At 44.0% G+C, this 72,089-nt stretch overlaps 3 protein-coding genes across 3 annotated transcripts; all 3 read left to right on the forward strand.

Annotated features, from left to right (window-relative positions):
• The first annotated feature begins 34,007 nt into the window (after positions 1-34,007).
• Positions 34,008-39,301, forward strand: tmsb2 (thymosin beta 2). Its single transcript, XM_014198912.2, has 3 exons — positions 34,008-34,220; positions 36,782-36,886; positions 37,623-39,301. Exons 2-3 carry the CDS (start codon positions 36,787-36,789, stop codon positions 37,658-37,660), a joined length of 138 nt encoding a protein of 45 aa, XP_014054387.1. The 5' UTR covers positions 34,008-34,220; positions 36,782-36,786; the 3' UTR covers positions 37,661-39,301.
• Positions 39,302-43,400: 4,099 nt separating this feature from the next.
• LOC106604409 (protein Wnt-8a) lies at positions 43,401-47,146 on the forward strand. The gene is made up of 6 exons (XM_014199006.2): positions 43,401-44,419; positions 44,550-44,583; positions 44,829-44,964; positions 45,180-45,305; positions 45,549-45,691; positions 46,063-47,146. Exons 1-6 carry the CDS (start codon positions 44,349-44,351, stop codon positions 46,636-46,638), a joined length of 1,086 nt encoding a protein of 361 aa, XP_014054481.1. The 5' UTR covers positions 43,401-44,348; the 3' UTR covers positions 46,639-47,146.
• Positions 47,147-47,577: 431 nt separating this feature from the next.
• Positions 47,578-49,973, forward strand: LOC106604410 (protein Wnt-8a). The gene is made up of 6 exons (XM_014199007.2): positions 47,578-47,648; positions 47,758-47,791; positions 48,088-48,226; positions 48,665-48,790; positions 48,895-49,037; positions 49,234-49,973. Exons 1-6 carry the CDS (start codon positions 47,578-47,580, stop codon positions 49,789-49,791), a joined length of 1,071 nt encoding a protein of 356 aa, XP_014054482.1. The 3' UTR covers positions 49,792-49,973.
• Positions 49,974-72,089: the final 22,116 nt, after the last annotated feature.

The following is a 72,089-nucleotide window of genomic DNA, read 5'->3' on the forward strand; positions in this document are numbered from 1 at the left end:
TTGGTTTAGTGAGGACTGTGAAGTAACACAAACATAGGCACAGATGCATACACACACATGATAACATACACACATACACATGGATTTTGCGGTGTAGATATGTGGAAATGGAGTATGGCCCTGAGGGCACACACTTAGTGTGTTGTGAATTCTGTAATGAATGTATTGGAATGTTGTTGAAATTGTATAACTGCCTTAATTTTTGACTTGGCAGCAGCTAATGGGGATTCATAACAAATACAAAACTGAAATGGTCCACCCAAACAAACAGTTGGGTGAAGGTGCAACAGCGCTTCTTCAACCTCAGGAGAAGGCAAGCATCCCGGAGTCGCCTCTTCACTGTTGACGTTGAGACTAGTGTTTTGCGGGTACTATTTAATGAAGCTGCCAGTTGAGGACTTGTGAGGCGTCTGTTTGTCAAACTAGACACTCTAATGTACTTGTCCTCTTGCTCAGTTGTGCACTGGGGCCTCCCACTCCTCTTTCTATTCTGGTTAGAGACAGTTTGCGCTGTCCTGCAAAGGGAGTAGTACACAGCGTTGAATGAGATCTTCAGTTTCTTGGCAATTTCTCGCATGGAATAGCCTTCATTTCTCAGAACAAGAATAGACTGACGAGTTTCAGAAGAAAGTTCTTTGTTTCTGGCCATTTTGAGCCTGTAATCGAACCCACAAATCCTGATGCTCCAGATACACAACTAGTCTACAGAAGGCCAGTTTTATTGCTTCTTTAAATCAGCACAACAGTTTTCAGCTGTGCTAACATAACTGCAAAAGGGTTTTCTAATGATCAATTAGCCTATTAAAATGATAAACTTGGATTAGCTAACACAACGTGCCATTGGAACACAGGAGGGATGGTTGCTGATAACGGGCCTCCGTACACCTATGTAGATATTCCATAAAAAATCAGCTGTTTCCAGCTACAATAGTCATTTACAACATCTACACTGTATTTCATTACCTTTATTTAACTAGGCAAGTCAGTTAAGAACAAATTCTTATTTTCAATGATTGCCTAGGAACAGTGGGATAACTGCTTTATTCAGGGCCAGAACAAAAGATTTGAACCTTGTCAGCTCGGGGATTCAAACTCGCAACCTTTTGGTTACTAGCCCAACGCTCTAACAACTAGGCTACCCTGCCGCCTGATCAATTTGATGTTATTTTAATGTTATTAAATGTGTTTTTCTTTCAAAAACAAGGAAATGTATAAGTGACCCCAATCTTTTGAACGGATATATATATATATATATATATATATATATATATATACAGTGCATTCAGGAAAGTTTTCAGACCACTTGGCTTTTCCACATTTTGTTACAATACAGCTTTATTCTGAAATGTATTAAATTGTTTTTTCCTCATTAATCTACAAATAATACCCCATAATGACAAAGTGAAAACAGGTTTTTATAAATGTTTGCAAATGTATTAACATTTTTTTAAAGGAAATATGACATTTACATAGGTATGGGGTTGTCTTGGCTGTGTGCTTAGGGTCGTTGTCCTGTTGGAAGAAAAACTTCGCCCCAGTCTGAGATTCTGAGCACTCTGGAGCAGGTTTTCATCAAGGATCTCTCTGTATTTTGCTCCGTTCATCTTTCCATCGATCCTGACTAGCCTCAAAGTCCCTGCTGCTGAAATACATCCCCATAAGCATGATGCTGCCACCACCATGCTTAACCGTAGGGATGGTGCCAGGTTTCCTCCAGATGTGACGCCTGGCATTCAGGCCAAAGAGTTCAATCTTGATGTCATCAGACCAGAGAATCTTGTTTCTCATGGTCTGAGAGTCTTTAGGTGCCTTTTGGCAAACTCCAAGCGGGCTGGTCATGTGACTTTTACTGAGGAGTGGCTTCCGTCTGGCCACTCTACCATAAAGGCCTGATTGGTGGAGTGCTGCAGAGATGGTTGTCTTTCTAGAAGGTTCTCCCATCTCCACAGAGAAACTCTGGAGCTCTGTCAGAGTGACCATCCGGTTCTTTGTCCCCTCCCTGACTAAGGCCCTTCTCCCCTGATTGCTCAGTTTGGCCGAGTGGCCAGCTCTACGAAGAGTCTTGGTGGTTCCAATCTTCTTCCATTTAAGAATGATTGCCACTGTGTTCTTGGGGACCTTCAATGCTGCCTCAACACAATCCTGTCTCAGAGCTCTACGGACAATTCCTTCGACCTCATGGCTTGATTTTTGCTCTGACATGCACTGCCACCTTATATAGACAGGTGTGTGCCTTTCCAAATTATGTCCAATCAATTGAATTTACCACAGGTGGACTCCAATCAAGGATGATCAATGGAAACAGGATGCAGCTGAGCTCAATTTCGAGGCTCATATTAAAAGGTCTGAATACTTATGTAAATAAGGTATTTCTGTTTTTTATTTTCAATACATTTGGAAACATTTCAAACCTGTTTTCGCTTTGTCATTATGGTGTATTGTGTGTCGATTGATGAGGGGGGGAAAATTATTTAATCAATATTAGAATAAGGCTGTAACGCAACAAAATGTGGAAAAAGAGAAGAGGTCTGAAAACTTTCCGAATGCACTGTATATATACAGTATATATAAGCAGAATTACATCAAAAACAGCACATGGACACAGTCCATAGGCTAGGCAACATTTCAGTCAGTTCAGATTCAGTGTGACACACCCACCAAACGAGAGGAAACGTATCTCAAAAGGCAGTTAAAAAAGTGTTTGTAACGTTTTGGAGAATGTGTCGTTCAGTGCAAACCATCAGGCAACGTTGCAAACGTTGAACTGAACTGAACGCACCTCTGAATACAGTTAAAACATAAATATTTAATCATTCCCAACCAGGCCAAATAAAAAGGGATGTAGACAATAAGATTGGTTTACAATATAAGAAACAAAGCAAGATAAATGTTTGGATTAAAGTAATGGAGTTAGCTGAGGAAGAGAAGTTCAACATAATTTGTCCTGAAAAAATGTATATGGACAGCAGAATATATACACTCATACTCTCTCATACACACACACAGAGACAGAGACAGAGAGAGAAAGAGAGAGAGAGAGACACACACACACTGGCGTAAAGAGAGGAGCGTTAATAATCAGAATCTCCTACCTAATTACTTTCCCTCCATCTCTGTATTCCTCCATCCCCCTTCTGCACTTATCCTCATTCTGTCCCTCCCCCCACATTTACCTCACCCCCCTCTACTCATTACCTCCCTTTCCTAGTCCTCTCCTAACTGTGCATTGTTTTTAACAGCATTGTCATGGCAACGCTCCCTCACTCCAATCGGAGACAAATAAACAGAATTCAGATCCAAGGAATCTGGAGGATTATGTTGCATAAGATGAAGACAGAGAGAGGGAGAGAAAGACAAAGACAGAGAGAGGTAGAAAGTGAGACAGAGAGATAGAGAGACAGAAGAGAGAGAGAGAGAGAGAGAGAGAGAGAGAGAGAGAGAGAGAGAGAGAGAGAGAGAATCCTACCAAAAAAACTATTAGGCAACAACAAATGCAATCCCTTTTAGACAACTTCCTGAACAAAATATTTCACTGTAATAGTGAAGGTGTAAACTTGGCAGTAGAAAAACCTAAACAGTATGTTTGACCTCTCAGCTGACCTATCAAATCTAAAAAATGTCAAGCAGGCAACCTAAGAAAATGAAAAACAATGACAAATGTTTTGATGAAGAATGCAAAAAACCTATGAAAGAAATTGAGAAACCTATCCAACCAAAAACATAGACCCAGAAAACCTGAGCCTACGCCTTCACTATGGTGAATCACTAAAACATTACAGAAATACACTATCGAAAAAGATGGAACAGCACGTCAGAAATCAGCTCAATGTAATTGAATAATCCATAGAATCTAACCACTTCTGGGAAAATTGGAAAACACTAAACAAACAACAATATGAAGAGTTATCTATCAAAAACTGAGATGTATGTATAAACCACCTTCAATCTTTTCGACTCTATAACAAAGACCAATCAGCAAAAGCATATACAAGATCAACTACACATTTTAGAATCAGCTGATAAATACTACCAGAACCCACTGGATTCTCCAATTACTTTGAATGAACTACAGGACAAAATACAAACCCTCCAACCCAAAAAGGCCTGTGGGGTTGGTGATATCCTAAATGAAAATATCAAATATACAGACCACAAATTCCAATTGGCTATAATTAAACTCTTTTAACATCATCCTCAGCTCTGGTATCTTCCCCAATATCTGGAACCAAGGACTGATAACCCCAATCCACAAAAGTGGAGACAAATTTTTACACCAATAACTACCATGGGATATGCGTCAACAGCAACCTTGTGAAAAGCCTCTGCATTATCATTAACAGCAGACTTGTAAATTTCCTCAGCGAAAACAACGTACTGAGCAAATGTCATATTGACTTTTCATCAAATTACCGTACGACAGACCACTTACTCACCCTGTACATCCTAATTGACAAGCAAACAAACCAAAACAAAGGCAAAGTCTGCTCATGCTTTGTTGATTTCAAAAACGCTTTTGACTCAATTTGGCATTTGAGCCTGCTATACAAATTGATGGAAAGTGTTGTTGAGGGAAAAACATATAACATTATAAAATCCATGTACACAAACAAGAAGTGTGTGGTTAAAATAGTCTAAAACACATATTTCTTTCCACAGGGCCAGGGAGACAGGGATGCATCTTAATAAGCCCCACCCTCTTCAGTCAGACCTGGGCCCTGACAGTCAATCTCAGTAAGACAAAAAAAATGGTGTTCCAAAAAATAAACAAATAAACATTTAATCTAGACACCGTTGCCCTAAAGCACACAAAAATGGCATCAAAAATAACATAAAATTTGACATACCAATTAGGATCTGACTTAAAATACTTGAATCAGTTAGAGAGTCATTTAACCTCTCTGGGGTATGTGGGACGCTAGCATCCCACCTGCGGGACACACTCGCCAACAGCCAGTGAAATAGCAGGGCGCCAAATTTCTCAAACATACAACTATTATATCCCATTTTAAAGATACACTTCTCGTTAATCCAACCACCGTGTGCGATTTCAAAAAGGCTTTACGGCGAAAGCATAACATTAGATTATGTTAGGACAGTGCCTAGACAAGAAAAACCACACAGCCATTTTCCAAGCAAGGAGAGGAGTCACAAAAAACAGAAATACAGCTAAAATTATTCACTAACCTTTGATGATCTTCATCAGATGGCACTCATAGGACTTCATGTTACACAATACATGTATGTTTTGCTCGATAAAGTTCATATTTATATCCCAAAAAAAACATTTTACATTGGCGTGTAATGTTCAGAAATGTTATGCCTCCCAAAACTTCCGGTGAATGAGCACATCAATTTACAGAAATACTCATCATAAACGTTGATCAAATATACAACTGTTATTCAAAGAATTATAGATACACTTCTCCTTAATGCAACCGCTATGTCAGATTTCAAAAAAGCTTTTTCGGCCAAAGCACACGTTTGCAATAATCTGAGTACAGTGCTCAGCAACAACAACAACCAATATAGAAACCCGCCATATTGCGGAGCCAACAAAAGACAGAAATAGCATTATAAATATTCACTTACCTTTGATGATCTTCATCGGAATGCACTGCCAGGAATTCCAGTTCCACAATAAATGTTTATTTTGTTTCGATAAAGTCCATCCTTTATGTCCAAATACCTCCTTTTTGTTTGCGCGTTCAGTCGAGTAATCCAAATGCACTCTGCTCGCGCAGTAAGTTCAGACAAAAAGTCAAAAAAGTTATATTACAGTTCATAGAAACATGTCAAACGATGTATAGCATCAATCTTTAGGATGTTTTTATCATAAATCTTCGATAATATTCCAACCAGACAATTCCATTGTCTTCAGAAATGAAAAGGAACACACCTAACTCTCACGGGCACGCGCATGTCTGAGCTCATGCCATTTTTTAAGTCATCTGATTCCATGAGCTCTTATTCTCTCCCCATTCACAGTAGAAGCATGAAACAACGTTCTAAAGACTGTTGACATCTAGTGGAAACCTCAGATTTACCACTTCCTGGTTGGATTTTTTCTCAGGTTTTTGCCTGCCATATGAGTTCTGTTATACTCACAGACATCATTCAAACAGTTTTAGAAACTTCAGAGTGTTCTCTATCCAAATCTACTAATAATATGCACAGCCTACCTTCTGGGCCTGAGTAGCAGGCAGTTTACTATGGGCATGCTTTTCATCCGGACCTCAAAATACTGCCCCCTACCCCAAAGAAGTTAATGGTTGTGAGGTCTGAGGTCCGCTCACCAACCAAGAATTCACAAAATGGGACAAACACCAAATTGAGACTCTGCATGCAGAATTCAGCAAAAATATCCTCAGTGCAGAGCAGAACTAGGCCGATACCCTCTAATTATCAAAATCCAGAAAAGAGACGTTAAATTCTACAACCACCTAAAAGGAAGCGATTCCCAAACCTTCCATAACAAAGCCATCACCTACGGAGAGATGAACCTGGAGAAGAGTCCCCTAAGCAAGCTGGTCCTGGGGCTCTGATCACAAACACAAACAGACCCTACAGAGCCCCAGGACAGCAACACAACTAGACCCAACCAAATCATGAGAAAACAAAAAGATAATTACTTGACACATTGGAAAGAATTAACAAAAAACACAGAGCAAAGTAGAATGCTATTTGGCCCTTAACAGAGAGTACACAGTGGCAGAATACATGAGCACTGTGACTGACACAAAATTAAGGAAATCTTTTTTTAATTCATTTAACTAGTCAGTTAAGAACCAATTCTTATTTACAATGATGGCTTACCCCTAACGACGCTGGGCTAATTGTGCACCGTCCTATGGGACTCACAATCACGGCCGGTTGTGATACAGCCTGGAATCAAACCAGGGTCTGTAGTGACGCCTCTAGCACTGAGATGCAGTGCCTTAGACCACTGCGCCACTCGGGAGCCCACTCGGAACTTTGACTATGTACAGATTACACAGACCCACAAAGAATTCGAAAACAAATCCAATTTTGATTAACTCCCATATCTATTGGATGAAATACCACAGTGTGCCATCATAGCAGCAAGATTTGTGACCTGTTGCCACAAGAAAAGGGCAACTAGTGAAGAACAAATAACATTGAAATACAACCCATCTATTTACTTATTTTCCTTTTTGTAGTTGAACTATTTGTACATCGTAACAACACTGTATATTGACATGACATTTGAAATGTCTTTATTCTTCTGGAACTTTTGTGAAATGTTCACTGTTACTTTTTTATTGTTTATTTCACTTTTGCTTATTATCTATTTTACTTGCTTTGGCAATGTAAACATATGTTTCCTATGCCAATAAAGCATCTTGAATTGAATTGACAAAGACAGAGACAGAGAGAAAGACAGAGAGAGTGAGAGAGATAGAGACAGAGAGACAGTCAACCAGTGCAGAACAAACACCATTGTAAATACTACCCATATTTATGCTTATTTATTTTCCCTTTTGTACTTTAACCATTTGTACATCGTTACAACACTGTATATATACATAATATGACATTTGTAATGTCTTTATTCTTTAGGAACTTCTGTGAGTGTAATGTTTACTGTTCATTTTTATTGTTTATTTCACTTTTGTATATTATCTACCTCATTTGCTTTGGCAACGTTAACATATGTTTCCCATGCCAATAAAGCCCCTTGAATTGAATTGAATTGAATTGAGACAGAGAGACAGATAGAGAGACAGATAGAGAGACAGATAGAGAGAGAGAGACAGACAGAGACAGGGTGGGAGGAGTTTTAGATTGGTATAGCAGCAGTCAACCCATACGTGATGTTGCTCCACTTCTCAATTGCTTGTTTATCAAACGTAAATACCAACATCTGCTCCTCTACAATATCATCTACGCCTCTACAATATAATCTGCTCCTCTGCAATATAGTCTGCTCCTCTACAATATCATCTACTCCTCTACAATATCATCTATGCCTCTACAATATAATCTGCTCCTCTGCAGTATAATCTGCTCCTCTACAATATCATCTACTCCTCTACAATATCATCTACTCCTCTACAATATAATCTGCTCCTCTACAATATAATCTGCTCCTCTAAAATATCATCTACTCCTCTACAATATCATCTACTCCTCTACAATATCATCTGCTCCTCTACAATATAATCTGCTCCTCTACAATATCATCTACTCCTCTACAATATCATCTACTCCTCTACAATATAATCTGCTCCTCTACAATATAATCTGCTCCTCTACAATATCATCTACTCCTCTACAATATAATCTGCTCCTCTACAATATAATCTGCTCCTCTACAATATCATCTACTCCTCTACAATATCATCTATGCCTCTACAATATAATCTGCTCCTCTGCAGTATAATCTGCTCCTCTACAATATCATCTACTCCTCTACAATATCATCTACTCCTCTACAATATAATCTGCTCCTCTACAATATAATCTGATCCTCTAAAATATCATCCACTCCTCTACAATATCATCTACTCCTCTACAATATCATCTGCTCCTCTACAATATAATCTGCTCCTCTACAATATCATCTACTCCTCTACAATATCATCTACTCCTCTACAATATAATCTGCTCCTCTACAATTTCATCTACTCCTCTACAATATCATCTACTCCTCTACAATATAATCTACTCCTCTACAATATCATCTACTCCTCTACAATATCATCTGCTCCTCTACAATATAATCTGCTCCTCTACAATATCATCTACTCCTCTACAATATAATCTGCTCCTCTACAATATCATCTACTCCTCTACAATATAATCTGCTCCTCTACAACATCATGTGCTCCTTTGCAACATCCTCTGCAACGTCCTCTGCAACATCATCTGCTCCTCTGAAATATAATCTGCTCCTCTGAAATATAATCTGCGAAATATAATCTGCTCCTCTGAAATATAATCTGCGAAATATAATCTGCTCCTCTGAAATATAATCTGCTCCTCTGCGTTTTTACATTTTATTTTATTAACACCTGTGAATCAGTGAATCAAGCCATCTCCCGCCTCTCTGCCACTCCATTTCACATGCTACACACACACACACACACACACACACACACACACACACACACACACACACACACACACACACACACACACACACACACACACACACACACACACACACACACACACACACACACACACACAGAGAGAGAAAAACAACACCCATAATACACACACAGATAAAGTACAAACCCAAACACTACACTCCCCATACCTGTTTCTCTCCCTCCCAAACACTACACCCCCATACCTGTCTCTATCCCTCCCAAACTCTACACCCCCCTCACCTGTCTCTCTCCCTCCCAAACCTACACCCCCTCACCTGTCTCTCTCCCTCCCAAACACTACACCTCCCACACCTGTCTCTCTCCCTCCCAAACATACACCCCCTCACCTGCCTCTCTCCCTCCCAAACACAACTCCCCCCACACCTGTCTCTCTCCCTCCCCAACACAACACCTGTCACGTCCTGACCATAGTAAGATGTTATTTTCTATGGTAGAGTAGGTCAGGGCGTGACAGGGGGTGTTTTGTGTTTTTCTATGTTTTGTATATCTATGTTTAGGTTCTAGTTTTTCTATTTCTATGTTTTTTGGGGGGGTGGGATGATCTCCAATTAGAGGCAGCTGGTCCTCGTTGTCTCTAATTGGAGATCATACTTAAGTAGGGTTTTTTTCCCACCTGTGTTTGTGGGTAGTTGCCTTCTGTTTAGTTTATGTACCTGACAGAACTGTGCGCTTTCATTTTTGCTTTGTTATTTTTTCTTTAGTGTTTTGAGTTAAAATAAATATTCACCATGAGCAATCAACACGCTGCGCTTTGGTCCCCTCTCTACGACAGCCGTTACAGAACTACCCACCACCAAAAGACCAAGCAGCGTGATCAGGAATGGACTTGGGAAGACATTCTGGACGGGAAAGGACCCGGGAGTCAGGCTGTGGAGTATTGCCGTCCGAGGGAGGAGATTGAGGCAGCAAAAGCAGAGCGGCGTTATTATGAGGCGCTATACCAACCACGAGGCAAGTGAGAGAGACAGCCCCCCAAAAAATGTTGGGGGGGCACACGAGGAGATTGGTAGAGTCAGGTTGGAGACCTGAGCCAACTCCCCGTGCTTACCGTGGGGGGCGAGTGATAGAGCTAGCACCGTGTTATGCGGGGATGCACACTGTATCAACAGTGCGCAGCTACAGCCCGGTACGCTCGGTGCAAGCTTCCCACAGTTGCCGTGCTAGAGTTGGCATTCATCCAGGAAGGATTGTGCCTGCTCAGCGTTCCTGGTCTCCGGTGCGTCTCTTCGGCCCAGGTTATCCTGCGCCAGCTCTACACACGGTACCCCCAGTTTGCCAGCACAAACATGTGCGACCTGTTACAACGCCCCGCGCTTGCCGGGCTACGGGGGTTATCCAGCCAGGACGGGTTGTGCCAGCCATAAGCTCCAGACCTCCAGTGCGCCTCCACGGCCCAGTATACCCTGTGCCTGCTCTGCACACCCGGCCTCCAGCGACGTTCCCTAGTCCAGAACTCTCAGCGACGTTCCCTAGTCCGGTGAAACCTATTCCAGCTCCACGAAAGAAGCCTCCAGTGATGATCTATGGTCCGACGCCTCCAGTGATGATCCATGACACGAAGCCTCCAGTGATGATCCATGGCACGGAGCCTGTAGAGATGATCCATGGCACGAAGCCTCCAGAGATAATCCATGACCCGGAGCCTGTAGGGATAATCCATAGCAAGAAGCCTGTAGGGATGATCCATGGCCCGGAGCCTGTAGAGATGATCCATGGCACGAAGCCTCCAGTGATGATCCATGGCACGGAGCCTGCCTGTAGGGATGATCCATGGCACGAAGCCTCTAGAGATAATCCATGACCCGGAGCCTGTAGGGATAATCCATAGCAAGAAGCCTGTAGGGATGATCCATGGCCCGGAGCCTGTAGAGATGATCCATGGCACGAAGCCTCCAGTGATGATCCATGACGCGGAACCTGTAGTGATGATCCATGGCACGGAGCCTCCAGCGACGCTCCCCAGTCCAGAGCCTCCACAACGCTCCCCAGTCCGGAGCCTCCAGCAACGCTCCCCAGTCCGGAGCCTCCAGCGACGCTCCACAGTCCGGAGCCTCCAGCGACGCTCCCCAGTCCGGAGTCTTCAGCAATGATCTACAGTCCGGTTCCTTCGACGATCCACGGTCCGGTGGTACTAAAGCAGAGGGATCAGCGGGTGGAGCGGGGGTTACGCCCCGGACCGGAGCTGCCTCTGCTGGAGGATAAGGTTATGTGGACTGCACTAGAGCCGCCATAAACATGAGTTACCCACCCTACCCTCCCTTTTTTTGTTTTTGTTTTTTAGGGGCATTCGGAGTCTGCACCTTTTGGGGGGGGGGGGTACTGTCACGTCCTGACCATTGTAAGATGTTATTTTCTATGGTAGAGTAGGTCAGGGCGTGACAGGGGGTGTTGTGTTTTTCTATGTTTTGTATATCTATGTTTAGGTTCTAGTTTTTCTATTTCTATGTTGTTGTTTTTTGGGATGATCTCCAATTAGAGGCAGCTGGTCCTCGTTGTCTCTAATTGGAGATCATACTTAAGTAGGGGTTTTTTCCACCTGTGTTTGTGGGTAGTTGTCTTCTGTTTAGTTTATGTACCTGACAGAACTGTGCGCTTTCGTTTTTCCTTTGTTATTTTTTCTTTAGTGTTTTGAGTTAAAATAAATATTCATCATGAGCAATCAACACGCTGCGCTTTGGTCCCCTCTCTACGACAGCCATTACAACACCCCCCACACCTGTCTCTCTCCCTCCCAAACACTTCACCTGTCTCTCTCCCTCCCAAACCCAGTCTGTCTTGTTGGTGTGAAGTTGTCTGTGACTTCAGGGGGCCAATAAAGTGTAGGAAGCAGGGAATTACACACTCACTCTGGACAAATGCAATTGTGTTAATGCTCTGGTTTAACTGCATAAATTCTCAACCCATTTGGAGGTTAAAAGCCTTATTTCCTGCCCCAAAATTGCCTCACAGCATGTGATGTGAATGCCTTTTTTGATCCTATTGGTGTTTGTTTCTCTGTTTGGATTAGTGATGAAGGCTTGAAAATGTGAGGTGATTCTGGAAAACACAACAATCCTCTGTTTTAGACTGATCCTACATCAGCTTTCTGTGCAGAAAACATCAAGTGTGTCAAACGCTATCAATTAAATGTGAAAATATTAAAATTGTAATTGACAAAAATATATAGTCTAACATACTATAAAAATGTGTGCACAACACAAGCAGAAACAAATAAAGAAACATACACACACACACACACACACACACACACACACACACACACACACAGGACCGAAGTAAAGGATTGAGATCATAGTGAACTGCATTAACAATGTTTGTCATTTGAGACTCCGGTTCATTGAAATGCACAAGAAGGAGCATCTGATGTAGCTTGGTCCCAGATCTGTTGGTGCTGTCTCACCAACGACTTTAACAATTTCATAATAGGAGTTGGACAGACAACACAAACAGACCTGGGACCAGGAAACATTCCTTACCCCCAGACACTTCAACAGGTGACTATCCCAGAAATAAAGACAAAGGAACACTCTGTTTCTGCATTGATCTGTTATTTATTGACCAGATTAGATCTGATTGGCAGATTTTCTAATTTGATTATTGACGTGTAGACTAGGTTAAGGACAGATCTGCATACAGTACTTTATAGGTACACCTGCAGATACTCTCACCAGTCTTGATTAATGTATAGATAATCTGTGTAGGGCTGACCCCAATTAGTCGACTGGTCTATTGTTTGGTAGTTAGGCTGTTGGTCAAACAAATCAAATGTATTTATATAGCCCTTCTTACATCAGCTGATATCTCAAAGTGCTATACAGAAACCCAGTCTAAAACGACCCTGCCTCACACAGGAAGCGGCACAGGTCCTAATCCAGGCACTTGTCATCTCCCGTCTGGATTACTGCAATTTGCTGTTGGCGGGGCTCTCTGCCTGTGCCACTAAACCCCTACAACTCATCCAGAACGCCGCAGCCCGTCTGGTGTTCAACCTTCCCAAGTTCTCTCACGTCACCCCGCTCCTCCGCACACTCCACTGGCTTCCAGTTGAAGCTCGCATCTGCTACAAGACCATGGTGCTTGCCTACGGAGCTGTGAGGGGAACGGCACCTCCGTACCTTCAGGCTCTGATCAGTCCCTACACCCAAAGAAGGGCACTGCGTTCATCCACCTCTGGCCTGCTCGCCTCCCTACCTCTGCGGAAGCACAGTTCCCACTCAGCCCAGTCAAAACTGTTTGCTGCTCTGGCACCCCAATGGTGGAACAAGCTCCCTCACGATGCCAGGACAGCGGAGTCAATCACCACCTTCCGGAGACACCTGAAACCCCACCTCTTTAAGGAATACCTGGGATAGGATTAAGTAATCCTTCTAACCCTCTCCCCTACCCTCCCCCCCAAAAAAGATATAGATGTACTATTGTAAAGTGGTTGTTCCACTGCATATCATAAGGTGAATGCACCAATTTGTAAGTCGCTCTGGATAAGAGCGTCTGCTAAATGACGTAAACGTAAATGTAAATGTAAAACCCCAAACAGCAAGCAATGCAGGTGTAGAAGCACGGTGGCTAGGAAAAACTCCCTAGAAAGGCCAAAACCTAGGAAAAAACCTAGAGAGGAACCAGGCTATGAGGGGTGGCCAGTCCTCTTCTGGCTGTGCCGGGTGGAGATTATAACAGAACATGGCCAAGATGTTCAAATGTTCATAAATGACCAGCATGTTCAAATAATAATAATCACAGTAGTTGTCGAGGGTGCAACAAGTCAGCACCTCAAGAGTAAATGTCAGTTGGCTTTTCATAGCCGATCATTGAGAGTATCTCTACCGCTCCTGCTGCCTCTAGAGAGTTGAAAACAGCAGGTCTGGGACAGGTAGCACGTCCAGTGATCAGGTCAGAGTTCCATAGCTGCAGGCAGAACAGTTGAAACTGGAGCAGCAGCACGGCCAGGTGGACTGGGGACAGCAAGGAGTCATCATGCCAGGTAGTACTGAGGTATGGTCCTAGGGCTTGTTAGGACCATACCAAAAAGATTGTTTTAGTCGAGCAAACAAATCAATATATATATATACATACAGTTGAAGTCGGAAGTTTACATACACCTTAGCCAAATACCTTTAAACTCAGTTTTTCACAATTCCTGACATTTAATCCCAGTAAAGATTCCCTGTTATAGGTCGGTTAGGATCACCACTTCATTTTAAGAATGTGAAATGTCAGAATAATAGTTGAGAGAATGATTTATTTTAGCTTTAATTTCTTTTATCAAATTCCCAGTGGGACAGAAGTTTACATACACTCAATTAGTATTTGGTAGCATTGTCTTGTTTCACTTGGGTCAAACATTTCGGGTAGCCTTCCACAAGCTTCCCACAATAAGTTGGCGGAGAATGGGACAAATTTCCCTCATTAAAATGCAAATCATTTTATAACATTTTTGACATGCGTTTTTCTGGATTTTTTGTTGTTGTTATTCTGTCTCTCACTGTTCAAATAAACCTACCATAAAAATTATAGACTGATCATTTCTTTGTCAGTGGGCAAACGTACAAAATCAGCAGGGGATCAAATACTTTTTTCCCTCACTGTAGCCCTGTTATACTGATATAGAGCTGTGTTATACTGATATAGACCTGTGTTACACTGATATAGTCCTGTGTTACACTGACATAGACCTGTGTTAGTGCATGAAAGGCTGTGTTATACTGATATAGACCTGTGTTATACTGATATAGACCTGTGTTATACTGATATAGACCTGTGTTATACTGATATAGTCCTGTGTTATACTGATATAGTCCTGTGTTACACTGATATAGACCTGTGTAAGTGCATGAAAGGCGGTGTTATACTGATATAGTCCTGTGTTATACTGATATAGTCCTGTGTTATACTGATATAGACCTGTGTTATACTGATATAGTCCTGTGTTATACTGATATAGACCTGTGTTATACTGATATAGACCTGTGTTATACTGATATAGACCTGTGTTATACTGATATAGTCCTGTGTTATACTGATATAGTCCTGTGTTAGTGCATGAAAGGCTGTGTTATACTGATATAGTCCTGTGTTATACTGATATAGTCCTGTGTTATACTGATATAGACCTGTGTTACACTGATTGAGACCTGTGTTAGTGCATGAAAGGCTGTGTTATACTGATATAGACCTGTGTTAGTGCATGAAAGGCTGTGTTATACTGATGTAGACCTGTGTTATACTGATATAGACCTGTGTTATACTGATATAGACCTGTGTTATACTGATATAGTCCTGTGTTATACTGATATAGTCCTGTGTTATACTGATATAGACCTGTGCTATACTGATATAGACCTGTGTTATACTGATATAGTCCTGTGTTATACTGATATAGTCCTGTGTTACACTGATATAGACCTGTGTAAGTGCATGAAAGGCGGTGTTATACTGATATAGTCCTGTGTTATACTGATATAGTCCTGTGTTATACTGATATAGACCTGTGTTATACTGATATAGTCCTGTGTTATACTGATATAGACCTGTGTTATACTGATATAGACCTGTGTTATACTGATATAGACCTGTGTTATACTGATATAGTCCTGTGTTATACTGATATAGTCCTGTGTTAGTGCATGAAAGGCTGTGTTATACTGATATAGTCCTGTGTTATACTGATATAGTCCTGTGTTATACCGATATAGACCTGTGTTACACTGATTGAGACCTGTGTTAGTGCATGAAAGGCTGTGTTATACTGATATAGACCTGTGTTAGTGCATGAAAGGCTGTGTTATACTGATGTAGACCTGTGTTATACTGATATAGACCTGTGTTATACTGATATAGACCTGTGTTATACTGATATAGTCCTGTGTTATACTGATATAGTCCTGTGTTATACTGATATAGACCTGTGTTATACTGATATAGTCCTGTGTTATACTGATATAGTCCTGTGTTATACTGATATAGACCTGTGTTATACTGATATAGACCTGTGTTATACTGATATAGACCTGTGTTATACTGATATAGTCCTGTGTTATACTGATATAGTCCTGTGTTATACTGATATAGACCTGTGTTATACTGATATAGTCATGTGTTATACTGATATAGACCTGTGTTATACTGATATAGACCTGTGTTAGTGCATGAAAGGCTGTGTTATACTGATGTATACCTTTGTTAGTGCATGTAGACTTGTGTTATACTGATATACTATATATACAAAAGTATGTGGACCCCCATTCAAATTACTGGTTTTGGCCATTTCACCCACACCCATTGCTGACAGGTATATAAAATCAGACACACAGCCATGCAATCTCCATAGACAAACATTGGCAGTAGTATGGCCTTACTGAAGAGCTCAGTGACCTTCGACGTGACACCATCATAGGATGCCACCTTTCCAACAAGTCAGTTCATCACATTTCTGCCCTGCTAGAGCTGCCCCGGTCAACTGGAAGTGCTGTTATTGTGAAGAGGAAATGTCTCAGCAACCTCACAGAACGGGATCGCCGAGTGCTGAAGCGCATTGCGCGTAATAATCGTCTGTCCTCGGTTGCAACAGTCACTACCGAGTGCCAAACTGCCTCTGGAAGCAACTTCAGCACAAGAACTGTTCGACGGGAGCTTCAGGAAATAGGTTTCTATTTTGAGCAGCCACACAGAAGCCTGAGATCACCATGTGCAATGCCAAGCGTCGGCTTGAGTGGTGTATAGCTCACCGTCATCAGAATCTGGAGCAGTGGAAACTCTCTGGAGTGATGAATTACGATTCACCGTCCGAAGGATGAATCTGGGTTTGGTATATGCCAGGAGAACGCTACCTGCCCGAATGCATAGTGCCAACAGTAAAGTTAGGTGGAGGAGGAATAATGGTCTGGGGCTGTTTTTCATTGGTTCTGGCACGGACCCTTAGTTCCAGTGAAGAGAATTCTTAACGCTACAGTATACAATGACATCCTATACGATTCTGTGCTTCCAACTTTGTGCTAACAGTTTGGGAAGGCCCTTTCCTGTTTCAGCATGACAATGCCCCCGTGCACAAAGCAAAATTGTTTGTTGAGATCGGTGTGGAAGAACTTGACTAGCCTGCACAGAGCCCTGACCTCAACCCCATCGAACACCTTTGGAATGAATTGGAACGCCGACTGCGAGCCAGGCATAATCACCCAACATCAGTGCCGACCTCACTAATGCTCGTGTCTGAATGGAAGCAAGTCCACGCAACAATGTTTCAACATCTAGTGGAAAGCCTTCCCAGAAGAGTGGATATTAATGCCCATGATTTGGGAATGAGCTGTTCGACGAGCAAGTGTCCACATACTTTTGGTCATGTAGTGCTTATACCTGTGTTAATACATGTAGGATTCTGTCATGGTGATATACCTGTGTTAGTCCATGAAAGGCTGTGTTATACAATAAAGCTCAACAAATGTGAAACCTGTCCTATATTCTATGCCGGTATAGTGAAGTATACTGGATCTATTATTCTCTTCCCCTTTCATCCGGGACTGAGACCTGGGTGTTGGTTTCTCCTCAGATCTCTAGGCTCAGATGGACCAGCCACCAGTCAACGGTTCAGTCAGACTGGTTAATGAGACCAGCTCATGTTCTGGGGGAGTCCACGTCTCTCACCAAGGAGGATGGAAAGACACGTGGGGATGATTGGGAATTTAAGGATTGTCACGTCCTGACCAGTAAAAGGGGTTATTTGTTATTGTAGTTTGGTCTGGGCGTGGCAGGGGGTGTTTGTTTTGTGTGTTTCGGGGTTTTTGGTTTATGTTCTAGGTTATCTATTTTTATGTGTTTATCTAGCTTTGCTATTTCTATGTTAGTTTTGTCAATGACCTCCAATTAGAGGCAGCTGGTTGTCATCTCTAATTGGAGGCCATATTTAGTTGTGTTTGTTTTCACTTGTGTTTGTGGGTGGTTGTTTCCAGTATAGTCTGTGCACCTTATTGGACTGTTTTCGTCGTTTGTTTTGTTTCAGTGTTTTTCCTTTAATAAATAAGAAGATGAGCACTTTACCCGCTGCATTTTGGTCCACTCCTTACGACGAATGTGACAGAACCACCCACCAAAGAAGGACCAAGCAGCGGAGGAAGGAGCAGAAGGAGAGCTATTTGGACTGGACATGGGAGGACATCCTGGACGGCAAGGGATCCTACACGTGGGAAGAGATCCTGGCCGGAAGGGATCGCCTCCCATGGGAACAGGTGGAGGCAATCAGAAGAGCGGAGGCAGCAGGAAAAAAGGACCAACGGCGAAGTTATGAGGGAACACGGCTGGCAAGGAAGCCTGAGAGGCAGCCCCCAAAATATTTTTTTTGCTGCTCCTCGCACTAGCCCTGAGGTGCGTGTCAATAGTCTGGCGCCTCCAAAGCCAGCCCCACGCATCAGGCCTCTAGTGCGCCTGCCCAGTCAAATACATCCTGTTCCTGCTCCTCGCACTAGCCCTGTGGTGCGGGTTACTAGTCCGGCGCCTCCTAAGCCAGCCCCACGCATCAGGCCTTCAGTGCGCAGTCCCAGTCCAGAGCTTCCAGCGACAGTTCCCCGTCCAGAGCTTCCAGCGACAGTTCCCCGTCCATAGCTTCCGGCGACAGTTCCCCGTCCAGAGCTTCCAGCGACAGTGACAGTTCCCCGTCCAGAGCTTCCAGCGACAGTTCCCCGTCCAGAGCTTCCGGCGACAGTTCCCCGTCCAGAGCTTCCAGCGACAGTTCCCCGTCCAGAGCTTCCAGCGACAGTTCCCCGTCCAGAGCTTCCAGCGACAGTTCCCCGTCCAGAGCTTCCAGCGACAGTTCCCCGTCCAGAGCTTCCAGCGACAGTTCCCCGTCCAGAGCTTCCGGCGACAGTTCCCCGTCCAGAGCTTCCGGCGACAGTTCCCCGTCCAGAGCTTCCGGCGACAGTTCCCCGTCCAGAGCTTCCGGCGGAACCGGAACCGACAGAGACGGCCTACAGTCCGGAGCCTGCAGAGACGGCCCACAGTCCGGAGCCTGCAGAGACGGCCCACATTCCGGAGCCTGCAGAGACTGCCCACAGTCCGGAGCCTGCAGAGACGCTCCTCAGCCCAAGGTCTCCAGCGACGCACCTCAGCCCGAGGTCTCCAGCGACGCACCTCAGCCCAGAGCCTTCAGCAGTGGTATACAGCCCTGAGCCTTCAGCGGGGGTGGGCAGGTTAGAATGGGGACTAAGGCCGGAGCCAGAGCCACCTCCGTAGTTGGAGGATTGGGGGGGTGTAGCACGGGAGCCGTCGTTGACGGTTTTGTTTAAGTGTTTAGCACGGGAGCCGTCGTTGACGGTTTTGTTTAAGTGTTTTTCCTTTAATAAATAAGAAGATGAGCACTTTACCCGCTGCATTTTGGTCCATTCCTTACGACGATCGTGACAAGGATTAAAACGAGGTGTGTAGACAGCTCGGCCGTGGACACGCTGTTGGTGCAGTTTTAAAAGAGCCCACTGGAAAGAAATAAAAAGTGTTATGCAAGTTAGATGCACAGTCTACTATTGGAACATGGATACTAACCTACAACATGTTCCTGGCCTGATATTTTGGTGCTGTTGTAGTTTGTTCAGAGTCTGTGAGGCTTGTTGATGGAGTTGGTCTCTGCTCTGGGAGAGTGGAGGTGAAGTCCAATCAGTCCTGGGCCTCAGTGTGTGAAGCTGACTTTGACTGGCAGGATGCAGAGGTAGTCTGTCTGGAGATTGGCTGTGGGGCTCCTTCAGATCCCCGGGGGGGGTTGAGGGTCCAACCTGGACTGCAGAGTTCCAGTGTAAAGGCAATGAGTCTCTTTCTGTAACACCTCCTTCCCTGGTAACGCTGTTGGACTGACCTGCTAATAGCCTGATGATGGGAAGCTGGTGGGAGGAGGCAGTCGCTGTGCAGGTAGACTGGAGGAGTAAAACAGGATAAGATGGTGAAGGAGTGTGAGACATCTTCAGTGGGAAATGAAGGCTGCAGCTGTAGTATGAAGACAACTGGACTGTGGCTATGCTGTTTCAATAGCAGAGTCCTCTGGTTACAAAGGATCTGGAGATGTAGTTAACTTCCATTGTTCGGAGCCTGCTCTCAGGCAGGAATTCAAAGGTGAAATACCAGCTCCTTATGCTGATAAAGTGTGCTCAGATCTCCTGCTCCAGCCTAATATCTACCTGACTGTCTCATTGGGAGGGGTCTCCAGGGGCCACCATGGGCCAGAGGTGTTCAGGGGCCACAGCTTCACCATCACCTGCACCACTCAGCCACAGTACCCAGGAGGGTCCTTCCTCCTCACGTTCACCGGCTCCAACAGAACTCAAACCCAGCAAGCTGTCAATCACTCTGCTGCCTTCCTCTACCCTGCTGCAGATGAGGTTCCCCAGATGGATCTGATGACAATTAATCCCCTTCCTTATCAAATGGGTTTCTGTTGCAGCCTCGCCTCTGACAGGTTTCACCACCACGGTCCTCTATCTGTACTTCAACACCACCACGGCCCTCTATCTGCACTTCAACACCACCGCGGCCCTCTATCTGTACTTCAACACCACCACGGCCCTCTATCTGCACTTCAACACCACCACATTCCTCAATCTGTACTTCAACACCACCGCAGCCCTCTATCTGCCCTTCAACACCACCGCGGCCCTCTGTCTGCACTTCAACACCACCAAGTCCCTCTATCTGCACTTCAACACCACATTCCTCTATCTGCACTTCAAGACAACCGCTGCCCTCTATCTGTACTTCAACGCCACCACGGCCCTCTATCTGTACTTCAACACCACCACGGCCCTCTATCTGTACTTCAACACCACCGGGGCCCTCTATCTGCACTTCAACAACACCGCGGCCCTCTATCTGCACTTCAACACCACAGCGGCCCTCTATCTGTACTTCAACACCACCGCGGCCCTCTATCTGCACTTCAACACCACCACGGCCCTCTATCTCTACTTCAACACCACCACGGCCCTCTATCTCTACTTCAACAACACCGCGGCCCTCTATATCTACTTCAACACCACCACGGCCCTCTATCTGTACTTCAACACCACCACGGCCCTCTATCTCTACTTCAACACCACCACGGCCCTCTATCTGTACTTCAACACCAACGCGGCCCTCTATCTGTACTTCAACACCACCACAGCCCTCTATCTGTACTTCAACACCACCACAGGCCTCTATCTGCACTTCAACACCACCACGGCCCTCTATCTCTACTTCAACACCACCACGGCCCTCTATCTGCACTTCAACACCACCGCATTCCTCTATATGTACTTCAACACCAACGCGGCCCTCTATCTGTACTTCAACACCAACGCGGCCCTCTATCTGTACTTCAACACCAACGCGGCCCTCTATCTGTACTTCAACACCAACGCGGCCCTCTATCTGTACTTCAACACCAACGCGGCCCTCTATCTGTACTTCAACACCAACGCGGCCCTCTATCTGTACTTCAACACCAACGCGGCCCTCTATCTGTACTTCAACACCAACGCGGCCCTCTATCTGTACTTCAACACCAACGCGGCCCTCTATCTGTACTTCAACACCAACGCGGCCCTCTATCTGTACTTCAGCACCAACGCGGCCCTCTATCTGTACTTCAACACCAACGCGGCCCTCTATCTGTACTTCAACACCAACGCGGCCCTCTATCTGTACTTCAACACCAACGCGGCCCTCTAGCTGTACTTCAACACCACCAGGAGAAGAGAGGGTGGATCTGGTGTTAAGAACATAGGAAATTAGTTATTAATTATTGATCGTTGTTATTGATTAAGTTGTTATCAAGCCCAATAAAAAACATTTAAACGTGTGGAGTGTTTGCACGAGTTGCTTTGCTGTCACATTTTGAATGCTAGGTTTTGACTTTAGATTTTTGTGAGATACATCCTAAGCATATCAGCTGTGTGATTGCTTCATGTCCAAGTAACAGTTTGCTAATAAAGTTCAGTTGAATATTCCACTTCCTCAGTCTATTTGTGTGCATGCGTGCCAGACAGTACTCATTAACTAGAAGCTATGATCCTCCTGTCCTGTCCTGTCAAGAGAGAGAGTAGCAGCATAAAGAGACAGGACTTTTTGCTCATTAGTCGTGGGGCATCCCCCGCTAACATCTCAACTATGATTAGCCTTAATATGTAGCCTGCCCTGCTAACATCTCAACTATGATTAGCCTTAATATACTATAGTAGTCTGCATTAATACTGAAGTCTGCTGTTTCAAAAAGTAGAGCAGGGCCTGTAATCTTTGTCTCTGTGCCAGTCACACACACACATACACACACTCCGTGTCCCAGCGTCATCTCATCAATATAAACAACGGAAGACCGTCACTGCACACAATAATACACAAACACACACACAAACACCTCCCCTATTAATCCAGCGCCCCATCGTCAGGGTAACAAGAAACAGACTGTCACCTTGCTGTTCCACAGCGGAACCTCTCACCATGGCAACAGGATAATAACAGAACTCAGGAAACATCCTTTGTGTGTGTGTCACGTAAATAAAGCTGTGTGTGTGTGTGTGTGTGTGTGTGTGTGTGTGTGTGTGTGTGTGTGTGTGTGTGTGTGTGTGTGTGTGTGTGTGTGCGTCACTCATAGAATTACATGCAATCTTCATGCTGCTCTTAATAGAAGTTGATGTTTTCTCTGCTTACCAGAACTGTCCTGGTCTTCTCCCATGTCAGTCTGGCTAACATCGCCATTGATTCAACCTTAACCTGGCCTCAATAGCCAGCCAGCCAGCCAGCCAGCCAGCCAGCCAGCCAGCCAGCCAGCCAGCCAGCCAGCCAGCCAGCCAGACAGACAGACAGACAGACAGACAGACAGACAGAAGACAACAGACAGACAGACAGACGACAGACAAGAAGACAGACACAGACAGACAGACAGACAGACAGACAGACAGACAGACAGACAGACAGACAGACAGACAGACAGACAGACAGACAGACAGACAGACATGAGGTTTGGACAATGACGTGACGAGAAGTGTATAGTGGCATACATGCTTTAACTGCATTCAAAGAAACACTCTCACACACAGACACAGGCACGCACACACACACACACACACACACACACACACACACACACACACACACACACACACACACACACACACACACACACACACAAAATGGTTTAGTTCTGGGTCTGGTTCTCACTTGAAAGACCAGTTGTTCATGTCCTCATTAATTTGTTATGTTCACTAATGCATACATTCCATTGTTCCTTTGTTGAATCCATTCATGCCCTCAGCTATATACTTCTGTATTTTATATCTGCCTGGGAGAGGGGGAGGGATGGAGAGAAGGAAAGAGAGAGAGGGGGAAGGGTGGAGGGAGAGAGTGAGAGGGAGAAGGAAATGAGAGAAGGGATACGTGATGCTTAAAAAACACCTTGGTGGAAGAGAGACGGTGCACACTGCCTCTTAAAACCTAACTCACACACACACACACACACATTGCCTCTTTTTAAACCTAACTCACACACACACACACTGCCTCTTTTTAAACCTAACTCTCTCACACACACACACACACACACACACACACACACACACACACACACACACACACACACACACACACACACACACAGAGGCATTGATAAGTGGTTTGAAGAACGTGTCCTGTATTTAGAGTTGAATTGTTGTCCTTCCTCTCTGGCTGTCTTTCCCTGTATCCCTCTCTCCATATTTATATCTCATACTTCTTCCTCTCTCTCCTTCCTTCTCTCCCCTCTCTTGCTCTCTTTCGCTCTCGCGCTCTCCCTCTCAACATCTCTCCATCTTTGTCTCAGTCCTCCTGCTAGTCTTGTGCATCCATGTCTCTTCATGCTGAAGCAGACATATGGATGCTCCATCTTCATTGGCTACATCAAAGATCTCACAGCACCAATTAGATGTGAGATCATTAGTCCTAGGGTCTAACAACGATCTTATCTACCTCTCCTCTCCTTGAACTCATCCCTGTCCTCTCCTCCCTCCCCTCCCTGTCCTCTCCTCCAACTCCTCCCTGTCCTCTCCTCCAACTCCTCCCTGTCCTCTCCTCCCCTTTCTGATTACATTCTTGTCTCTTCGTCAAACTTTTGCCTTTACTTTTTCTTGGAAGAAATTTGTCCTTGAAATATGTCTTTGGTGTGTGTGTGTGTGTGTGTGTGTGTGTGTGTGTGTGTGTGTGTGTGTGTGTGTGTGTGTGTGTGTGTGTGTGTGTGTGTGTGTGTGTGTGTGTGTGTGTGTGTGTGTGTGTGTGTGTACATTCTTGTGTGTGTTTATGAGTAGAAAACAAAGATAAATGAATGAGGAAAACTATTTAAAAAATAATGTACAGTGATGTATGGGATGTCTATAATAAGTGCCCAACAAGCATCTATGTCGCTCCAAACATATATATCTCAATCCTCCTCTCTGTCCTCCTCTCTGTCCTCCATATGATTCAGATGTATAGTTAAAAATGTTTTGTGTATATCCTAAATCAACAGGCATATACAGGCACACCGCACAGTCGGTTTTGGAACGGTGTAAAGCTTCTAAGCAATAATCTCTCTACTGTCAGTTCATCTGTGTTCTCCCTGTGTATAGCACTGCTGCACCCATGTGGCCATTCATAGACATTCCACCTTCAAAACCCACAACCGCCCAAGTAGGCCTAACATTTATAAAGCACCTAACTCAGTCATGCACCTTCTACATGCTACAGACCATGTCGTTTCACCACTGCTATGAAACATCATGAATCAGACACTGGGTTCTTTGAGATAAATAACAGACTACTTTAATGAAAACAAGTTTAGACGTTTGTTAGGATCTTCAATGACTTGCTGCAGATTTTTCTGACAGGTCATTTCTATTGGTCAGACTGACCTTTGTGTAGTGAAGTTTTCAGCAATGTTAACATTTACAACACAAAGGTTAATGGAAGAGATTGAACACAGAGTGAAGATCACAGCCGGTTTCCTCTTTCGTCCACACACACATACTGTATACAGACACACACACACACACACACACACACACACACACACACACACACACACACACACACACACACACACACACACACACACTCATAAAAGCTTTCACAGACTTCAAAACAATCTCTACACAAAAACTACATAGAGCTGTCCCAACAGCAGAGCTTTCTTTTCAGCACCGTGGAGTGAATCCTTACCACTGCTACACCTGGCTATCAGCAGAGCCTTGTCTGGCAGCGAAACACTTCATTCAGCCTCATTTACTGCCTTTTAAAAGAAACATAGCTGATATGGCTAAGGGGACATCAATATTGCATAAGGGGATGACGTGGAGATAAGAGGCAATCCGTAATTTAAATTAAGACATTAATGAGCGAGCCAGGATGGACGTAGTCAAAATAACTTTTTGTTCAGCACTTTTGAAATGTACAGCGACAGAATTCAGAATATGGGCCATTCTTACAATATTCTCCATGTACACCAAGTCAGAACCGTAGGACAAATAAAGGGGGCATATAAGCAGACAATGAAAGCTCTTACAATATTCAATGATTACATTTCTCTAAAACAGGCTATAGGCTACATGTGCACCACCAAGTCAGAACAGTAGGCTAAGTTATGAGGGGGAAAGGGACCAAATTATTAGGATGAGGCACATGGGCTACTAACACAACATACACGTAGCATTACTTTCTTAGCTACAGTATACATATCTCCCTGGCATATTACGTAATTGATGCAGCAGCATACAATACATTTTTGGACTCACCTTGTTGTGCTGTGCTCACTTGAACAGTAATGGAACGCAGCGGTCCTTATTATGGGCAAATGTTGTACAACTTTTGGCATTTTCTTGGTTTATGATGCTTTCAAGACAACTGGGATTTCTGAAAGGTCGAATCACGTTGTCAGTGATCTTCAGGTCGGAGCTCAAGAAAGAGTCCTGAGCTCCTGACTTTGAATTCCCAGTCGGAGCTAGTTATTTTCTCCGAGTTCCCAGTTGTCTTGAACTCACTGAAGTCTGAGATTTTCCAGTTGTTTTGAACGCAGCAGAAGTCATGCTGGATTGACAGCATGGCCAATGCATTCAACCTTTTCTGGCCCATGGTGTTGAATTTGTATCCTTTTAAGCTTGGAAAAGGAGACCCTTAAACCCAGGCATGGACCACACACCAACTCCACTGAATAGCAGGCTGGTGATTGCTTTGCAATGCTTGCAGTTAGCCATTGATTCCTTCCAAACCACTCATTGTTGAATTTGCGATTACACTTGTTGTGTAATGTTTATTTCCAATGGCTGATGACCACCGATACGGTTTATCTATAATTTCTCTTCATTATTTATCTTCATATGACAAGGATTGAAAAGGATTTGCCAGTAGATTGTTGATTTAATTCATGATGATGACTGCTTGTCTAGCTTGCTAGCTAAGATTTTGAAAGTATGATGTTAACATGATCCGTCCAATCAAAGCTGCTGTAGATATGTGATTTGACTTCATTTTATCTGATGCCAATGACCTTCAGCCTTCTTGGATGGGCACTTCTAATGTAACTCTATGGCAGCACCCAAGGGACTTGAATTTTGGAGATCTCCCCATAGATTTTGCAGTGACATAGTGTCCCCATGAGAGACAGAACACAGAGCAAATCACCTCACAACTAGAGAACATTACCAACCCCTACACTCTGTATTTTCCGCTGGCTGCCCCACCACCACAGAAAACACTGAGCTAGGCTGAACACCTGCATTTTGGAGCTGCCTTTAAAAAAAGAAACCATGTTTGTATGCAGCTTTATTAACTGAATATTTTTAGGGACACATCTACTCATTCAAAGGTTTTTCTTTATTTTTACTATATTGTAGAATAATAGTGAAGACATCAAAACTATGAAAAACCACATATGGAACCATGTAGTAACCAAAAAATGTGTCAAAATATATTTGAGATTTGAGATTCTTCAAAGTAGCCACCCTTTGCCTTGATGACAGCTTTGCACACTCTTGGCATTCTCTCAACCAGCTTCATGAGGTAGTCACTGGAATGCTTTTCCAACAGTCTTGAAGGAGTTCCCGCATTTTATTTATTTATTTATTTCACCAGGTAGGCAAGTTGAGAACAAGTTCTCATTTACAATTGCGACCTGGCCAAGATAAAGCAAAGCAGTTTGACACATACAACAACACAGAGTTAGACATGGAGTAAAACAAACCTACAGTCAATAATATAGTAGAAAAATAAGTCTATATACAAAGTGAGCAAATGAGGTGAGATAAGGAAGGTAAAGGCAAAAAAGGCCATGGTGGCGAAGTAAATACAATACAGCAAGTAAAACACTGGAATGGTAGATTTGCAGTGGAAGAAAGTGCAAAGTAGAAATAGAAATAATGGGGTGCAAAGGAGCAAAATAAATAAATACAGTAGGGGAAGTGGTAGTTGTTTGGGCAAAATTATAGATGGGCTATGTACAGGTGCAGTAATCTGTGAGCTGCTCTGACAGCTGGTGCTTAAAGCTAGTGAGGGAGATCGTTCCAGTCATTGGCAGCAGAGAACTGGAAGGAGAGCAGGGTCCTGTAGATGACCTGGAGCCAATGTGTTTGGCAACGAGTATGAAGCGAGGGCCAGCCAACGAGAGCATACATGTCGCAGTGGTGGGTAGTATATGGGGCTTTGGTGACAAAACTGATGGCACTGTGATAGACTGCATCCAATTTATTGAGTAGGGTATTGGAGGCTATTTTGTAAATGACGTCGCCGAAGTCGAGGATCGGTAGGATGGTCAGTTTTACGAGGGTATGTTTGGCAGCATGAGTGAAAGATGCTTTGTTGCGAAATAGGAAGCAAATTCTAGATTTAACTTTGGATTGGAGATGTTTGATGTGAGTCTGGAAGGAGAGTTTACAGTCTAACCAGACACCTAGGTATTTGTAGTTGTCCACATATTCTAAGTCAGAACCGTCCAGAGTAGTGATGCTGGATGGGCGGGCAGGTGCAGGCAGCGATCGGTTGAAGACCATGCATTTAGTTTTACTTGTATTTAAGAGCAGTTGGAGGCCACGGAAGGAGAGTTGTATGGCATTGAAGCTTGTCTGGAGGGTAGTTAACACAGTGTCCAAAGAAGGGCCAGAAGTATACAGAATGGTGTCGTCTGCGTAGAGGTGGATCAGAGACTCACCAGCAGCAAGAACGACATCATTGATGTATACAGAGAAAAGAGTCGGCCCAAGAATTGAACCCTGTGGCACCCCCATAGAGACTGCCAGAGGCCCGGACAACAGGCCCTCCGATTTGACACACTGAACTCTATCAGAGAAGTAGTTGGTGAACCGGGCGAGGCAATCATTTGAGAAACCAAGGCTATTGAGTCTGCCGATGAGGATGTGGTGATTGACAGAGTCGAAAGCCTTGGCCAGGTCAATGAATAAGGATGCACAGTATTGTTTCTTATCGATGGCGGTTAAGATATCGTTTAGGACCTTGAGCATGGCTGAGGTGCACCCATGACCAGCTCTGAAATCAGATTGCATATTTGCTGAGCACTTGTTGGCTGCTTTTCCTTCACTCTGCGGTCCAACTCATCCCAAACCATCACAATTGGGTTGAGGTCGGGTGATTGTGGAGGCCAGGTCATCTGATGCAGCACTCCATCACTCTCCTTCTTGGTCAAATAGCCCTTACACAGCCTGGAGGTGTGTTGGGTCATTGTCCTGTTGAAAAACAAATGATATTCCCACTAAGCCCAAACCAGAAGGGATGGCGTATCGCTGCATAATACTGTGGTACCATGCTGTTAAAGTGTGCCTTGAATTCTAAATAAATCACAGACAGTGTCACCAGCAAAGCGCCCCCACACCTCCATGCTTCATGGTGGGAACCACACAGGCGGAGATCATCCGTTCACCTACTCTGCGTCTCACAAAGACACTGCGGTTGGAACCAAAAATGTCAAATTTGGACTCATCAAACCAAAGGACAGATTTCCACCGGTCTAATGTCCATTGCTCATGTTTCTTGGCCCAAGCAAGTCTCTTCTTATTATTGGTGTCCTTTAGCAGTGGTCTCTTTGCAGAAATTCAACCATGAAGGCCTGATTCTCGCAGTCTCCTCTGAACAGTTGATGTTGAGATGTGTCTGATACTTGAACTCTGTGAAGCATTTATTTTGGCTGCAATTTGAGGTCCAGTGAACTCTAATGAACTTATCCTCTGCAGAAGAGGTAACTCTGGGTCTTCCTTTCCTGTGGCAGTCCTCATGACAGCCCCCTCAGGAGGGTAAAAAGATTTGGCATGGGGCCCTCGGAACCTCAAAAAGTAATACAGCTACACCATCGAGAGCATCTTGACTGACTGCGTCACCGCTTGGTATGGCAAATGCACTGCCCTTGACCGCAAAGCGCTAGAGGGTGTTGCGGACAGCCCAGTACGTCAGCGGAGCTGAGCTCCCTGCCAAACAGGAACTCTGTATCAGGAAGGCAGGCTCTGAGACAGCTTCTCCCCCCAAGCCATAAGACTGCTAAATAGCCAGACTGTTAAATAGTCAATTAATGGTACTCAAACTATCTGCACTGACTCTACCCTACGCACACTCACTATACAGTTTATACACACCATATACACACACTCACTCACTCACACACACTACATTGACGCTCCCACGCAAAACCCACACACATTCACATACACCACATACGTACACACAAACACACAAACACATAGCGACACAACACAAACACATACATTCACATCACAAACACACATTCACTTTTATACTCATCATATGCTGCTGCTACTCTGTTCTTTATTTTACTCTTGTTATCTATCCTGATGCCTAGTCACTTTACCTTGCCTTCATGTACATATCTACCTCAGATACCTTATTATTATCTATCCTGATGTCTAGTCACTTTACCTTGCCTTCATGTACATATCTACCTCAGATACCTACATATCTACCTCTAATACCTTATTATTATCTATCCTGATGCCTAGTCACTTTACCCTGCCTTCATGTACATATGTACCTGAAATACCTTATTATTATCTATCCTGATGCCTAGTCACTTTACCCTGCCTTCATGTACATATCTACCTCAAATACCTTATTATTATCTATCCTGATGCCTAGTCACTTTACACTGCCTTCATGTACATATCTACCTCAAACATCTTATTATTATCTATCCTGATGTCTAGTCACTTTACCCTGCCTTCATGTACATATCTACCTCAGATACCTTATTATTATCTATCCTGACGTCTAGTCACTTTACCCTGTCTTCATGTACATATCTACCTCAGATACCTTATTATCTATCCTGATGCCTAGTCACTTTACCCTGCCTTTATGTACACATCTACCTCAAATACCTTATTATTATCTATCCTGATGTCTAGTCACTTTACCTTGCCTTCATGTACATATCTACCTCAAATACCTTATTATTATCTATCCTGATGCCTAGTCACTTTACCCTGCCTTCATGTACATATCTACCTGAAATACCTTATTATTATCTATCCTGATACCTAGTCACTTTACCCTGCCTTCATGTACACATCTACCTCTAATACTTTATTATTATTATATATCCTGATGCCTAGTCCCTATACCCTGCCTTCATGTACATATCTACCTCAGATACCTTATTATTATCTATCCTGATCCCTAGTCACTTTACCCTGCCTTCATGTACATATCTACCTCAAATACCTTATTATTATCTATCCTGATGCCTAGTCACTTTACCCTGCCTTCATGTACATATCTACCTCAAATATCTTATTATTATCTATCCTGATGTCTAGTCACTTTACCCTGCCTTCATGTACATATCTACCTCAGATACCTTATTATTATCTATCCTGATGCCTAGTCACTTTACCCTGCCTTCATGTACACATCTACCTCAGATACCTTATTATTATCTATCCTGATGCCTAGTCACTTTACCCTGCCTTCATGTACACATCTACCTCTAATATCTTATTATTATCTATCCTGATGCCTAGTCACTTTACCCTGCCTTCATGTACATATCTACCTGAAATACATTATTATTATCTATCCTGATGCCTAGTCACTTTACCCTGCCTTCATGTACACATCTACCTCTAATATCTTATTATTATCTATCCTGATGCCTAGTCACTTTACCCTGCCTTCATGTACATATCTACCTCAAATACCTTATTATTATCTATCCTGATGTCTAGTCACTTTACCCTGCCTTCATGTACATATCTACCTGAAATACCTTATTATTATCTATCCTGATGCCTAGTCACTTTACCCTGCCTTCATGTACACATCTACCTCAAATACCTTATTATTATCTATCCTGATGCCTAGTAACATTACCCTGCCTTCATGTACATATCTACCTCAGATACCTTATTATTATCTATCCTGATGCCTAGTCACTTTACCCTGCCTTCATGTACATATCTACCTCAAATATCTTATTATTATCTATCCTGATGTCTAGTCACTTTACCCTGCCTTCATGTACATATCTACCTCAGATACCTTATTATTATCTATCCTGATGACTAGTCACTTTATCCTGCCTTCATGTACATATCTACCTCAGATACCTTATTATTATCTATCCTGACGTCTAGTCAATTTACCCTGTCTTCATGTACATATCTACCTCAGATACCTTATTATTATCTATCCTGACGTCTAGTCACTTTACCCTGTCTTCATGTACATATCAACATTGATCTGGTACTGGTACTCCCTGTATATAGCTTTACATTGATCTGGTACTTGTACCCTGTATATAGCTCCACAGTGATCTGGTACTGGTACTCCCTGGATATAGCTCCACATTGATCTGGTACTGGTACTCCCTGTATATAGCTCCACATTGATCTGATACTGGTATTCCATGTATATATCTCCACATTGATCTGGTACTGGTACTCCCTGTATATAGCTCCACATTGATCTGGTACTGGTACTCCCTGTATATAGCTCCACATTGATCTGGTACTGGTACTCCCTGTATATAGCTCCACATTGATCTGGTACTGGTACTCCCTGTATATAGCTCCACATTGATCTGGTACTGTTACTCCCTGTATATAGCTCCACATTGATGTGGTACTTCCTGTATATAGCTCCAGATTGATCTGGTACTTCCTGTATATAGCTACACATTGATCTGGTACTGGTACTCCCTGTATATAGCTCCACATTGATCTGGTACTGGTACTCCCTGTATATAGCTCCACATTGATGTGGTACTTCCTGTATATAGATCCAGATTGATCTGGTACTGGTACTCCCTGTATATAGCTCAATTCCTGTGTATTTTGTACCTTGTGTTACTATTACTAAATTCTGCATTGTTGGTTAAGGGCTTGTAAGTAAACATTTCACGGTAAAGTCTACACCAGCTGTATTCAGAGCATGTGACAAATAAAATCTGATTTGGAAGTGAGTTAGGAGCTGTACATTTCCACAATTACCACTAGAGGGCACTGCAGACTGCTAGTGTGCACCTCTGAGAATGGGCACTAATTAATGTGTCCCAAATAGCACCGTATTCCCTACATAGTGCACTACTTTTGACCAGTGTTCATTATTCCCCACATGACATAGGGTGCCATTTGGGACATAGACCATGACTCATTGATGATTTCACAGTGATGGTAAACCACCCATCACCTTGTCTACCCAGGACATTAAGCATAATCACCACACATATCACAACCTACTAGAGGATACTACCAAACTGACCTGTTCCCATCCTGGAGGAGGGAAGTAAACCACCCATCACCTTGTCTACCCAGGACATTAAGCATAATCACCACACATATCACAACCTACTAGAGGATACTACCAAACTGACCTGTTCCCATCCTGGAGGAGGGAAGTAAACCACCCATCACCTTGTCTACCCAGGACATTAAGCATAATCACCACACATATCACAACCTACTAGAGGATACTACCAAACTGACCTGTTCCCATCCTGGAGGAGGCGAGAGGTGTGTGTGTGTGTGTGTGTGTGTGTGTGTGTGTGTGTGTGTGTGTGTGTGTGTGTGTGTGTGTGTGTGTGTGTGTGTGTGTGTGTGTGTGTGTGTGTGTGTGTGTGTGTGTGTGTGTGTGTGTGTGTGTGTGTGTGTACGGGTCACCAAATGTCAAAAACCAAAGTCCTGCTATAAATGAGTCATGTCTTATTTTAATCCACTGTTTCAGGTTGGAGAGATATGAGTGAGCAGCCTGTTCTAAAATAGACATGAGCAGGGGCCATCCCCTGTCCAGCCATGCCGTATGTAACAGCCTGTAATACAATCCTCTGGGAGATGTAAGGGTTTTAATCAAAGAAGGTATGATGTCAGCTAATGGATGTACTGTATGTGCTGTGTACAGAGGGTTCATTCCTACTGGCTGACTCCTTCTAATGGGTCTGTTCAGACACGGTACACTATTCCCTATATAGTGCACTAATTTTGACCAGAACACCATTGGCCCTGGTATAAAGGGAATAGGGTGCCATTTGGTACAAAAACATTCATCCATGAAGGAAAAATATTAGAAAACTATATACTGTACAGACAAAAGACAGTATTTAGAAAAGGTCAATAGTATTATCAAAACCAATTGAATTATTTTACTTATTTTACTAAATAATTGTATTTTGAGACATTCAAGTGTTACGTCATCTGTCCCTGACTTCAGAATGCCAATACCCCAAAATCACCTCAGTGCATTGATTAAATAGTGCATCATATGCTATCTTCATGAGCAGTACAGCACAGCACGACAGCCTGCTGTTGGTTGGCTCTTCCACCAATGTCTTTCCTGGAGAACATGAATATTAACTAGATGAAGAAAGAGAAGGGAAACGGCAGACTTATCGTTCTCTCTCTCTCTCTCTGCCTATCTTTTAGTGCTTCCTCTCTCCCCCTCCCTCTCAGTTTCTCCCTCCTCCCCTCCTCCCCATCTCCCCTCCTCCCTCCTCCCTTTTTCTCTCTTAAACCCACACCCTGGTGCAGACCTAGACGTGCAGAAACCGGAAGACACTCACAGCCTTGTCTACTTCCATCTCTTTCCAACCTTGCCCTGGAGGATTAAAGCACACTGCTGTGTGGAACAAAGGTAAGCCTCAGTCTCTCTCCTCTCTCTCCTCTCTCTCGCTCTCTCTCTCTCCCCCATTTGTATTTATTTTGCTTTGTCTCTGTGTACTGAAACAAAGGATCTGGGTTGTGGCTGAACACTGATGTGTACTGATCTGATGGAGGAATGGAAGGATAGAGAGAATGAATTAATGAAAATATAGATGGAGAGAGTAAGAGGTGCTGTGGTAGGATTTGAGTAGAGCAGGGTTATAAAGTGAGCAATGCAGGATTGAGTTGAGTTGGTCTGGGGCTGAGGTAGGGCTGGGGTGGGGCTGAACTAGGGCTGGGGTTGAGGCTGAGGTAGGGCTGAGGTAGGGCTGGGATGGGGCTGAGGTAGGGCTGGGATGGGGCTGAGGTAGGGCTGGGGTTGAGGCTGAGGTAGGACTGAGGTAGGGCTGGGATGGGGCTGAACTAGGCTGGGATGGGGCTGAGGTAGGGCTGGGGTTGAGGATGAGGTAGGGCTGAGGTAGGGCTGGGCTGGGGCTGAACTAGGCTGGGATGGGGCTGAGGTAGGGCTGGGATGGGGCTGAACTAGGGCTGGGATGGGGCTGAACTAGGGCTGGGATGGGGCTGAACTAGGCCTGGGATGGGGCTGAACTAGGGCTGGGATGGGGCTGAACTAGGGCTGGGATGGGGCTGAGGTAGGGCTGGGATGGGGCTGAACTAGGGCTGGGATGGGGCTGAACTAGGGCTGGGATGGGGCTGAGGTAGGGCTGGGATGGGGCTGAACTAGGGCTGGGATGGGGCTGAGGTAGGGCTGGGATGGGGCTGAACTAGGGCTGGGATGGGGCTGAGGTAGGGCTGGGATGGGGCTGAGGTAGGGCTGGGATGGGGCTGAACTAGGGCTGGGATGGGGCTGAACTAGGGCTGGGATGGGGCTGAGGTAGGGCTGGGATGGGGCTGAACTAGGGCTGGGATGGGGCTGAGGTAGGGCTGGGATGGGGCTGAACTAGGCCTGGGATGGGGCTGAGGTAGGGCTGGGATGGGGCTGAACTAGGGCATGGATGGGGCTGAGGTAGGGCTGGGATGGGGCTGAACTAGGGCTGGGATGGGGCTGAGGTAGGGCTGGGCTATGAAAGGGGCAATGCTAGCCAGGAGCGCATTTTAATATTGTGGAACAGTGCTGAGACTTAGGGGGAGACAAGACGGCAAGGATGCAGAGATTAGAAGGTGAATAGGAAGAGAGAGAGAGAGAGAGACTGCAGAGGGATAGAACAAAGAGACCAGCTCTAGTGAATGGAGAAAGAGAGAGAGAGAGAGAGAGAGAGAGAGAGAGAGAGAGAGAGAGAGAGAGAGAGAGAGAGAGGCAGGGTAGACAGATAGGCAGAATGGCTGGTGTCATGTTGGAGGCAGAATGGCTGGTGTCATGTTGGAGGCAGAATGGCTGGTGTCATGTTGGAGGCAGAATGGCTGGTGTCATTTACATGTCTTTGGTGTGTGTGTGTGTGTGTGTGTGTGTGTGTGTGTGTGTGTGTGTGTGTGTGTGTGTGTGTGTGTGTGTGTGTGTGTGTGTGTGTGTGTGTGTGTGTGTGTGTGTGTGTGTGTGTGTGTGTGTGTGTGTGTGTGTGTGTGTGTGTGGACGAAAGAGGAAACCGGCTGTGACCTTCACTCTGTGTTCAGTCTCTCCCAATAACCTTTGTTGTAAAAAGCACATATCTGTCATCTTCTGTTCAACACCATGACACACATGAACAGAAAGGATTCTACCAAGGTTCCCAACGCAAGATTCTGCCTGTGTAGCTTGTTTGTCAGCTGGTCTTACAGGTACCAGCCAAGGTCAAATAACTGACACATGATGATTTCTCTCTGCCTCTCCCTCCTCCCTCTCCTTTTCTCTCCCTCCCTCGTTTCCTCCCTGCTCCATCTCTCTCTCTCCCGCCCTCATTTCCTCCCTTCCTCCCTGCTCCATCTCTCTCTCCCTCCCTGCTCCATCTCTCTCTCCTCCTGCTCCATCTCTCTCTCCTTCTCTTTCCCTCCCTGCTCCATCTCTCTCTATTCCCTGCTCCATCTATCTCTCCTTCTCTCTCCCTCCGTGCTCCATCTCTCTCCTTTTCCCTCCCTCCCTGCTCCATCTCTCTCTCCTTCTCTCTCTCTCCCTGCTCCATCTCTTTCTTCCTCTCTCTCCCTCCCTGCTCCATCTCTCTCTTCCTCTCTCTCCCTCCCTGCTCTATCTCTCTCTTCCTCTCTCTCCCTCCCTGCTCCATCTCTCTCTCCTCTCTCCCTCCCTGCTCCATCTCTCTCTTCTTCTCTCTCCCTCCCTGCTCCATCTCTCTTCCTCTCTCTCCTTCTCTATCCCTCCCTGCTCCATCTCTCTCTCCTTCTCCCTCCCTCCCTGCTCCATCTCTCTCCCTCCCTGCTCCATCCCTCTCTCCTTCTCTCTCCCTCCCTGCTCCATCGCTCTCTCTCCCCCTCCCTGCTCCATCTCTCTCTATCACTCCCTGCTCCATCTCTCTCTCTCTCCCTCCCTGCCCCATCTCTCTCTCTCCCCCCTTGCTCCATCTCTCTCTCTCCTTCCCTGCTCCATCTCTCTCTCCTTCACAGCAACTATGTCTGACAAACCTGACCTGACAGAGATCACCTGCTTCGACAAGACCAAACTGAAGAAGACTGAGACGAAAGAGAAGAACCCCCTGCCAACCAAAGAGAGTGAGTGATCATGTGTTTTAAAGGGTGTTGTAAGGGAAGGTTTGCCTCTGCAGTTCTCTCTCTCTCTCTATTCAATTCAAGGGGCTTTATTGGCATGGGAAACATATGTTAACATTGCCAAAGTAGGTGAAGTAGATAACATACAAAAGTGAAATAAACAATAGAAATGAACAGTAAACATTACACTCATAGAAGTTCCAAAAGAATAATGACATTTCAAATGTCATATTATGTATATATACAGTGTTGTAACGATGTACAAATGGTTAAAGTACAAAAGGGAAAATAAATAAACATAAATATGGGTTGTATTTACAATGGTGTTTGTTCTTCACTGGTTGACCTTTTCTTGTGGTAACAGGTCACAAATCTTGCTGCTGTGATGGCAAACTGTGATATTTCACCCAGTAGATATGGGAGAATATCAAAATCGGGTTTGTTTTCTAATTCTTTGTGGATCTCTCTCTCTCATAGGTGGTCAGTTCGACCGCTGTCGACCGTCCTTTAGGCCTGCAGTATACAAATACTTGTCTACTACAAATCACTGAATCAGCAACATCACTCTCTCCCTATAGGCCCAGGTCAAAGTAGTGCACTATCTAAGGAACAGGGTACCATTTGGGACAGACACTGTATCGTCTCTGCAATGCAACCACACCACCGGAGCCCAACTCACATTCAAATCTCCATACAGATGTGTGCACTGACATGCCTGTCCTCCTGTCTTCTGTTTTAGCCATTGAACAGGAAAGGAAAGGGGACGCGACGCCTTGATGTGACTTGGTGAAGAGGACGTGAGGAGGAAAACAGGAGAGGCAGAGATGCCGTCAACAAAAGCACTTTGTTTTGACTGTCTGTCTGTCTCAGTATTCTACTTGAAGTTACTTTGTATTGTATAACAGGGTGCTGTAGGGCCCCGGGAGATGCAGTAGTGGAGGAGGGTACATGGGCTGCATCCCTAATGTCACCCTATTCCTTATATAGTGCAATAATATTGACCTGGTCCACTATATAGGGAATATGGTGCCATTTGGGACACAGATTGACATCTTCACAGGGGTCTCTCTATCATCAGGGGAATATAGTTGTAGCCTGGCTGCCAGGATGGTTCTGCTTTAAATAAGTATTGGGCCAGAAACAACACCTAGCCTTTACTCCCTAGCCTCTAACCCTTTACTCCCTAACCTCTAACCCTTTACTCCCTAACCTCTAACCCTTTACTCCCTAGCCTCTAACCCTTTACTCCCTAGCCTCTAACCCTTTACTCCCTAACCTCTAACCCTTTACTCCCTAACCTCTAACCCTTTACTCCCTAGCCTCTAACCCTTTACTCCCTAGCCTCTAACCCTTTACTCCCTAACCTCTAACCCTTTACTCCCTAGCCTCTAACCCTTTACTCCCTAACCTCTAACCCTTTACTCCCTAGCCTCTAACCCTTTACTCCCTAACCTCTAACCCTTTACTCCCTAGCCTCTAACCCTTTACTCCCTAGCCTCTAACCCTTTACTCCCTAACCTCTAACCCTTTACTCCCTAGCCTCTAACCCTTTACTCCCTAGCCTCTACCCCTTTACTCCCTAGCATCTAACCCTTTACTCCCTAACCTCTAACCCTTTACTCCCTAACCTCTACCCCTTTACTCCCTAGCCTCTAACCCTTTACTCCCTAACCTCTAACCCTTTACTCCCTAACCTCTAACCCTTTACTCCCTAGCCTCTAACCCTTTACTCCCTAGCCTCTAACCCTTTACTCCCTAGCCTCTAACCCTTTACTCCCTAGCCTCTAACCCTTTACTCCCTAACCTCTACCCCTTTACTCCCTAGCCTCTAACCCTTTACTCCCTAGCCTCTAACCCTTTACTCCCTAGCCTCTAACCCTTTACTCCCTAACCTCTAACCCTTTACTCCCTAGCCTCTAACCCTTTACTCCCTAGCCTCTAACCCTTTACTCCCTAACCTCTAACCCTTTACTCCCTAGCCTCTACCCCCTTACTCCCTAGCCGTTACCCCCTAGTCTCTACCCCCTTACTCCCTAGCACTTACCACCTAGCCTCTAGCCTCTAACCCTTTACTCCCTAGCCTCTACCCCCTTACTCCCTAGCCGTTACCCCCTAGTCTCTACCCCCTTACTCCCTAGCACTTACCACCTAGCCTCTAGCCTCTAACTCTTTACTCCCTAGCCTCTACCCCCTTACTCCCTAGCCGTTACCCCCTAGTCTCTACCCCCTTACTCCCTAGCACTTACCCCCTAGCCTCTACCCCCTAACTCTTACCCCCTAGGCTTCACCAAACCAAGTCAGGCATCCAGGCTAAGAGAGATCGGGGAGAGGAAGGTGGGGGGATTATGGAGGTATTTTCATAATTCACTTTTTACTTTTCTTTATGAAATAAAGACAAAAGGGTGTAATACAAAACAACAGATTTGAGTCTGACTTTCTCTGACGATGAATGATGTTTGAGAATAATATAGTAGTCTCAAAGGGGGTATGGACAGTCCCTACTGAGAATATATAGTGCATTAGACAAATACAGAATATATATATAAAATTAGACTACCAATACAATAAATTAAATAATACATGATTCTTGAGTGGATGGAATTATCATGGCAATAGTGGGTTTTTGCAGACAGTTTTTCCTGGGAGAGAAGTTAAATCAGCACATTCACACCTACAGTTTAGACATTTCATGAATCATAATTAATACATTTACAAGCCTGATATCACTGAAGTATTGAAAACCAGGTCAAAAACTCAGTCCAAAAATCTGAGATATATTTATTGCCCGTATACTTCTTGGTATACACACCCCTGTAAGGTAGACTGGTATCATTGATAACGAGTTACTATGACACTCATTCAGATCTTATTGTATTGTTTTAATGCAGGGCCGGTTCCAGGCATATATGACATAAGCGGTCGCTTAAGGCCCCCAGCTGCTAGGGGTCCCCTGATCAAGTGTTATTTTAAAAAATGTAGGAACTCAGTCAGGGTCTCAATTTACTACTGAGCGTTAGAATAGTAGAATACACCAGGTGCTTTTCAAAATGTGGTTGTGCATAGGGCTGTGCGTTATACCGTATTTTACGATATACCGGTATTGATGCACGGACCGGTTTGGGTTTTTACTTTACCTTCTATAACGGTATTTGAATGTTTGGTTTGTTAAACGTGATATGTGGTGTGTAACGTCCATTTTTATAGTTTACTTCACTACTTCATTCATCTCTCTCTCTCTCTCTCCTTGACACCTTCCACACAGACCGAGCCCCACCCCCATCACACAAGGAGCGTATTTGTTGTTGCTGGACCATAAGACAGTTGTATTCAGTCTGCCTGGTCAATGCAGCACATGCAACAACGTTGATGACAACGATGCCATTTTCACTCTGCTTCTTAATATAAATCCCACTAGTGTTCTATAACTACAATATCAGTTTGTGTTTCTTACATCTGCAAACAGCTAGTTTGTCTTTTCTTAGCAAGTTGGGCCTAAATCGTGTTAGTCGCTAATGCTAATCGCTAGTTAGCTGACTAGCTAGCTAATAAGCATACTGAGTCAGAGCAAACATAATTAGCTTTACAACCTGATAATGCCAGTGATGGTGTAGACCTAAATCAGCATGTTGTTTCTGCAACAGTATCTTCTAAATCAAAGAGGAATACGCAAAGCATGAATATGTTAGCTACATAAAGTAGCTAAGAGAAAACATTAAATGTAGCCAAAGATTATAGGGTCCCCTAGGAAACACCTTGGTTCCTACCCTGTCACAATAAAAATACAAATGATCTCAAATGAGTGCAGGAAATGCAAAAATTGATGGAAATGCAGGAAATGATTTTAGGTTGAAGTTGAATTGAACAGTATAAACCAATCAGAATGGAGAAAGACCCATTGAAATCACTTAGAATATATGTGTTGCCACCCTAGGGTCACACTACTCATAAAGCAAATGTAGAACTTTTATTAATCAAAACATAAAATAGTGTAAAATACTGTCATACCGTCCATTTTTTTTAAATGCCTTGATATATTTTGGCCATGTCGCCCAGCCGTAGATGTGCATCATTAGTTGTTCTCTTGTTATGTCTGTCACTGATAATCACTCAATTAGCCGTGTCAGCTAACAATTGTTAGTTGGCTAGACTAACTACCAATCTATCTAAATTTGGAGTAATCACGACCGAATTCTGACCATGCCCAGGGGCCCTGACCTCAAGGGGGCCCCCATTGATTTTGTTAGTCATTCTCACTCAGATCATATAAACATGGCATAAATCATTAAGAAATGTGTAGACTGGGAGGAAATTAGGAAATTAGCTTAAACTGTCTTTCCCATGGAAAAATGTGTAGAATTGCAAGAAATAGACTTTAAAACTTAAATGTTCATCTCCACTGTCAAGAGGGAGGCCACTAAAATGTTTTAAGTGCACTACTTTTAACCAATGCCCTATGTGGCAGGTTGCCTAGCGGAATGTTGTGCCAGTAACCAAAAGGTTGCTGGTTTGAGTCCCTGAGCTGACTAGATGAATAATATGTTTATGTAACATGGAGCAGGGCACTTAACCCTAATTGCTCCTATATGTCTGTTAAGATGTAGGTGTGGGGCCCCCCCAACCAAGTCGTGCTTAGGGCACCCAAAAGGCTAGGGCCACCCCTGGCTCATGTGTAATAGTTTGTGAGGTATGCTTTCTTTTGAACTATCTGCAGTGCTATCGCTGTTCTGATGGAGGCACATGGGTCGCTGGCGTCGCCAGACCTGGCACGTCTAGCCTCTCACCTCCAGCTCCCTTTATCAGTTTTATGACTCCGCTTATCACACCCTGCACCGTAAATATAGCCTAGCCTAGTCAATTTGAGGTGAATAACAGCTTCGTAAATCGCCAATCAGCACACCATGGACGCGCCTAATGAGTCTGAAACGTCAGTTAGAACAATTTAATTAAAACGCGTTTTACATGTTTATCTTAATCTGTGATGCGGGTCGATGTCCAGTGCTTTGGACCAGTCCGTTGGATAATACACATCACTCAATCAACGTGTACTGGCTGTAGTGTATTGTATATTAGCCCCAGAAATCCCCCATGTCCACTACTATTATTTTCTATTCCTGTTTGTATGCAGTCAATGTAAAGCCTGTATGTCTGTCTCTGAGAGCCATCCACACTGACCATCAGCAACACCTGAGTTAGTCCTGAGAGGAAGAGAACATGGCATTCCTGTGCCAAAAGGTGAGCACATTACTAGGCTATATTAGCTTACTTATTTGATATCATTTTAAATGATCAATATGTGATGATTGTTTTGAGTTGTTGGGATGATTTATCAACTTGTAATGAATTTAAATAGCCTATTGATTCATTCACGATCAATATTGATTGGTTTATTTCGCAATGAGCTTCTGTTTTTGATGAAGTTTCGATGTTTATATAGGCTTGTAGCATCTATGTAAAAGAACGCCCAAATTGATGGACTATTGTTTTACAGGTTGTTATGAACCCATAAAGCCAGTAGCGGCAAAGCCTATTTGTAAGACAGAAATGGGTTGAGATCAACCATCAAAGATCATCGTTTAATCTCCTTTTATTTTCCTCGGCTAGGTGTGGGAAATGAAGCTTTCAGCTGCAGTGGAACAGTCAAGTGGCCGATATCTAATTAGTGCGGATTATCGTCACCTGCTCGCGCCTCTATTGTCCTACAAGGACTTGGCTATTGTCTGACCGTGGAGTGAGAAGTTGTTTTAGGGGATTTTGAGTGGCTTATAGAGGATTTAACATGCCCCAGCGATCTGATTGAAATGGAAACTATAAACTAGGCCAATGGTAATCAATAGTGATCACAAGTTAGGCTAATCTTTCTCATATCAAATCAGATATGAATGTGAATTAGGCCTAACAGAAACTGGCACATGATGACGGGTGATTTGAAATAAGACAACTGCATCAAATCATGTCAGTGAATATCAAATTTACCCATCATTCAGAAGACACTTATGCCAAATGTGTTAAAATATGTTTAATCTAGAGGATTGAAATACATATTTTTTTGTTTCAACATTAGGCCTAGGCTATTTAAAATATAGGGTATTGTCAACAATATTGCATTTCTTACAGATCGCCTACATTGTTTCTCGTTTATTTATTTTCACATCCCCATCCTCTCCTTAGATTCCAGACTATTTTCACACCGACTTCGTTCCCATGGAATCGGCTATTATCTTATTATCGCGGCGGTGCCAATGTCGCCGATGTGTGAGGATTTATTTACATGACTCTTAGCGAACGGGGCTGAATGAATTTATGACTTTGTAGTCACACCCCCTCCCCAGATCGCAGTGTTAGTTCCCCAATAACAGAGCTCCTACCAGGTCAGACAGACGGACAGGGCGGGAGACTCGCTAGGGTCCCCAATAACAGAGCTCCTACCAGGTCAGACAGACGGACAGGGCGGGCGACTCGCCAGGGTCCCCAAATAACAGAGCTCCTACCAGGTCAGACAGACGGACAGGGCGGGAGACTCGCTAGGGTCCCCAATAACAGAGCTCCTACCAGGTCAGACAGACGGACAGGGCGGGCGACTCGCTAGGGTCCCCAAATAACAGAGCTCCTACCAGGTCAGACAGACGGACAGGGCGGGAGACTCGCTAGGGGATGAAGTCAGTATAGGGGACACACACATTCAGTCTGATTATAAATACTATCTATTATTTCTAAAGTAATATAAAATAAAAAAAGGTATAGAGAATAGACCACCCCCGAAGAGCCAAGTGTATACCTATAGGAACAATATACTCTATATAGGCCTATTCTAGTGAACTTTGAATGGAAATATAGGCTATGTTCTTACACATCCGTGTATATCCAGGTAAAAGACAGCGACGTAAATGCACATTTAATTGTTGAGCCAACAACCATATAGTGTTTGGGATGTGTATCCATGCGCGGGCCCATTTCACATCCAGAAATGGCTGCACGTTTAGGCTACACGTCCTAATTGAATGTGTAATGTAGGCCTATAGATCCGAACCCAATTTAATACTAATCATGCTACCACCACTAATATCAATAATAAACTCTGCAATTTAGCACTTGATACACTTATTCGTGGGAAAAGTATATAAAGAGTGACCTCTGGTAAATGGAATGGATGGATGGGGGGGCTGTTAAAACTGTGTCTGTGCGGAAGCTTTGAAGTGCAGTTATGCACCGATGTGTTTCCTATGTGTCTATAGAACACGGCATTCAATGACATGGTTGGCGCATTTTCACAGTGAAACGTTACCAACAGAACAAATCTGTCAATCAAACACAACGACACTATAAATGTCTTTACGATCCAGTCACAGAGCTCAGTTGCATCTAGCGTACTCTTTCTCTCTCTTTCTCTGACCGCCCGTCTCGGTATTTACGCTTGGGATACTCCACGGAAGCCGTTGTTTTGGACGCAGAAGACGCATTAGCTGCCATGGGACCGTGCAAGCTGCTGACATCACTGGTCCTGTCCATGTGTTGTCATGTTCTGTACGCTACAGCATGGTAGGTTTTTTACCTGTTGTCATTTCAACAGTTCTGCCATGATCAGTTATATAGACAATGGGGGGGAAATCAGTTTACACGATGGCACAATTACCATGTCTTGACTGGGTTTGCTTTCTGTTTTCCATAGGTCGGTGAATAACTTCCTGATGACTGGACCAAAGGTAACGGATCTTTATTTACTTTTTGGGCTCGCGCACTTAAACTGCTTGGTTAAAATAGCCCTTACGGTTTACGTTGCAAATGTTTTCTCTGTAACTTAACGGAAATGTTTTCTAATAACAACAAATGAATAGCTCAAACACGGAGGCCAAGTTGGAAAACAGATAACACATTAAATGTCTGGTTGAATACTGATAACGAACGAGAACCTGTGATTTACTGTCTCTGTATCCGTGTGCCCCTCCAGGCCTATCTGACGTATGCCAGTAGCGTGCAGGTGGGCGCACAGAGCGGGATTCAGGAATGCAAACACCAGTTCGCTTGGGACAGGTGGAACTGCCCCGAGAGCGCGCTCCAACTATCAGCTCATGGACTGCGCAGTGGTGAGAATATATTTACGAGGCAGCGTGCTATAGGCTACCTAATCCCTGGAAAGAAATGATTTCCAATGGCAAATAGACTAGGCTTGTAGTGAGTATGTCTGAGGAAATTACGCATAGCAATTTACAAGCGTCTAATATTTACCAATGTCATCACACTTACCGTCTGTGTTAACTTTAACCATAACATTGACAACCATGATCTCTTTAAATTCCAGCCACAAGAGAGACGTCTTTCGTTCACGCCATCAGTGCTGCGGGGGTGATGTACACTCTCACCAAGAACTGTAGTATGGGGGATTTTGATAACTGTGGATGTGATGACTCCAATATTGGGCAGATAGGTGAGTTTATATACCATTACCATCTGACTTTATAACATTGAGTGTAGCAACCTATTTGAATTATGTGACCATGTATTATATGCTCAAATAACAGAGTTGCGCACATTTACACCATTACGCACAGAACCAAAAATGGGCAGAATTACGCACAGAAGACAACACTGAAATTTGACAGAAATAAGGGCAGTAATATTTGGACATGGACATAATTACATAGACTAACCCTGCCTTGTCTCTCTCCAGGTGGTAGGGGTTGGATCTGGGGGGGCTGCAGTGATAACGTGAAATTTGGGGAGAACATGTCCAAACAGTTCGTGGATGCGCTGGAGAACGGGCACGACTCGCGCGCAGCTGTAAACCTGCACAACAATGAAGCCGGTAGACTGGTGAGTGACAGATCTCATACTGGCTATACTGCCGGTCTCATACTGGCTATACTGCCGGTCTCATACTGGCTATACTGCCGGTCTCACACTGGCTATACTGCCGGTCTCACACTGGCTATACTGCCGGTCTCATACTGGCTATTCTGACGTTGGTAGGCCTATATGTGTATACTGTAAATTGTTATTTAATTGGAATGTTTTGTACATTTACAGGCCAATGTCATCTGTTTGGACTGGATTACTATTTTGGTTATCATTTGGATTCGTTGTGGAGTTTTTCGTTTTTTTTAGCCTATCAGATCGAACATAAACTTACAAATGAACTGTTGTGAGATATTATTGAATCCATAACTGACTGAAGCTCTCTCTAGGCGACCAAGGCGACCATGAAGCGAGCCTGTAAGTGCCACGGCGTCTCCGGGAGCTGCTCAGTTCAGACCTGCTGGATGCAGCTGTCTGACTTCAGAGACATCGGCAACTACCTCAAAGTCAAACACGACCAGGCGCAGAAACTGGAGATGGACAAGAGGCGGATGAGGTCGGGGAACAGTGCCGACAACAGGGGCGCCATCGCGGACGCGTTCAGCAGCATCGCCCGGATGGAGCTCATTTACCTGGAGGAATCTCCAGACTACTGTACCAAGAACAAGAGCCTGGGGCTCCAGGGCACCGAGGGGAGGGAGTGTCTGCAGGGGGGAAATAATCTCTCCCAGTGGGAGAGGAAGAGCTGCCGCCGGCTGTGCCATGAATGCGGCCTGAGGGTCGAGGAGAGGCGGATTGAGATAGTCAGCAGCTGTAACTGTAAGTTTCACTGGTGCTGCACGGTCAAGTGCGAGCGGTGCACGCAGGTCGTGACCAAATACTACTGCGCGCGCAGGGAGAGAGTGCGCAGGCCTCAGAACAGCACAAGGAAAAGTGGGAGAAGGCCCCGCGTGCAGCGCAGTTGATTTGCGCCTGTACAGACTGTGGTTATCTATACTTGAGGATAACTATGAAGTGGACAGCTTATTTTAATATTCGCTATTTAAACATGTTTTATTACAGTTCATTTTATCCATGTTCATCTGTCTGGGATTGTATGTCTTGTATGTTGTTACCCAAACATTTTACACGTGATTTCTCCTGTAACTTGTTTATGATCAACATATCTTCTCATCCATCCCACATCGGGTGACGAACTATTTCCACTTTTGTCCCTTATTTAAAATGCACTTTATAGGCTCTAACATTTTGACAATCGAATAGATATGTGATATGTTCTAAAAATATATATATTCCTTTGATAAATGTGTGTTTATCATCACAATGTTATTTTGTTCATGCACGTTTAAGTTTACTTGTCACTTTGGAGAAATATGGGTGTCTAAATGGGTTAGAGGCCTATGCGTACATTCGGTGTGCCCTTTTTGATATCAATTATGACATTGTTTTAAGTGTCATTATCACATGTTTTTATTTTTGTACAGGGAATTGCATATTAAATATTTGAATTTTATTTCGAGTCCTGTTCTGAATTTACTTCCTGTGCCGATGAAGTTAGTCGCATTTATTATTCTGATTTGGCAGTCTGTTTTTGTTTATTGGTGGTGTTGAGGGCGAGGTCTCCACGGGAGGCTGGGATCATCTCATTAATCTGGCCGCTGGTGTCATCGCCTGAGGGAAGAAAATAAACTGTCTTGTCCTGACACCCTTTGAAGTTCTCAATAGGCGTTTCCTCCAGTCTTATTTATGTGGCCATTGTCCAATCAGCGTCCTCGGAACCCCGAGACAAAGGACAAGGTTCCCATTTGTTTCTGATTCCTTCTCTTAAATTGAAAGGCGAAAGCTGCGTGTCCTCATCACATTCCCAGATCTCTCCCTTAGTGTCGGAGGTAAAAACACTAACAATGGTCTTCTGTTCGTTCCTTTGGCTCCTGGTGCTTTTCCTTCTCCACAAAACTCTTCTTGGACATGCCTGGTAAGACCCCACTTCTAACACATTTTATTTATAACGTTTTTAGTTTTCATTTAGCTAGTGTCTCGGTTTTAAAAGGTTGTTTCAGGCTATATTGTCTCTGTTCTTTCAGGGCCGTGAACAATTTTCTTATGACTGGACCCAAGGTAAGATTTGTATTCGAATTGTTTGCTTTATAAGTAACCTTAGGGAAAACAAGTGCTCCAAACTATTATGCAAAGATTCCCAAAAGGTACTCCTGGCATCATGAGTGCACGAAACATTGATGGTCTTTTCAATAGGATCGTTTCAGTAGTGCGTAATGATAGACGAATGCTTAGCCTACTTTAATAGCATTTATCACAACTCAATGGGTATCCAAATGTCACTTCGATTATTATTTTGTTTGTTGTTGAGGATATTCAATAGTGGATTTAACATGCTCTCTCCCTCTTATCTCCAGGCATATCTGACGTATGCTAGTAGCGTGCAAGTGGGCGCGCAGAGCGGGATCCAGGAATGTAAACACCAGTTTGCTTGGGACAGGTGGAACTGCCCGGAGAGTGCGCTCCAACTCTCAACTCATAAAGGCCTTCGCAGCGGTACAGAGCTTTGATACCCAATAAGTAAAATCTAATGCATAAAATGTCATATGTATGCGAGTTGAGAAGCCCTAACGCCTTGATCACACCTACAGTGTTAATGTGTTTTGGTTCACCAGAAGTCCATTAATTTCCAATGGAACGCTGCGTTTGCCTTGCAGCATTGCGTTGCAGAGACAGTTGCAGTGCGTTCTGTGTCGTGCATACGTTGGATAAATCGAACGTATGCATAGATGGCTTGACAGAAATGGTAGCAGAAGGGGAATGTTGAACTTTTGTTGCACACTTATCCAGATTATGCGGAGTACCATTTTATACAATGACGTTGTAGGTGTGTTCGAGGCTTTGGCTACATAATGCATAAACATGAATTGATATTTACCTGACATTGTGAAATATTTCAATACCTATTTATACGTTCGATGTCTGTTTCTGTAGCCACGAGTGAGACCTCTTTCGTGCACGCGATCAGCGCAGCAGGAGTCATGTACACACTGACCCGCAACTGTAGTCTCGGGGACCTGGACAACTGCGGCTGTGACGGCTCGAGAAATGGTCAAATCGGTAACGCACACAACAATGAGAGAGTAGACCTGAAGAAGGTGATAATATTCTTGCATCCTGCTATGTGTGCCCATACTCATGTTTTTGCTTGTCTCCTGTCCCAGGGGGGCGTGGGTGGTTGTGGGGCGGCTGCAGTGATAACTTGGACTTTGGGGAAAGGATGTCAAAACAGTACGTGGACGCGCTTGAGACTGGCCAGGACTCACGGGCGGCTGTCAACCTTCATAACAACGAGGCCGGTAGACTGGTGAGCTATTTCGCTCCAAACTCCTGCATGGAGAGCTATGGCATTACGCATGGGTTGACCATGGTATTACGCATTGGTTAATCTTGTTATTACACATTAATTGGCCATGTTGTGACGCATTGGTTGTGTGCCTCAATTCAATCACATTTGAGTTAATACCCACCATAACCCCTTTTTCTCTGTGTCTGTTGATCAGGCGGTGAAGGCCACCATGAAGCGCATCTGCAGGTGCCACGGTATGTCTGAGAGTTGCTCCGTTCAGACCTGCTGGATGCAGCTGTCTGACTTCAGAGACATCGGCAACTACCTCAAAATCAAACACGACCAGGCGCAGAAACTGGAGATGGACAAGAGGCGGATGAGGTCGGGCAACAGCGCCGACAACAGGGGCGCCATTGCGGACGCTTTCAGCAGCATCGCCCGAACGGAGCTCATTTACCTGGAGGAATCTCCGGACTACTGCAGTCAGAACGCCAGCCTGGGCCTTCACGGTACTGAGGGCAGGGAGTGCCTGCAGCACGGCGAGGGTTTGAACCAGTGGGAGAAGAGGAGCTGCCGCCGACTGTGCCATGAGTGCGGCCTGAGGGTGGAGGAGAGGCGGACAGAGATAGTCAGCAGCTGTAACTGCAAGTTCCAATGGTGCTGCACGGTCAAGTGTGAGAACTGCTCTCAAGTGATGGTCAAACACGTGTGTGCCAGAAGAGAGGGAGGCCACGGACACAACTATAGAAGGAGATTCCGAGGACCTAAATGAATGAAAAGAGGGAGGCCTGTGGCTTTATTCTATGCAAACTATTATGATGGCAAATGTAAAATCATGAGTTTATTTGTCATCTTATTTCAAATCTATCTTTATTCACAGACTGTCCTCCACTCCACGTGATTATGTGAAATGTTGTTCTGCACTTCCCCCCTCACCCACCCACGTTTGTCTTATTGTAGGCCTATATGGATGTAAATTATATATTTATGTATGTGACTCATTGGAAATATTTAATAAACAAATATAAAATATACTTCGCTGTTTTTGCTTCTCAATGATTATTTATGGGACTACATACAAATCTTCTGATGAATAAACAGTTAAGAAAATGTGTTTATTTTTGCTCAATGACTGCATTTTATCCTTCTGCAAAACAAATTAGAATAACACGAAATTCACTCAGTAAAATAATAGGTGAATAGGCAGGCAGTGGTGAATACGCTAGAAGGGGATTGTTACCATGTAGCCGTTCACACCTCCATCAGGGCTCAGCTTCAGCGTTGATTTAACAGCGCTTTGATGTGGACGTTGTATCGATGGCATGTTTAAGGATCGGAATGAGGATCAAGCCTTTTGAAGGAAGCCTCCTTACCGGTGTGTTTATAGGTGTTTGCCATGGTAATCCGGGACACTGCTGTGACCGTGTACGTTGTCACACTTGAAAAGTCAATGCAACTGCATCACAATAAATCAAAGCAGAACGCTACACTGTGAAGACAAGACTATGGGTAGGAATGCATCTCAATGTATTTAATTGTAGCCTATTATGAAAGATGGCGTGGCAGCATTTTGCGTAACCTAGCCAAATGTGTGATGAAGTAATCGTCACTTAAAAGCTGCACTCCATCTTTTGGATAGATGCAACAAACTGGATGGAAGTTATCGGCAACATGTGTTTCAGGAACATTTAAATGTTACCTAAATTACTGGAAGGACATTGTTTTGATTGGCTATGAACATGCACTGACGACTATGATGCGCTCTATTTGTTGCAAGGATTTTATGTGACACTAAAATAAATGTAACGGTTTTCAGAGAGAGATCGACAGAGAGCATTACCAGGAGAAATAGAGCAGAATACTATTCCATTGTCTCTCTCCTCTCCCCTGTAGATCACTCATTCATTCTCTTCACCCTCCTCTATTTCTCCCTCTCTGCTGGACATGCCATAAACCTGCCACTGGGTCCCTGATCAGTGACTGAAGGCAAGGATATTACCCCACCCAGGGGTCTGCCTCAGGGAGGAGAGGAGGACAGAGAGGGGAGGGAGGTCTTGCTGGTGGGAGGCAGAGAGGGAGAGAGTGAATAAGACATCAAATACAGGAAACAGGATGAATAAGACATCAAGTACAGGAAACAGGATGAATAAGACATCAAATACAGGAAACGGGCTGAATAAGACATCAAGTACAGGAAACAGGATGAATAAGACATCAAATACAGGAAACGGGCTGAATAAGACATCAAATACAGGAAGCGGGCTGAATAAGACATCAAATACAGGAAGCGGGCTGAATAAGACATCAAATACAGGAAGCAGGCTGAATAAGACATCAAGTACAGGAAACAGGCTGAATAAGACATCAAATACAGGAAACATGCTGAAAAAGACATCAAATACAGGACATCATTACAACACTGTATATAGACATAATATGACATTTGAAATGTCTTTATTATTTTGAAACTTTTGTGAGTGTAATGTTTACTGTACATTTTTATCGTTTATTTGACTTTTGTTTATTACCTATTTCACTTGCTTTGGAAATGTAAAGATATGTTTCCCATGCCAATAAAGCCCATTAAATTGAATTCAATTTGAATTGAGTGGGAAAGAGAAGGGGAGTGTGGATGTGGAGAGGGAGGTATGGCTGTGGGAGGTGAAGAGAAGGAGAGGAGATATAGATCATGATATGGGAGGAGTATTGCTTTCAATAGTATATTTTACTGACTACCCCACTCAAGTAATGTGTTCAATTAAGACTCAATCAACCTATTAGGGACATATAACATATCAATTAAGTAATTGTTGTAGGCCATGCCCTGTGTTTTGCACATCATGTGACATAGCAAGATTGTATTCTGTATTTTAAGCCTTATTCAGAAATACGAATTACACCAAAAATGTATTCAATTGCCTGAGGTGGTGCCTGAGGTGGTGCTGTGTGACATTTGTGACACAGTGGAGACCTGCTGAGGCCCTGGGGGTCAATCAACCAACACACTAACACTGTTCTCTAGAGGCTCAACCAACCAACACACTGTAACACTGTTCTCTAGAGGCTCAACCAACCAACACACTGTAACACTGTTCTCTAGAGGCTCAACCAACCAACACACTGTAATACTGTTCTCTAGAGGCTCAACCAACCAACACACTGTAATACTGTTCTCTAGAGGCTCAACCAACCAACACACTGTAATACTGTTCTCTAGAGGCTCAACCAACCAACACACTGTAACACTGTTCTCTAGAGGCTCAACCAACCAACACATTGTAACACTGTTCTCTAGAGGCTCAACCAACCAACACACTGTAACACTGTTCTCTAGAGGCTCAACCAACCAACACACTGTAATACTGTTCTCTAGAGGCTCAACCAACCAACACACTGTAATACTGTTCTCTAGAGGCTCAACCAACCAACACACTGTAACACTGTTCTCTAGAGGCTCAACCAACCAACACACTGTAACACTGTTCTCTAGAGTCCCTGGGGGTCAACCAGCCAACACACTGTAACACTGTTCTCTAGAGTCCCTGGGGGTCAACCAGCCAACACACTGTAACACTGTTCTCTAGAGTCCCTGAGGGTCAACCAGCCAACACACTGTAACACTGTTCTCTAGAGTCCCTGGGGGTCAACCAGCCAACACACTGTAACACTGTTCTCTAGAGGCTCAACCAACCAACACACTGTAACACTGTTCTCTAGAGGCTCAACCAACCAACACACTGTAATACTGTTCTCTAAAGGCCCTGGGAGTCAACCAGCCAACACACTGTAACACTGTTCTCTAGAGGCTCAACCAACCAACACACTGTAACACTGTTCTCTAGAGGCCCTGGGAGTCAACCAACCAACACACTGTAACACTGTTCTCTAGAGTCCCTGGGGGTCAACCATCTAACACACTGTAACCTAGAGTCCCTGGGGGGTCAACCAACCAACACACTGTAATACTGTTCTCTAGAGGCCCTGGGGGGTCAACTAATCAACACACTTTAACACTGTTCTCTAGAGTCCCTGGGGGTCAACCAGCCAACACACTGTAACACTGTTCTCTAGAGTCCCTGAGAGTCAACCAGCCAACACACTGTAACACTGTTCTCTAGAGTCCCTGAGGGTCAACCAGCCAACACACTGTAACACTGTTCTCTAGAGGCCCTGAGGGTCAACCAGCCAACACACTGTAACACTGTTCTCTAGAGTCCCTGGGGGTCAACCAGCCAACACACTGTAACACTGTTCTCTAGAGGCTGACTTAGGGTTCACAGTATAGGTAATAGGGTGCCATTCAGCTGCAACCATATGAAGGAATGTCACTCAATATGGTGGAGCCTGGAGGCTGGGGGGCAGCCTTTGTTAGGACCCCCCAGGGGTAGGGCTGTATTCATACCTAGACAGCCCTGCATGCCTGGGGGTTCACTGATCAGCCATTCCTCCTCTATCCCCTCCTCTCTCACCTTAGTGTGAGATACCAGACACAGCAGTGGGCTGCACGGTGGGCTGGCTATCTGTGCCATCACAACAGTCTGCAGGCCTGGTCCATGTACAGTGAGGGAAAAAAGTATTTGATCCCCTGCTGATTTTGTACGTTTGCCCACTGACAAAGAAATGATAAGTCTATAATTTTAATTATGGGTTTATTTGAACAGTGAGAGACAGAATAACAACAACAAAAAATCCAGAAAAACGCATGTCAAAAATGTTATAAAATTATTTGCATTTTAATGAGGGAAATAAGTATTTGACCCCTCTGCAAAACATGACTTAGTACTTGGTGGCAAAACCCTTGTTGGCAATCACAGAGGTCAGACGTTTCTTGTAGTTGGCCACCAGGTTTGCACACATCTCAGGACGGATTTTGTCCCACTCCTCTTTGCAGATCTTCTCAAAAACATTAAGGTTTCGAGGCTGACGTTTGGCAACTCGAAACCTCAGCTCCCTCCACAGATTTTCTATGGGATTAAGGTCTGGAGACTGGCTAGGCCACTCCAGGACCTTAATGTACTTCTTCTTGAGCCACTCCTTTGTTGTCTTGGCCGTGTGTTTTGGGTCATTGTCATGCTGGAATACCCATCCACGACCCATTTCCAATGCCCTGGCTGAGGGAAGGAGGTTCTCACCCAAGATTTGACGGTACATGGCCCCGTCCATCGTCCCTTTGATGCGGTGAAGTTGTCCTGTCCCCTTAGCAGAAAAACACCCCCAAAGCATAATGTTTCCACCTCCATGTTTGACGGTGGAGATGGTGTTCTTGGGGTCATAGGCAGCATTCCTCCTCCTCCAAACACGGCGAGTTGAGTTGATGCCAAAGAGCTCCATTTTGGTCTCATCTGACCGCAACACTTTCACCCAGTTGTCCTCTGAATCATTCAGATGTTCATTGGCAAACTTCAGACGGGCATGTATAAGTGCTTTCTTGAGCAGGGGGACCTTGCGGGCGCTGCAGGATTTCAGTCCTTCACGGCGTAGTGTGTTACCAATTGTTTTCTTGGTGACTATGGTCCTAGCTGCCTTGAGATCATTGACAAGATCCTCCCGTGTAGTTCTGGGCTGATTCCTCACTGTTCTCATGATCATTGCAACTCGACGAGGTGAGATCTTGCATGGAGCCCCAGGCTGAGGGAGATTGACAGTTCTTTTGTGTTTCTTCCATTTGTGAATAATCGCTCCAACTGTTGTCACCTTCTCACCAAGCTGCTTGGCGATGGTCTTGTAGCCCATTCCAGCCTTGTGTAGGTCTACAATCTTGTCCCTGACATCCTTGGAGAGCTCTTTGGTTTTGGCCATGGTGGAGAGTTTGGAATCTGATTGATTGATTGCTTCTGTGGACAGGTGTCTTTTATACAGGTAACAAGCTGAGATTAGGAGCACTCCCTTTAAGAGTGTGCTCCTAATCTCAGCTCGTTACCTGTATAAAAGACACCTGGGAGCCAGAAATCTTTCTGATTGAGAGGGGGTCAAATACTTATTTCCCTCGTTAAAATGCAAATCAATTTATATTTTTGACATGTGTTTTTCTGGATTTTTTGTTGTTGTTATTCTGTCTCTCACTGTTCAAATAAACCTACCATTAATATTATAGACTGATCATTTCAAAGATGCTGATTAAGACATCAAATACAGGAACCAGGCTGAATCAGACATCAAATACAGGAACCAGACTGAATCAGACATCAAATACTGGAACCAGGCTGAATAAGACATAATTTGAGCCATAGGCTGCATTTAGACATTCAGCCCAATTCTGAACTTTTTCCCACTGATTGGTCCCACTAACCAATCACATCAGATCTTTTGACATCTTGTCTTTTTCAGAGCTCGTCCGATTGGTCAAAATATCAGAATTGGACTGTCTATTTAAACACGTAGAGACTCAGGACACAATCACATGTCATCTAATAATCACTGTTGCTGGGCAGATATTAAACTCAACTTACTATATAGTAATGGAGGCGCAAACTGTCTTTCTGTCCCTAAACAATCTTACAATAGGAGGGTCAAAAGAGAGAGAGACTAGCAACTGTAGCTAGGTCTCTGTGTTTGACGACACCTATTATTCTGAAATGTAATGTTATATCTAGGCAGGCTGAGTTACTACACATAGCAGCCAGTCTGATGCAGAGGGAGAGGACCATATGATAAAGGACCAGAGTCAATTATAATGACCTTGGACCTGGTTTGCGACATATTGATATTACAGATGATCTTCTATAACACTTAAAGTCACATGGGTAGTGATACATTTAGCCACTCATCATCACTTAAGTATAGAGAAAGCTTGTCTATAGGCCTACACAGTGGAGCGGGCTAGCTCTAGGTTTGCATCCCAAATGGCACCCTATTCGCTATATAGTGCACTACTTTAGACCAGGGCCGATAGTGGGCCACTCCCTCTTCTCTTCTTTACATCTTCTGTGGCCTATAAGACTTCCTCTTTTGACCACCTGTGACAGGAAAGGTAGGGGTGACAAACTGAAGTCCACACTGCCTCCTCGACTGAACTCACAGTTACAGAGACACCAGGGAGGCCTGTAGAAACAGTACCATCATCAGTAAACTAATGCTAAGTATTTATCTATCCACCTATATGGCTAACAGGATGAGCATGGTTTAGCAGCTAAGACCCATCACAAGACTAACAAGGGGAGACTTACTGTTAACTCTCGTCTACATTCCCTGAGGTTTCCTGGAGTGTGGATCTGATTCCCTTGTGTGGATTGTCTAGGAGGAAAGCCATGGAACTTACTCACACTTCAGAAAAGCCAAGGACTTTACAAAAACGGTGGACCATACTAAGAGAAGGGCATTGGACCTACTAACAGAAGGGCCTTGGACTCTAACCAACAGAAGGGCCTTGGACTCTAACCAACAGAAGGGCCTTGGACTCTAACCAACAGAAGGGCCTTGGACTCTAACCAACAGAAGGGCATTGGACCTACTAACAGAAGGGCCTTGGACTCTAACCAACAGAAGGGCATTGGACCTACTAACAGAAGGGCCTTGGACTCTAACCAACAGAAGGGCCTTGGACTCTAACCAACAGAAGGGCCTTGGACTCTAACCAACAGAAGGGCCTTGGACTCTAACCAACAGAAGGGCCTTAGATCTAGTAAAAGAGCTTTGGACTCAAGGCTTAATAAGACTAGAGGAAAGCTTTGGACAGAAGAAGACGAGTTTTGTCCAGCTCAGAGGTGATGGGGTGGAACGCCCGCAGTGTAGCTAACTATATGAAGAGGGTGAGCGTGGACAATGTAGGACCTGTGTTCTTCAGTAGATAATGTAGCTCTTAACATCAGTAGTTCATCAGAATTACAATTCTCATCTTTCTTTTTATTTTGTTTTAGAATTTAATTGCCCATATGAGTGCCAGCAGTTAATATGAGACAGATCAGTTAAATAAATACACATTTTAAATTAAATAATAGACAGATCAGGGTCTGTATGATACCTCTCAGAGTAGGACTGCTGATCAAGGACCAGGTTCTTCCAGTCCATTCATTAGAATCTAAAAGCCAAAACTGGTCCTGGAACAGCACTCACGCACTTTATGAATATAGACCCAGCTCATTTGCATACATTAAGAAAGTGAGTGTGACCTCTGTCCTGATGTGTGACGTTCTCATGACCAGCATCCTGATGACCAGCATGAACGGAGCATGCTTTCTGGTAAGAGTGTGTGTCAATGTTGTAGTACTCGAGACTGGTCTCCAGACCACATATTGAGTGTCTCGGTCTTGTGTCAGTGTCGGAAACATTTGTACTCGGTCTTGGACGGTGAGGACTTGTAATTTCTTCCGGAGACCAACTGAGACCAGCGGAGTAAAAAAACTTCCATTCAGTCAGCGCATAAAACCGCTCCTCCAGGCCAAATATATACACTCCTTTCTCAAAACATTATCTTAACAGGTTTTATATATATTGTAGACATGTTTGCGCAGTGGCGAACCCGTTGACCTTCAGTGTGTGACAGGTTCTTGATTCTGAAAGGACAGCAACCGTAATACCAGCGCACTCATGTACAGTAGGAGTGCACTTTTTGTAAAACACAAAGGGCAAGTGGGGTAGTGGAGGCTATAAGCAGATATTAACCATATACCCACTTTTATTTCAGTGGGCATTGCCTATACTCACTCCTTAATCTCTACTCATGTGTATCAAAGTAGTGTAGTGGAGATATACGACTTATCAATTATGTAGTACAATAGAGAAATAATGCACAAAATATCCTACACAATCGCAAAGCACGTGAAATATATTCACATGCGTGCCACACACAGCCTAGTTTCAGCAGAATAGCATCTGCAGACAGCAGGAGTGTGCAGCTCTCAACTGGTTTTGGCATGTAGCAGCTCACAGAATAATAACATCGGTAGCCGGTAGGCTAGGAAAGACATTTCAATTTATGATATCTACCAGTAAATGTTAAATAAGACAACAATGGGTATGCAAACCAGGTATTGAAAAAGTTTCGTCCGAATTGTTGGTTAGTAGGCTATTTGTGATGCGCAATTGTCATCATGCCCTGTTTCCATCAGGGGCGTAGAGATGGATGGGCCTGAGGACAGAGGCCCACCCACTGGGGAGCCAGGCCCTGACAGGCCCACCCAATCAGATTGATGTTGTTTAAGCATTGTTGTGGTCTTAGACCATCACATGTTTGTATTTTTTCTATTTTAAAAAAAAGTGTGATTTTGAGAGTGATAATCTAAAAAAAAATCTATAGGAAAACTCTTCAAATAAAACTTAGGATTTCTTTACACAGGGTGCCTTTCCTTCACTGGGCAGGCCGTTTTTGACAATATTTGAGTATACCCACTTCTTCAGGCACCACTACACCACTGCATAGGACCGATGGAAAGACAGCAGTCACACACAGCATGATGTTAAAGGATAAGCAGTCCATAAACTAGGACATAAGCCAGTAGGTCCCAATCATAAGAATACAAAAACACAACTATTAAGCATTTCCCAATTGAAATGTACAACTATTACTTCCCATTGCAAAAAAGCATTTCAAGTTTAGCACACAAATTAACCAAGTTTAAAGTGGAACTACAGCGTTTTAACTACTTTGCAGATATGAAATAAACAGACAATCATAATATCATTCAAAAATATAAAATTCCCAGTTTATGCTACAAAACCAACTTGATAAGAGGTTTTAAAAATAGGTTGTATTTGACTCAATGTTCCATCATGTACACTAAGGCATTGTTGGCAGAATAGATGGATGCAGTTCAATGCAAGATCAATATAATTCACCAATACATTTCTTGGTAATCGAACAAATATTGCTATCAGGTTGTAAATCACGGCTGGCCTGGTAAATTGTTTGCTGCCTCCATTCTGGATGCACTGTTTCAGTTTCAATGACTCAATATTCTGGACAAAAAAATTTACAAAAGTAACTAAGGCTGGGAATATCAATACAATCAAACTAGCAAGGGCAATGATTGCAAGTCAGTTATAACGTGGCTAATAGGCTAGCATATCTATTTATGTAGCAAGCTAAAAACATGGAGCCTAACGTTAGCTAGATAGCTAGCTGCTAGGAGGATGTCATGTCATTGGAGGAGTGGGTGAGTGAATTACTTTTTTCCCTCATATCATTTCTCAGTGGCTATACACAGCTAGAGGCGCAGGTGTCATTTGGTTAGCTAGAAAGAACTTGACCGACTGTTATCCAGTTAGCATATCTCTTGCTTTCGCAAATTCACTCTGGCTATCTACTCCGATTTCAGAGCACTCTCATCTGTGTGCTAGTGTGAAGAACAACTGATGAATTTACGAATGAGAAACACCCACTAAATATGACCGGTGTCAGTAAATTTAGGCAAAAAAAGTAATAGTTAGTCAAGATCGCTCTAGATAACATGTTAACAGCCTAACCAGCTCTGCTACGGTGAGTAAAATGGTCAGAGTGAAGTGTTCTCTCATTTGTGTCTGGAAGTACACTACCAGTCAAAAGTTTTAGAACACCTACTCATTCAAGGGTTTTTCCTTAATTTTTACTATTTTCTACATTGTAGAATAATAGTGAAGACATCAAAACTATGAAATAACACATATGGAATTATGTAGGAACCAAAAGAAGTGTTAAACAAATCAAAATATATTTTATATTTGAGATTCTTCAAATAGCCACCCTTTGCCTTGATGACAGCTTTGCACACTCTTGGAATTTTCTCAACCAGCTTCACCTGGAATGCTTTCCCAACAGTATTGAAGGAGTTCCCACATATGCTGAGCACTTGTTGGCTGCTTTCCGACTCATCCCAAACCATCTCAATTTGGTTGAGGCCGGGGGATTGTGGAGGCCAGGTCATCTGATGCAGCACTCCATCACTCTCCTTTTGGTAAAATAGCCCTTACACAGCCTGGAGGTGTGTTGGTTGGGTCATTGTCCTGTTGAAAAACAAATGATAGTCCCACTAAGCCCAAGCCAGATGGGATGCCGTATCGCTGCAGAATGCTGTGGTAGCCATGCTGGTTAAGTGTGCCTTGAATTCTAAATAAATCACAGACAGTGTCACAAGCAAAACACCCGCACACCATAACCCCTCCTCCTGCTTTACGGTGGGAAATACACATGCAGAGATCATCCGTTCACCCACACCGCATCTCACAAAGACACGGCAGTTGGAAACAAAAATCTCCAATTTGAACTCCAGACCAAAGGACAAATTTCCACCGGTCTAATGTCCATTGCTCGTGTTTCTTGGACCAATCAAGTCTCTTCTTCTTATTGGTGTCCTTTAGTAGTGGTTTCTTTGCAGCAATTCAACAATGAAGGCCTGATCACACAGTCTCCTCTGAACAGTTGATGTTGAGATGTGTCTGTTACTTGAACTCTGTGAAGCATTTATTTGGGCTGCAATTTCTGAGGCTGGTAACTCTAATGAATTTATCCTCTGCAGCAGAGGTAACTCTGGGTGTTCCATTCCTGTGGTGGTCCTCATGAGAGCCAGTTTCATCATAGCGCTTGATGTTTTTTGCGACTGCACTTGAAGAAATTTTCAAAGTTCTTGAAATGTTCCGTATTGACTTACCTTCATGTCTTAAAGTAAGGATGGACTGTCGTTTCTCTTTGCTATTTAAGCTGTTTTGTCATAATATGGACTTGGTCTTTTACCAAATAGGGCTATCTTCTGTATAACCCCCCCACCTTGTCACCACACAACTGATTGGCTCAAATGCATTAAGAAGGAAAGAAATTCCACAAATGAAGAAGGCACAACTGTTAATTGAAATGCATTCCAGGTGACTCCCTCATGAAGCTGGTTGAGAAATGTCAAGTGTGCAAAGCTGTCATCAAGCGTAAAGGTTGGCTATTTGAAGAATCTCAAATATAAAATATATTTTGATTTATTGAACACTATTTTGGTAATTACATGATTCCATATGTATTATTTCATAGTTTTGATGTCTTCACTATTATTCTACAATGTAGAAAATAGTAATAATAAAGAACAACCCTTGAATGAGTAGGTGTTCTAAAACTTTTGACCGGTAGTGTAGCTAGCTAGCAAACTAGCCAACTTTAGCCAGTTAGCTTAGGTGCTTGGTTGGGACTAGCATGCATTGTCAGGCAAGCTGCAGAAGGATGAGAAGGCTACCATTCCCCATCTTTTATCAGTGCAATTTTGATAGCCAACTAGCTGAAAACGTTTGATAGGGTTTATCTAATGTTCCTTCGTTAGATTTGAGCTCATCTTACTCTGGCTAGCATTAGTTGTTGATCTTGTTGCTGTTAATGTGCATAACTGAGAGAGAGAGCCTATCTTTTCTTGGTTGTTTGATCAATAGGACTTTAAAGTTCCCAAATGTAAGAGGATTCCTGTGGTGTTTACATATAGTATTTGCAGAAATTAATTTGGTGTATTTTGTTGCTTTTGGTGAATGCTTTCTAATGATCTAAAGTCGTGCTGTTGTAACTGCCTGTAAACACACAGTCCAGTTCAAAGTGAATGATGGCAGGCTCGTGTGGCAAATGGCTTGTTTGTATAAAGGCCTACTGTAGCTCTGACTGGCTATAGCGCACCGGTCTGTGTAGACTCCGGTCCATCTGCCTCCCATGTCTGCATCTGGGTCTCGCCCTGTGCCCTTATAACATTATTGAAAATAATATTATAATTATTATTACAAAATATTATTATAATGATTACTGTATAAATCCTTAGCGTATTTTACAAATCTGAAGGTGTAGAAGGCCCATTGTTCCGCTCTGTGTTTGGGTTAGTAATGATTTGTAGAGTGGCTCTATTTTTCCTCAACATGCATTTATTCACTATTCTGAATGTGTAAAGAATCCATATGTTGTTCTGAAATATGAACACAGACATACTGGACGTTTTCAACTCTTATTATGTGTTGATTTGACAAAATTCCAATCATGGACTTGAATTGGACTGGCATTTTTATGGTTTTGACTCGATCTCAGACCCCTTGTCCCCCCTCCCAGTCTCGGTCTTCACTCGGCCCCCCCCCGGTCTTGGTCTTGAATCGGTCTCGAACATAACACTGGTGTGTGAGTGTGCATTGGTGTGAGGGGTTGTGCTGGTGTTGAGAATGTGTGTGTGTGTGTGTGTGTATTTGTGGGTGCGTGAGGGTTCGTTGGTTTTGTATGTAGGAGTGTGTATGTGCAGTTGCTCTTGCTTTCATGAATCGTTTTTTCTGTGATAAAACTAAGATGGTTAATTACATTTATTTAATGATCTATGCTGTAACTGTACCATTACAGAAGACGACAGAGAGCGATCTTCATTAGTTTCCCACCATTCAAGTCCAAAGTCAAAACTATGTAAATTCATATTCAGATAAAGTAACAATTGTGAAGCAACTCTGGTCCCTTAAGCAAGTCTTAACCAGTCTACCACACAAAAACCTCCTTGAAAGTATTTTACTGAGACCATTTAATCGGTCTGTTACAGAGGGTGGAAATGATAGTCACCCACATATAAATACAGTTGGTGCGTGTAAAGGACGTCACGCTACTTGCTTAGCGAGTACCACTTCAACCCATACCCGGTGCGAACTCGGGACCTCTGCCTCCCAAACACACGTGACCGTCCTCCCCCAAGCGTCTTAGCTGATCGCGACACCTCAAAAGCTAGCTAATGAGGTGACGCAAGCGGGACACTTCAGGCTGTCACACTGGGATATGTGTGCGCTTCGTTGCGTGCGTGTAGTGTATCAGTCAGTGGTTTATAATAACCGTGATGTGGTTACTATATGTGGTGTGTCTGAGTAAGTGTAGCCATGAAAAAGCTGTTGAATCTTCTAATGAAAAGGCAGAGAAAGAGCATGATTTAAAACAATTTTAACTAGGCAAGTCAGTTAAGAACAAATTGGGTGGGTTGACTGCCTTGTTCAGGAGCAGTATGACAAGCTTTTACCTTGTCAGCTCAGGGATTTGATCCAGCAACCTTTCGGTTACTGGCCCACGGCGCTAGGCTACCTGCCACCCCAAAATTATGGATTTCTATATATACACACATCTATCTATCTATCTATCTATCTATCTATCTATCTATCTAGATAGATAGATAGATAGATAGATAGATAGATAGATAGATAGATAGATAGATAGATAGATAGATAGATAGATAGATAGATAGATAGATAGATAGATAGATAGAAAGAAACCTGGTATTCAGAAGAGTTTGTGAGTGTGTGTGTACTGTAAAACACTCTGACTTTGACATGACATTGGTACCAAGCCACACATCCACCATGAGGGTGTAGGACTGCTCAGAAGAGCCTTGGAACTGACCCTCACCAGAAACACTCCATCCTGAAACACACACAGCTACATTGATACACACTGTGTGTGTGTGTGTGTGTGTGTTAGTGAGGCCCACCAGGGGAGGGGGATTCCTGACCTTGTTAACCCATCTGAGAGATGCTTCAGCCTGGCCTCTGGTCACTAGACCGCCATACCAGCCAGGGTCCATGTGTGGGGAACAGCAACCGACCAAAATTGTTAGAATGCAAAAAAGAAAGAAAAAAACCCACTCTAGACCGCACACACCGGTCTTCTCTAGTGTGCGGTTTTTACACCCGTTTTTGAATGCTGTTCAATTCATAGGCACTGTATCTATGGGGGTTTTATGCCTGGTTGTGCTTGGTCGGTTTTGTAGTGTTTTGTGTGTGGACCCTAAAAGAAGAATGCAGCCATTGCCCCAATGTTTGCATACTGCAACAGTGCCATCAGGTGGCCAGTGACACTAATTACATGCAGTGTATCATTCTCATCATTAAAACTTAAGTGTTTTTTTTTTTTCATAAAGGCTCTGCTGATGTAACTATTGATATAAAAAGAGTGTTTGATTGATTTATCCGCTCACCTTCCATGTGCCTGGTTTTGTGTTGGGGACCTTTGAAGGTGGGTGAGAAGGAGGAGTAGGTTTACTGGAGCTGGATCTGTTGGTAGAGAAAATATTCTAGAACAATATGTTAGGAGTATTGGCTTGATCTTCATCTCAATTATTCTCCTCTAATTCTCACTCTGAATTTACTGAGTGAACTTGAACCGGTAAAAACACAATTCCTTTAATTGTTGTCATCAAGACTGTCTTTCAATAGTAAAACTGAGAAGGGGAAGAAGCACCTTTGGACTGTTGAGATACAGCCAAGGGGTTCATGGGAATGGAGAGGTCCAGGTTAGGTTACCCATTATAATTGTCTGGTGGCTTTGGGGCCTTTAGTTGAGGTGGCTTCACTATGGCGGGCTGGGGAGAGCTGAATTAACTGTCCTCTCTTGGACATCGTGGGTGGACACCGTGGATAGTCACCAGACACAAGAAAGATAGAAGTTAGGCAAAACATTGCATTCTCAACCTACTAGTCAATAGTAGTCATAATGGTGGCTATCTGTCCCTACCGAAGCTGACTTTTCTTTGTCTTTGCCAGGCAACTACAGTATATAGAATAATGGGTCTCCACACACTGACAATGCCTTTCTAATTGCCCCAAGACTTGACCTGAATAAACAGACTAGGAGACTAAATCAACAGGACAACAGACAGTTGACAGATAGTAGGAGATGTTTTGGTGATGATGAGGAGGTTGTTTCTTGGAGGGAGCAGACTGTCCAGGCTTCTTGCTTCGATCGATCAGGGGGACAGAAGGGGCTGGGGATAAGCATTTAAAGATGTTGCAGAGGTATGATCTGATAGGTTGTTTTAGCTAAGGTACCATTGAATTAGATTAGGCCCATGTCCGCTCTAGTCTTTTTATTTCTATGGTTTTACCTACCTTAGTTGAATGCTACCTCATAGAATGCACTGATTGTCCCAGTGGGTAGCAGTGTCTGCTAAATGACTCAAATGTAATCTGTCCTGATTTTCTGTCCTAATTTTACGTCGGTGAGCTTGATCTACCTCTAAACCAGGGTTTCCCAAACTCAGGCCTGAGGCCCCTCCTGGGTGCACATTTTGGTTTTTGTTCTAACACTACACAGCTGATTCACATAACCAACTCATCATAACCAACTCATCATCAAGCTGTGATTATTTGACTCAGCTGTGTAGTGCTAGGGTAAAAACCTAAACGTGCACCCAGGGGGGGCCCCAGGATAGAGTTTGGGAAACCCTGCTCTAAACCACTATCCTCCTATTCCTTATTTTCATGGTGCTGATCACATCGGAATAGTCCTGCTTTTTACAATATCAACACAAGCAGCTAAAAGACAGACAGTATGATCTCAGATAACATGGTAAGAATGACAAAGCCTGCAGCTTTGAATGGCCTCTGAGGGGAGGGGTCTAGTCTGGTTGTGGGAGGTTTGGCCAGCTAGAGAAAGGGGAAGAGAGAGTGACAGAGAGAGGGAGAGTTGGAAGCTTAATTAACAATGATTGATTTCAGAAAGAGAGAGGAGGGTAAGAGATGGACGGATGGTAACATGAAAGAAACGGTAGGGGTCTGATGCCACTGTTGCAGTATGCAAACATTTGGGCCATGGCTGCATTCTTCTTTTAGGGTCCACACACAAAACACTACAAAACCGCCCAAGCACAACCAGGCACAACCAGGCACAACCGGTCTAGGATGTTGGTTGATCTAGATTCTACATACAATGGGTTTTTTTCTTTCTTTTTGCATTCTAACAATTTTGGTCGGTTCCTGTTCCCCACACATGGACCCTGGCTGGTATGGCGGACTAGTGACCAGAGGCCAGGCTGAAGCATCTCTCAGATGGGTTAACAAGGTCAGGAATCGCCCTCCCCTGGTGGGCCTCACTAACACACACACACACACACACACACACACACAATGTGTGTATCAATGTAGCTGTGTGTGTTTCAGGATGGAGTGTTTCTGGTGAGGGTCAGTTCCAAGGCTCTTCTGAGCAGTCCTACACCCTCATGGTGCTGAACCAAGGCAAGGTCTACAACATTCAGATACATCACCAAGGCAACACATAACACCTGGGCACCGGCCTCATGGGTAGCGAGGTAAACAAACAGCCTCCTCTCTGCTCCGTCAAGGGATCCCCTCACAAACAAGAATTCTACTTCTTTTTTTCAATCATTTTTAAAGATAATGTTATTGAACAGATAGTGAGAGAGAATGACAGTGGGAAAAGATAGAGGTTATGTCAAAGGTGACTAGGCCGGATTAAAAGCTTTGCCAACACTGTGTCTCGTCGTCATTACCACTAGACCAGCCAGGGGAATTCAAGGGTTTTCAGCTTAGCATGCAAAGGCAATTAAACATTGGTCATCTAGTTAGCAGGGGCTTTTGTCTAAAGTAGCTTACAGTTTACAAACAGATCAGGGACTCAGGCTGTAGGGTTTATTGGCTGTGCACAGATAAACACCACCCACTTGTTGACTTGATGCCTAAATGACCCAGTGCAGTCAAAAACAAGATTTTCCGGTGTTTTATATACATTTCCACAATATGATATTGGAATAATACATTGACATTGTGAAAATGATGCCCTTTTAGTGTACGAGCTGTTTGAAAAGGCCACCTGAAATTTCAGCCTGTTTTTGTGGGATGGAATTTTGGCTTGCCTGGTGACATCACCAGGTGGTAAATTAGTTAATAGACCAATAAGGGAGAGTTCCAAACCTCTTTGCCAATAACAGCTATTTTTCAGTTTTCCCCTCCCCACTCAGACTACTCCCAGACAGTCCTAGCTAAATTCTTGCTTGAGGAATTGCTCTTCCAGCTGCAAAGTCACAATTATCTATATTAAAAAAATTCATGAAAACTAAAATGTGCATTTTGGTCTTAATTTAAGGTTAGGGTTAGGCATTAGGGTTAGCAGTGTGGTTAGGGTTGAGGCTAGGGTTAGGTTTAACATCCGATTTTATGACTTTGTGGCTGTGACAGCTACTGAACACTCTGCAGAGTTCTTGACAATAAATGCCAACCTGCTAACACAAACAAACCAATGGCTCTTTCAAATCTATTGTGCTGCTGTGTTGCTGATGCAGAGTTTCCCAGGAGTGAAGATGATAGACCACCACACACACACACCTCTGCTGCTCATAAACATGGAGAGAGGACCTGGAGCACAGAGCCAGTGCTGCCTGCTGCACCCTGCACCACTCTGACCAGAACCAGCAGTGCAGGAGACACTGTGTGTGTGTGAGTGTGTGTGTGTGTGTGTGTGTGTGTGTGTGTGTGTGTGTGTGTGTGTGTGTGTGTGTGTGTGTGTGTGTGTGTGTGTGTGTGTGTGTGTGTGTGTGTGTGTGTGTGCACATGTTCTCAATGACTTACCTTGTTAAATAACGGACAAACAAATAAAAAAGGTGTACAAGGGAAGAGATATCTGAAATAATGAAGCTGGTAGGGAGAAGAGAGGGAACCAGATTTTATTAGGTAGCCAAATAATCAAATCAAATGTTATTGGTCACATACACATGGTTAGCAGATGTTATTGTGAGTGTAGCGAAATGCTTGTGCTTCTAGTTCTGATAGTACAGCAATATCTAACAATTCTACAACAACTACCTAATACACACAAATCTAAGTAAAGGAATGGAATAAGAATATACACATGGATGAGCAATGACTGAGTAGCATAGGCAAGATGCAATAGATGGTATAAAATACAGTATTTCCAAATGAGATGAGTAATGCAAGATATGTAAACATTATTAAAGTGGCATTATTAAAGTGACTAGTGATCAATTTCTTAAAGTGGCCAATGATTTCAAGTCTGTATGTAGGCAGCAGCCTCTCTGTGTTAGTGATGGCTGTTTAACTGTCTGAAGGCCTTGAGATAGAAGCTGTTTTTCAGTCTCTCTGTCCCAGTTTTGATGCACCTGTACTGACCTTGCCTTCTGGATGGTAGCAGGGTGAACAGGCTGTGGCTCGGGTGGTTGATGTCCTTGATGAACTTTTTGGCCTTCCTGTGACATCGGGTGCTGTAGGTGTCCTGGAGGGCAGGTAGTTTGCCCCCGGTGATGCGTTGTGCAGACCGCACCACCCTCTGGAGAGCCCTGCGGTTGTGGGCGGAACAGTTGCCGTACCAAGCGGAGATACAGCGCGACAGGATTCTCTCAATTGTGCATCTGTAAAAGTTTGTGAGAGTTTTAGGTGACAAGCCAAATTTCTTCAGCCTCCTGAGGTTGAAGAGGTACTGTTGCACCTTCTTCACCACACTGTCTGTGTGGGTGGACCATTTCAGTTTGTCCGTGATGTGTACACCGAGGAACTTAAAACTTTTCACCTTCTCCACTACTGTCCTGTCGATGTGGATAGGGGAGTGCGCCGTCTGCTGTTTCCTGAAGTCTACGATCATCTCCTTTGTTTTGTTGACGTTGAGTGAGAGGTTGTTTTCCTGACACAACACTCCGAGTGCCTTCACTTCCTCCCTATAGGCTGTCTCGTCTTTGTTGGTTTTCAAGACTACTACTTTTGTGCCGTCTGCAAACTTGATGATTGAGTTGGATGCGTGCATGGCCACGCAGTCATGGGTGAACAGAGAGTACAGGAGGGGGCTGAGCACGCACCCTTGTGGGGCCCCAGTGTTGAGGATCAGCGAAGTGGAGATGTTGTTTCCTACCTTCACCACCTGGCGGTGGCCCGTCAGGAAGTCCAGGACCCAATTGCACAGGGCATGGTTGAGACCCAGGGCCTCAAGCTTAATGATGAGCTTGGAGAGTACTATGGTCTTGAATGCTGAGCTGTAGTCAATGAACAGCTTTCTTACATAGGTATTCCTCTTGTCCAGATGGGATAGGGCAGTGTGCAGTGTGATCGTCTGTGGACCTATTGGGGCGGTACGCAAATTGAAGTGGTTCTAGGGTGTCAGGTAAGGTGGAGGTGATATGTTCCTTGACTAGTCTCTCAAAGCACTTCATGACAACAGAAGTGAGTGCTACGGGGCAATAGTCATTTAGTTCAGTTACCTTTGCCTTCTTGGGTACAGGAACATTTGTGGCCATCTTGAAGCATGTGGGGACAGCAGACTGGGATAGGGAGAGATTGAATATGTCCATAAACACACTAGCCAGTTGGTCTGCGCATGCTCTGAGGACACGGCTAGGGATGCCGTCTGGGCCGGCAGCCTTGCGAGGGTTAACACGTTTAAATGTCTTACTCACGTCGGCCACAGAGAAGGAGAACCCACAGTCGTTGGTAGCGGGCCGCGTTGGTGGCCCTGTATTATCCTCAAAGCAGGTAAAGAAGGTGTTTAGTTTGTCTGGCAGCAAGATGGTGTCCGTGATGTGGCTGGTTTTACTTTTGTAGTCCATGATTGTCTGTAGACCCTGCCTCATATGTCTTGTGTTTCTCTCATTAAACTGAGAGAAAAATGTCTTTGATTACAAGTGTGAATATGTCAATTGCTCTTTGCTAAGAAGCTATTTTTGTTTATTTTGACCATTTTAATTGAAAACAATCACAGCAAGGTACTTCATTGTTACCCAGAATTGATTTGATATTGCAATAAAAATGGTTGCTTTGAATCTTTAACACATTGCAGGTTGACATTTATTGTCATGAATCTTTCCCTGGAGGCAGAACTGAGCGATTTTCGCTAGAGCTAGATGGTCGAGCTGTAAAGTCAAAATTGGCTATATCATAAAAATTCCTAAGAATTTGTTTTTACTTTTTGGTGTTAATGTAAAGTTAGGGTTAGGCATTAGGGTTAGTAGTGTGGTTAAGGTAAGGTTTAAAATCAGATTTTATGGCTGTGCCAGCTAGTGACCACTCTGCAGAGCTGCATCCAGGGAAAGATTCATGACAATGAATGCCAACACGTCATAAACGAACTAATGGCTCTTCCCATTCTATGATGCTGCTCCTTCCCAGGAGTGAAGGATATGATAGACCACCACACACACACCCTCTGCTGCTCATAGACATGGAGAGAGGACCTGGAGCACAGAGCCAGTGCTGCCTGCCGCATTGAGAACACACACACACTGTGTCTACTGCACTACTCTGACCATAACCAGCAGTGTGTGTTCTCAATGACTCACCTGGTTAAATAAAAGGGAAGAAAAAGACGTGTATAAAGTAGCTGGTAGGGAGAAAAGAAGAGAGGGAACCAGATTTGTATTAGCTACAGTAGCCAATTCACAATGGAGGGTTAATTTTCATGTTATTAGGTTAATGTTATGAAGTTGCGTGTCGTAAGCTAAATGTAGTGAAGTTGTATATATTATACTGGTCTTCACCTGTCCTTTTTAGGTTGTGATCATTATTAAGCTGAGAGAAAAATTGGTTTATTACAAGTGTAAATATGTGGACAACTGATGGTCCCTATCCAGTTCTATTGGCTCCATGCTTTCCACACACACACACACACACACACACACACACACACACACACACACACACACACACACACACACACACACACACACACACACACACACACACACACACACACACACACACACACACACACACACACAAACATCCTCTCCTTCACCTTAATTTCCATTCCATTCTCCTCCGTCTTCCTCATCTTCTCCCTCACTCCTCAGCCCGAGGTCATGTTTGGCCAGGTCACCCACCCCCTGTTCGGCTCTATTCAGAGAGGCCATCTTGTCTGGGCGGCTGAAGTCACACGATCAGGTCACACCATCTCAGCTGTGCCCGCACTGAACAGAAGAAAAGATTTACTAAAAAACACACTGTAAAATAAACGTGTCTATTTGACAAAGCTGGCCTAGCTCTGTGCACTTTTTAAAATAGGTTTAAATCAAAAGGACTGAGTCTACCAAAATGTAGGCCTTTTATTTAAAAACAGTGGATTTGTTGATTAGTTGAACTGCATGTGGCATTGTAGGGCTAGAACAACATGGATTGTCTGACAGTTCCCTAGGTAGGAGAGGGTGTGGATTGTCTGACAGTTCCCTAGGTAGGAGAGGGTGTGGATTGTCTGACAGTTCCCTAGGTAGGAGAGGGTGTAGATTGTCTGACAGTTCCCTAAGTAGGAAAGGGTGTAGATTGTCTGCCAGTTCCCTAGGTAGGAGAGGGTGTGGATTGTCTGACAGTTCCCTAGGTAGGAGAGGGTGTGGATTGTCTGACAGTTCCCTAGGTAGGAGAGGGTGTGGATTGTCTGACAGTTCCCTAGGTAGGAGAGGGTGTGGATTGTCTGACAGTTCCCTAGGTAGGAGAGGGTGTGGATTGTCTGACAGTTCCCTAGGTAGGAGAGGGTGTAGATTGTCTGACAGTTCCCTAGGTAGGAGAGGGTGTGGATTGTCTGACAGTTCCCTAGGTAGGAGAGGGTGTGGATTGTCTGACAGTTCCCTAGGTAGGAGAGGGTGTAGATTGTCTGACAGTTCCCTAGGTAGGAGAGGGTGTAGATTGTCTGACAGTTCCCTAGGTAGGAGAGGGTGTAGATTGTCTGACAGTTCCCTAGGTAGGAGAGGGTGTAGATTGTCTGACAGTTCCCTAGGTAGGAGAGGGTGTAGATTGTCTGACAGTTCCCTAGGTAGGAGAGGGTGTAGATTGTGTGACAGTTCCCTAGGTAGGAGAGGGTGTAGATTGTCTGACAGTTCCCTAGGTAGGAGAGGGTGTAGATTGTCTGACAGTTCCCTAGGTAGGAGAGGGTGTGGATTGTCTGACAGTTCCCTAGGTAGGAGAGGGTGTGGATTGTCTGACAGTTCCCTAGGTAGGAGAGGGTGTGGATTGTCTGACAGTTCCCTAGGTAGGAGAGGGTGTGGATTGTCTGACAGTTCCCTAGGTAGGAGAGGGTGTGGATTGTCTGACAGTTCCCTAGGTAGGAGAGGGTGTGGATTGTCTGACAGTTCCCTAGGTAGGAGAGGGTGTAGATTGTCTGACAGTTCCCTAGGTAGGAGAGGGTGTGGATTGTCTGACAGTTCCCTAGGTAGGAGAGGGTGTGGATTGTCTGACAGTTCCCTAGGTAGGAGAGGGTGTAGATTGTCTGACAGTTCCCTAGGTAGGAGAGGGTGTAGATTGTCTGACAGTTCCCTAGGTAGGAGAGGGTGTAGATTGTCTGACAGTTCCCTAGGTAGGAGAGGGTGTGGATTGTCTGACAGTTCCCTAGGTAGGAGAGGGTGTGGATTGTCTGACAGTTCCCTAGGTAGGAGAGGGTGTAGATTGTCTGACAGTTCCCTAGGTAGG

This window comes from Salmo salar, chromosome ssa05, assembly GCF_905237065.1.
Source record: "Salmo salar chromosome ssa05, Ssal_v3.1, whole genome shotgun sequence".
Classification (NCBI taxonomy): Eukaryota; Metazoa; Chordata; class Actinopteri; order Salmoniformes; family Salmonidae; genus Salmo; species Salmo salar.

Excerpts from the sequence above, each read along its gene's own strand:
- tmsb2 (XM_014198912.2), top strand. The coding sequence starts at position 36,787 with ATGTCTGACAAACCTGACCTGACAGAGATCACCTGCTTCGACAAGACC. Across the intron at positions 36,887-37,622 it reads CCCCCTGCCAACCAAAGAGA|CCATTGAACAGGAAAGGAAA; the intron begins GTGAGTGATCAT and ends CTTCTGTTTTAG.
- LOC106604409 (XM_014199006.2), top strand. The coding sequence starts at position 44,349 with ATGGGACCGTGCAAGCTGCTGACATCACTGGTCCTGTCCATGTGTTGT. Across the intron at positions 44,420-44,549 it reads GTTCTGTACGCTACAGCATG|GTCGGTGAATAACTTCCTGA; the intron begins GTAGGTTTTTTA and ends TGTTTTCCATAG. Across the intron at positions 45,692-46,062 it reads ACAATGAAGCCGGTAGACTG|GCGACCAAGGCGACCATGAA; the intron begins GTGAGTGACAGA and ends AGCTCTCTCTAG.
- LOC106604410 (XM_014199007.2), top strand. The coding sequence starts at position 47,578 with ATGGTCTTCTGTTCGTTCCTTTGGCTCCTGGTGCTTTTCCTTCTCCAC. Across the intron at positions 47,649-47,757 it reads ACTCTTCTTGGACATGCCTG|GGCCGTGAACAATTTTCTTA; the intron begins GTAAGACCCCAC and ends CTGTTCTTTCAG. Across the intron at positions 49,038-49,233 it reads ACAACGAGGCCGGTAGACTG|GCGGTGAAGGCCACCATGAA; the intron begins GTGAGCTATTTC and ends TCTGTTGATCAG.